This window comes from Armigeres subalbatus, chromosome 2 (assembly GCF_024139115.2).
Source record: "Armigeres subalbatus isolate Guangzhou_Male chromosome 2, GZ_Asu_2, whole genome shotgun sequence".
NCBI lineage: Eukaryota > Metazoa > Arthropoda > Insecta > Diptera > Culicidae > Armigeres > Armigeres subalbatus.
The window spans coordinates 325,719,813-325,791,489 of record NC_085140.1 but is presented as its reverse complement, the minus strand read 5'-3'; the positions used below and the strand labels follow the sequence as shown (position 1 = coordinate 325,791,489).

Genomic DNA, 71,677 nt, shown 5'->3' with positions numbered 1-71,677 from the left:
TTTGGGTTGGATTTGGATTGGATTTGAATTAGATTTGGAATTGATTTAGATTGGGTTTGAATTGTATTTCGATTTGGTTAGGATTGGATTTGGATATAAATAAGATTTGGGTTGTATTTGAATTGGATTTGAACTAAATTTGAATTGAATTTGGATTAGATTTGGATTTGATATGGATTGGATTTGAGTTGGATTTGGATTGGATTTGGATTTAATTTGGACTGAATATGGATTGTACGTGGATTAGATTTGGATTGGATTTGGATTGGATTTTAATAAGATTTGAAATTGAATTGGTTTTGAATTAGATTTGGATTGGATTTGGATTGGATTTTAATAAGATTTGAAATTGAATTGGTTTTGAATTAGATTTGGATTTGATTTAGAATGGATTTGAATTCAATTTAAATTGGATTTGGATTGGTTTTGAATTGGATTCAGGGTTTAGATTTGGATTGTATTGGACTACATCATACTTGCCCAAATATCGTAAAAGGAGATCATTGACCTCGTAGAATCTATGACAAAGGTCAAAAGGACAAAAGGTCGATAAAACGGGTCGAAAGGGAAAAACCCAACTTAAGTCACCGAGTGGTGATACTGCCTTTCTCGCATTCAGCCAAGACACCAACCTTATATGGCGCTTATATAGTTCAATTCCATTTCTTAATAACTTTTAAACGCAATGGCCGTCCGTTATCAGAATCAATAGTGATCATCAAGGCTTTGTCCTCTGTCGAATGCAACTTGTTGCGAGAAAATCGGTTAAGAATTACTATATGAAAAAGTGGCTAATATTTTTAGGTTTTCGAATGCACACACACACATACACACGGACATACAGACATTTGTTCAGCTCGACGAGCTGAGTCGATTGGTATATAACATCATGGGTCTCGGAGACTTCTATAGAAAGTTCGATTTTGGAGTGAAATTATAGCCTTTCGGTACAACTTTGTTGTACGAGAAAGGCAAAAAGGTTGAAAAGTATGAAAGGTCGAACAGAAAAAACGGTCGAAAGGGACAAAAGGTCGATCAAGAACAAGTTGATAACAAGTTGGGCGTATTCCAAAGAAATTTGTGAAATGCATTTAACTTCAAATAGAAGTAATACACTCATCTCATCAATCAAATCTTCAACTTTGAGCAATTTTCAAAGAAGGAGTAATTACTATGAAACAATATTATGAACATCTGGATAGTTCTGTTAGAGAAAATAAAGATTGTTGATTAAAGAAATAAATAAAACTTGTATCGTGCGAGATTATTTTTTTTCCGTTTCAGTTTCTTTTCTATTTCGACCGTTTGTCCCGTTCGACTTTTTTTTATTTTCGACCTTTTGTCCGTTCGACGTTTTGTCCTTCCGACCTTTTGTCCTTTTCGATCATTTGTTCCTTTGACCTTTATCTTTCGACGTTTTGTCTTTCGAACTTTTGTCCTTTTGACCTTTTATCTTTAGACCTTTTGTCCCTAACCCGACCTCGTAAGAGTTGTGCTCTAATCATCCAATCATTACTTAGATCCTAATCTAAAAGCTATTATAGATTTATGGGACAAAACAGTGACAAAAGTATGAATTAGGATTTGTCTTTCGCGACCCACCACTGAAGAGTCCACGACCGCGACCATGTCGCGACCCACAGTGTGGGAGCCCCTGTCGTAGGGCATGGAAAACGGAAAGTCTTCCTATATAATATTTTTTTTTTCAAAACAGTTTAGATATACTTTAGTCCAGGTCTTGCGAGAATAGCTTTTGATCTTTCGTGCATGTTCATTTCTAAATGGAAACTATAGATTTTTCGTTTCAGCCTGAACTGCGATACTTGGAGTTCTTGAATGGCTTGAAATGAAACATGCATTCATTACAAAATCAATTTGGTTCAAATGATCACTATGAGCATGTTTCATTTCTAAGAGCAGCTAACTGATATTTCAATACGCGTATTAACCTCAAAACCTTTACTCTGGGGTTGCCTGGAATGGAACACATGTTGAAGGCATGCTCAATTTGATTCATTAATCGCTAATAATACTGATATACGAACCGCTGTGAACAATGGTACATGCTAGTGGCGATAATGTATCCAATTTGAGTGTTTTGATTGCCATATGTTTCATATTTAAAAGAATCCACAAATTATATTAAGTGAAAAAACAAATAATTTAATACATTCAAAATTAATTACCTATCCAGTATTTTGCGCTTGATAATGGCGGCCAAGTGAGTGCCTTTTTGACATTCAAGAGGTAGAAAATATTTACGTATTTCAATCACAGTAGGCTTTGATTCATTGAAAAACATTGGCACTCATCCGGTATCAACAAACAAACAAATGTCAAATATTTCTCTACGTTATTCAAGGATTTGGTACTTTTCTTGTAATATAATTTTATTTTCTAGGAATGAAGCCACAAAAAGTCAACGAAACAATGATGATTGTAATCAGTATTTTTCTAAGGGAAATGAAATTTACAACGTTAGCCAGGTTGTGTCAGGCTGGGTTCACTACGCTGGACGCATTCAAATAAACTTCGTTTGCCCTAACCAGATGCCTCCGGCCCCCCAGTCAAGAAATACTAAGGGGACTGTTAAGCATTGCGCTCAATGCTCTACCTACGTGCACATCGACACATATTGTACTCCCACTTTTCTCACTGACTGCATAATAACGTTCCGGAAGCATCTGTGCCACAATACTCCTCTAGTAAGGCGACGGAAGTATCCTTGCAGCGGCGGACTTAAGGCACCTCATCTTAAGGTTGGGGGGCAGCAGGGACTATGTCCAAGGGCTTGACGATCCCTCCCCAGGCCATCTGCGAGTTGTGGCGCCTGCCTAGGATGTGGTGGGGTTTGACAGTGGGCCCTGTTAAAACCTCTATAAAAAGCTGTATGTATCCGCAAGCAGGCTCCGCCAAAGCGACCGTGTGCCGCTCAAAGCGCACAAGCCCAAGTCCTGGTGTTAGGTGGGACGCTAAACAGCCCTGACACGACGGCCCTCCGACGAGACAGGAGGTTTGCGCAGGCCCAATAAGCCGCCTTTAAAAACAACTATTACGAACGACATAGAAGATAATACGACTCGATACAATCGGCAACGACCTAGGCGACGAATAAAGGATCACGATTGGAAGCTTGGAACATGGAACTGCAAGTCGCTAGGCTTCGCAGGTTGCGATAGGATGATCTACGATGAATTACATCCCCGCAACTTCGATGTCGTAGCGCTGCAGGAAATCTGCTGGACAGGACAGAAAGTGTGGAAAAGCGGGCATCGAGCGGCTACCTTCTACCAAAGCTGTGGCACCACCAACGAGCTGGGAACCGGCTTCATAGTGCTGGGAAAGATGCGCCAACGCGTGATTGGGTGGCAGCCAATCAACGCAAGGATGTGCAAGCTAAGGATAAAAGGCCGTTTCTTCAACTATAGCATCATCAACGTGCACTGCCGTGCACACGAAGGTAGATCCGACGACGAGAAAGAAGCGTTCTATGCGCAGCTGGAGCAAACATACGATGGATGCCCACTGCGGGACGTCAAAATCGTCATCGGTGACATGAACGCTCAGGTAGGAAGGGAGGAAATGTATAGACCGGTCATCGGGCCGGATAGCCTGCATACCGTATCGAACGACAACGGCCAACGATGCATAAACTTTGCAGCCTCCCGCGGAATGGTAGTCCGAAGCACTTTCTTCCCCCGTAAGAATATCCACAAGGCCACATGTAAATCACCCAACGAAGTAACGGAAAACCAAATCGACCACGTTCTAATCGACGGTAAATTCTTCTCCGACATCACGAACGTACGCACTTACCGCAGTGCGAATATTGAATCCGACCACTACCTCGTCGCAGTATGTCTGCGCTCAAAACTCTCGACGGTGATCAACACGCGTCGGAGTCGTCCGCCGCGGCTTAACATTCGGCGGTTACAAGACGGTAGACTAGCCCAAGACTACGCGCAGCAGCTGGAAGTGTCTCTTGAAGATGGCTGGAGAGATATTCGATCCGCCATTGGAAGCACCGCAACCGCTGCACTAGGCACGGTGGCTCCGGATCAGAGAAACGACTGGTATGACGGTGAATGTGAGCAGTTAGTTGAGGAGAAGAATGCAGCATGGGCGAGATTGCTGCAACACCGCACGAGGGCGAACGAGGCACGATACAAACGGGCGCGGAACAGACAAAACTCGATTTTCCGGAGGAAAAAGCGCCAGCAGGAAGATCGAGACCGTGAAGAGACGGAGGAACTGTACCGCGCTAATAACGCACGAAAGTTCTATGAGAAGTTGAACCGTTCACGTAAGGGCCACGTGCCGCAGCCCGATATGTGTAAGGACATAAACGGGAACCTTCTTACGAACGAGCGTGAGGTGATCCAAAGGTGGCGGCAGCACTACGAAGAGCACCTGAATGGCGATATGGCAGACAACGGTGGCGGTATGGTAATGAACCTAGGAGCACTCGCGCAGGACATGCGACTTCCGGCTCCGAATCTCCGGGAAATCCAGGAGGAGATCGGCCGGCTGAAAAACAACAAAGCCCCTGGAGTTGACCAACTACCAGGTGAGCTGTTTAAACACGGTGGTGAAGCACTGGCTAAAGCGCTTCACTGGGTGATTACCAAGGTTTGGGAGGATGAGGTTCTGCCGCAGGAGTGGATGGAAGGTGTGGTGTGTCCCATCTACAAAAAGGGTGATAAGCTGGAATGTAGCAACTACCGCGCAATCACATTGCTGAACGCCGCCTACAAGGTACTCTCCCAAATTTTATGCCGCCGACTAACACCAATTGCAAGAGAGTTCGTGGGGCAGTACCAGGCGGGATTTATGGGTGAACGCTCTACCACAGACCAGGTGTTCGCCATACGTCAGGTATTGCATAAATGCCGCGAATACAACGTGCCCACACATCATCTATTTATCGACTTCAAAGCCGCATATGATACAATCGATCGGGACCAGCTATGGCAGCTAATACACGAAAACGGATTTCCGGATAAACTGATACGGTTGATCAAGGCGACGATGGAACGGGTGATGCGCGTAGTTCGGGTTTCAGGGGCATTCTCGAGTCTCTTTGAAACGCGTAGAGGGTTACGGCAAGGTGATGGTCTTTCGTGTCTGCTATTCAACATCGCTTTGGAAGGAGTAATACGAAGGGCAGGGATTGACACGAGTGGTACGATTTTCACGAAGTCCGTCCAGTTATTTGGTTTCGCCGACGACATTGATATCATGGCACGTAACTTTGAGAGGATGGAGGAAGCCTACATCAGACTGAAAAGCGAAGCTAAACGAATTGGACTAGTCATCAACACGTCGAAGACGAAGTACATGATAGGAAGAGGCTCAAGAGAGGTCAATGTGAGCCACCCACCACGAGTTTCTATCGGTGGTGACGAAATCGAGGTGGTTGAAGAATTCGTGTACTTGGGCTCACTGGTGACCGCCGATAACGATACCAGCAGAGAAATTCGGAGACGCATAGTGGCTGGAAATCGTAAGTACTTTGGACTCCGCAAGACGCTCCGATCGAATAGAGTTCACCGCCGTATCAAACTGACTATCTACAAAACGCTTATAAGACCGGTAGTTCTCTACGGACACGGGACTTGAAGTATGCTCGTGGAGGACCAACGCGCACTGGGAGTTTTCGAAAGGAAAGTGCTGCGTACCATTTATGGTGGGGTGCAGATGGTGGACGGTACGTGGAGGAGGCGAATGAACCACGAGTTGCATCAGCTGTTGGGAGAACCATCCATCGTTCACACCGCGAAAATCGGAAGACTACGGTGGGCCGGGCACGTAGCCAGAATGTAGGACAGTAATCCGGTGAAAATGGTTCTCGACAACGATCCGACGGGAACAAGAAGGCGAGGTGCACAGCGGGCAAGGTGGATCGATCAGATGGAGGACGACTTGCGAACCCTCCGCAGACTGCGTGGTTGGCGAAGTGCAGCCATGGACCGAGCTGAATGGAGAAGTCTTTTATGCGCAGCACAGGCCACTCCGGCCTTAGTCTTATGATAAATAAATAAATCTTAAGGTTGAAAATCGCAAATTTAGACCTTTTGTAATTTGTAAAAAAAACATTTTATGGGTCCCTTAACAAATATCAGCACAATAACTTTATACAGTTAATAATAGTACGTGGTCGGTCAATAAGGCAAAGACAAAGGTGCTGTTTGAACGAGATGGCGCCACAACATTTAAAGTAAAATAAATTTCCTTGTATGGACAAATCATCCGTTCTCATTAACTACGCATCGCATCAATATGAAACCTAGGTCAAAAAGCAACAAATAATTTTTAGATTTTTTGTTCTCACGACTTGTTTTACAGTTCTAAACAATAAAAGAGATTTCATTGTACCTCCATACTAAATTCTAGCTGTATACTTTCAATTTTTTCAAGACTGTTCTCCACCTCGTGTGTGTGGAAGGAACATTGAAAGCTTACGATATCGAACAGCAGATGTCACTAGTGTATATGCAAAATTACATTGATACAAACACACAGCAACACCACCTGTCGCCTGATAATGGAAATATTGCAATTATACCATCAGGTGTAGTGGCTGTTGTTAAAATATTTAGGAAGGGCCTCAAGCGGAATTTTTACTAGAATGCAACTGACGATCTCCTATTGTAAATAACAAATCTAAGATTCAGTAAGTTGAACATTCTGTTGTCTGCTAGAGGTTTAAGAATATTCGCAGTGATGTGGGGCCGGAGGCAGCTGGATAGGGCAGACGAAGTTTATTTTAATGCATCCAACGTAGTGAACCAAGCCTGACACTACCATGCTATCGTTTCGCACAGGAGCTCGGTTGCAAATTTCCTTTCCATTAGAAAAATACTGATTAATCATCATTGATTTGTTAATTTTTTGTGGCTTCATTCCTAGAAAATAAAATTATATTATTTCAAAAAAAAAACAATCAGAAAAGTACCAAATCCTTGAATAACGTAGAATAAATATTTGACATTTGTTTGTTTGTTGATACCGGATGAGTGCCAATGTTTTGCAATAAATCAAAGCCTACTGTGATTGAAATATGTAAATATTTTCTACCTCTTGAATGTCAAAAAGGCACTCACGGCCGCCATTATCTAGCGCAAAATACTGGATATGCCGGGTATTAAGCCACCCGGAGTGGAAATTAATAAGGCAAAGACAAAGGTGCTGATTGAACGAGATGGCGCCACAACATTTAAAGTAAAATGAATTTCCTTGTATGGACAAATCATCCGTTCTCATCAACTACGCATCGCATCAATATGAAAGCTATGTCAAAAAGCAACAAATAATTTTTAGATTTTTTGTACCCACGACTTGTTTTACAGTTCTAAACAATAAAAGAGATTTCATTGTACCTCCATACTAAATTCTAGCTTTATACTTTCAATAAGGTACCAGTCAAAACGATTAATGCCAGAGATGGCGTTTTTTCAGTGGTAGTAAAATCGAAATTTCATCACTATGAGACTACTAATCAGTGCAAACTAAGTGCAGGAGATAATGTTTTCACCTCATACTTGATTCCTTTTCACTACTTTCGTCTAAAACACCACCATTTTCCATAAATTTGCAAAATACTTGATTTGCCCATACATTTTATCGATTTCCAACTACCATTCTTCCATGAGCTCGTGGTGAAAATTGTGAAAATCTCAGAACATAGAGTAGCAGGCTTAACAACACAGATAGAAACGCCGGTATCGCCACTCAGTGACGAGTACCGTAAACATGGTGCACGAAAGGTTGTTGTCTACACTTTTTACGGCTGCTGCACCCTGGAAGTAAATGCCATCGAAGTAAACAGTCGGTCCCTCATTGCAGCAGAACATCCCGGCACGGATGGAGTGATGGACCTGTTCGTGTAGTGGAGGTCAGAATAAGGCAAAGACAAAGGTGCTGTTTGAACGAGATGGCGCCACAACATTTAAAAGTAAAATGAATTTCCTTGTATGGACAAATCATCCGTTCTCATTAACTACGCATCGCATCAATATAAAACCTGGGTCAAAAAGCAACAAATAATTTTTAGATTTTTGTTCCACGACTTGTTTTACAGTTCTAAACAATAAAAGAGATTTCATTGTACCTCCATACTAAATTCTAGCTGTATACTTTCAATTTCTTCAAGACTGTTCTCCACCTCGTGTGTGTGGAAGGAACATTGAAAGCTTACGATATCGAACAGCAGATGTCACTAGTGTATATGCAATACTACATTGATACAAACACACAGCAACACCACCTGTCGCCTGATAATGGTAATATTGCAATTATACCGTCAGGTGTAGTGGCTGTTGTTAAAATATTTAGGAAGGGCCTCAAGCGGAATTTTTGCTAGAACGCAACTGACGATCTCCTATTGCAACCGGCGCTGTATTCGACCGACCTATTGTGACGGTATGCCTTCTCCCCATCGAAGATGACCCTCGTTTCACCTCCACTACCTTGGAAGAATCTGGCATCCAGGCCAGTGAAACTGATCCCGCTACCAACCTTAGATCTTAAGTATTTGAAGTTTGTGAGATTGAAGTAAACTGTTGCATTCGAATGAAATCCTTTCATTGGTGGCCGGTATGTTGCGTCCACCGCAATATAGCTCGAAAATTAATTAACACTGCACCACTAGACTGGCCCAAAATGCATGAAATCCTGAATTTCAAACCTTGCACCCTTAAATGACAGTTTGGGGGTCCCAGAAGCTCCCCTGAAAATTTCAGCTCATTCGGTCCAGTGGTTGGCGTGCGCAAATGGCTCAAAGTTTGTATGAGAAAAGTGATCCAAATGTATAGGGAAACGCAACCGTTTCAGTTTTTTGCTTCTAGGTGGAGCTGTAGTCGACGGATTCCTGTTGTGGACAAAATGTAGAACCTTTTTTATATAAGGAAGCGACTGGTGAAGACCGAATGTAAATCGCTTTGAAATTGGCCAAGTTATAAGCATCCAAAGTCGAGGGTTTCGAGCGTGTCCCCCAGGGGTGTTTAAAATGAGAGCAACGTACCACCGACCATTGCGGCGGCGATGCAGGCGTATTCGGTGCCGTGCGAAATTAAATACATGATTATCACGCAATCTCGCGAATTTTTATCCGATTGGTAAATACTTTCCGTACTCTGTACAGTAGTGTAGCTAGAGAGGGAGGGGGTGAATAAGGGGGGCAAGGGGGATCTTTTTTTTTTTAGTAGAAAAACACATCCGGGATATTGTTCGATGTTTAATCTCGCAATTTTCTGGCGTCGTTTTATCTTCGAGCTAACACGCTAAAAAAATTTACTCAAAATTGACATAAATTGAAGAACTCAAAATTTGGTCAAGTTTGGTTTATGCTATAGTTTAGAGTTCAATTTTCGAAGCGTGAATGTAAATACACGAAATAAATTAAGTACTTCTTCCATTTATTTTGTTAGCCTTAAATAAAAATATACAGCCATCCAGTTCCAACATTATTGATATGATCTCTCAAAATTACCTTATATTTGGTAGGATCGTTCCTTATAGAACAATATTGGACCCATTTTATTATTTCCCCTTTATGGTGACCAATTTCAATATAGGGTATTCAGAAAAATCGATCATTTCAGGAATTTTAATTTTTCATAAAATTGTAACTCCCAAATCATTAGGCCTATTTGTTGTATTAACAAATCAAAAAAAAGCTCTTTATTTCTACAGGTATACCTCGATATAACGTAACTAATTTTCACTCTTCAAATCGTTGTATCTCCAAAACCACTGGTCCCGCAAGAAAAATGTGCTTCTTGCTTTTGTGAATGCGTTTTATAATGAAAAATCAACACTTGAGTATAAAACCAGATGCTAAAACTGTAGTAACTGAACTTCTAATTTTTTTTTTATAGAAATATAGAATTCCTCTAATGCAACACTACAATGCTGTTGTTAAGCTCCTAAAATTATTTAACAAAATGCGAGCAATTATCAAAAAATCTTCTCACGCGGGAGATAAACAAAAAGAGCAAGAGTCTAGTTTCATTAATAATTTGGATTGATTGTTTGACATTGCTCGACGAAATGCATTAAATTTGATTAAAAACGATAAGGGTAAACAGTTCCTTATTCTGCAAAGGGAAGTTGGAAGGCCTGGATCTGCCTTTGCGAGAGTTAAAAAAGGCAAAATCGAAGAAGAACCAACAACGGAACCAGAGTCTTCCTTGGAATCTCAATCAGCTACCAGCGTTTTTACTATTGATGGAGGAGGTAAGAATATAATCAAATAAGATGGTAACTTCTACTATATGTCAATATTTTTATGTCTTGCTTCCAGATGAGAAACCCTCCACTAGTAGAGCGTTTTCCGAGCGAAGTAAATCAAAAATAATGACTCCTATACTAGCTGCCACCCTAGACCGTATTGGACTAAGCGACCGAAATGCAATGTATGTTATTTCTGCGGTTTTAACAAGTGCTGGACTAAACTTAGGTAAGTTCTCCTTAACAGTACTTTTATTGTATTGTTCTTTCTCCTTGAGTTTAATTTTATTATATTGATAGTATCTTGTAACTAAAACAAAATCTTTATCAACTTTATCTATTTTTCAGACGATTTTACCGTTAGCAGACAAACAATCTCAAGGGCCCGTGCAGAATATCGCGAAGAGATTGCTCAAAATATCCAAAGCAATTTTGATCTAAATGGACCACTTGTTGTACATTGGGATGAAAAGCTGCTTCAAGATCTCACAGGTAATATATTTGAGTATTTTTATAGCATTGAAATGTGTTATTCTGTGTTATGATTTTTGGATATCTTCTAACTAAGCATGATTTGAAGTAATCGATAGGTTTTTTTGTTATTTGAAATTTCTTTCCTACAATTTTAGATTACATTTGGTAATATTTGTTTTTTTTTTAAAGAAGCTATTTGTAACATATTTTTAACTTTTTTTTAAAGAATCTATCTGATTTTTTTTCTTTTCAGGTACTGACAAAGTAGAAAGATTGCCAGTTTTGGTATCTTCTGGAGCAAATGTTCAGCTGCTTGGAGTCCCAAAATTGTCTTCTGGAACTGGTGAAAGACAGGCAAACGAAGTTTGCAAATTGATGAATGCATGGGAACTAAGCGATCGCATCTGTGCAATGGGATTTGATACAACAGCAGCAAATACAGGAATCGAAAAAAGCGCTTGTACGCTAATCGAGAAGTGGATTGGCAGAGATCTTTTATGGCTGGCGTGTAGGCATCATATTGCCGAAGTTTTGATGACAGCAGCTTGGGAAAAACTATTTCCTTCAAAAGGCCCTTCTTCAAGTATTTTTATAAAATTTAAATCGGCATGGCTTACTATGGATCAATCCTTTGATGAAAATATGGTAGACGAAAACATTATTGAGATCCTTGGTGATGAAACACAATATTTGATTTTTGAAAAACCAACTCAATATTCAACAGCAACGACAAGACTATAAAGAGTTGCTAAATTTATCTTTAGCATTTCTTGGTGTGAAAAGAATTAAATTTTCGCCACCAGGAGCACATAGCAATGCCAGATGGATGGCGAAAGCAATATATTGTCTTAAAATATGGCTGTTTAGAGGCCAATTTGACATGACCGATGATGAAAGGCGAAAAATTCCAGTAATGTGTGCTTTTATTTTACGAGTTTACATTTGGTCTTGGTTTAAAGCTCCTTTACCCTCATCAGCAGCACGAAATGATCTAAACCTGGCAAAAAAAAATGATAACTTTACGAGATGCTTTCCCTGATCAATCAAGAAATGTGTATATGGCTGCGGCTTCAAGATTTGCAAATGGTACTTGAGTGAAGAACTAGTCGCTCTGGCTTTTTTCGGCCAAGAAATATCTACTGATGAGAGAAAAGAAATGGCACACAATTTAAAATCTTGTAAGGGTGATGAAGTAAGAAAAATAAAATTGAAAGTATCTACGATCGATAAGTTGACTTCTTGTACGCTTTCGGATTTTGTTTCTCAAAATACGATGATTTTTTAATTTCTGGGATATCTGCAAATTTTCTCAGAGAAGGTTCTAGTAAAACTATGGGCATTCCAAAGAATTTTCTGAAGAATTTGGCGGAAATTCTGGAGAATTTTCAGTAGAAATTTTGTGAACTTCGTAAAAAAATTCGAAATTTTTTAGTGAAAATTAGAAAGGCTTTTTTACAAAATTGCATTTTTTTTGTGGAAACTCAAATTGTTTTTGTGGAAATTAAAATAATTTCTCGTGGACAAAATTTATCTAGAAATTTCGAAAATTTTCCATCGATAATTCTCAAAGTATTTGCATTATAACTGCCGAAGAAATTTACGAAGAATTTTCCAGGGCATTTTGAATAATTTACTTATATGTCCAAAGAATTCCGAAAATTCAGAAAATTGTAAAATAATTAATATAGGTATAAGTGTTGATTGATAATTTTGTAGTTTTATACAGTTAATAAATTATACTATAAACATTAAAACTGTTGTTTGAAAAATATATAACTTATATAATATCCCAGGTCTCTCTGTCTTTCTGGTCCTTCTGTCCCTCTGTCTGTAACGATTATACCATATCGTTCTAAAATTGATGCAACGGGTATCACGATGTCCGAAAACAACTCGTTATAAATATTTCATGAATTTTGTCTCCCCTTAAAAACTTCAGCTCGTTGGCTTCAGTGGTAAGTCACCCCCTCCCTTTCTAGCTACACTACTGTACAGAGCACGGAAAGTATTTACCAATCGGATAAAAATTCGCGAGATTGCGTGATAATCATGCATTTAATTTCGCACGACACCGAATACGCCTGCATCGCCGCCGCAATGGTCGGTGGTACGTTGCTCTCATTTTAAACACCCCTGGGGGACACGCTCGACACCCTCGACTTTGGATGCTTATAACTTGGCCAATTTCAAAGGGATTTACATCCGGTCTTCACCAGTCGCTTCCTTATTTAAAAAAGATTCTACATTTTGTCCACAAAAGGAATCCGTCGACTACAGCGCCACATAGAAGCAAAAAACTGAAACGGTTGCGTTCCCCCATACATTTGGATCACTTTTCCCATACAAACTTTGAGCCATTTGCGCACGCCAACCACTGGACCGAATGAGCTGAAATTTTTAGGGGAGCTTCTGGGACCCTCATACTGTCATTTAAGGGTGCAAGGTTTGAAATTCCAGACTTTTCACTTTTTCCATATAAGCTTGGGCCACTCTACTGCACCACCCATTAAATTGTTAGTCCATTACGCACTTTGCACCCTACACTCCATTCTCAAGTTTCACACGTTATTCCCAAACGACACACAATAGCCAGTAGTCTATAGATAAACCTAAAAATTATTCATCTCTGCATGGACTTAATCACGAGCGTCTTCTTTTTCCACGATTCTTCTTCTTTTCGCTCGAAAAAATGACATCCGCTGCGGGCCGATGAACATTTGAGTGAATTCGAAGCTTTTAGTTCACCGGATGTTCACGTTGATGTTCATTTTTCGTAAACTTTGCCCTCAGATGAGGTTTTCTTCTTACTGAAAATCGACGCGTGACGTCATCGTGGTTTAGTCCATAACACACCTTGATGACCACACTCTACATAACTTTCACTTACTCAGAGACTGAGTAAAATTGTATTGCTATCTCTTTTTTTCTCACGGAAATTTTACTCAGTTTCCGTCAAAAGCGGGACTACTCATAGCTATGAGTTATCCTGCTTTTGGCGGAAACTGAGTAAAATTTCCGTGAGAAGAAAAGAGAGGGCAATACAATTTTACTCAGTCACTGAGTAAGTGAAAGTTAGCGTGCAGTCAGTTTGTTACCGTCCCTCTGCACCGAATACACGCGATCGATTGAACAGTACGCAGTGAAGTGTTCTATCTCTCTCCGACCGAAGTTCCCCAGTGAAGTGAAATTACCAGTGACCTAATTCCGGATCAGTCCGTTCAGCAGTTCCGAGGATTCCGAGGCGCGAACAGGTGGTATATACCAGTTGACTCGGCTCGACGTATTTGTGTAGGTGCCCATAAAATCTGAGGATAGCTACAATGGCTTTACTTCCACTGTAAATTTGCTCTGAACCAACGCTCAATCCAACACTAATTAAATCATTGCGATGTGTTGATGTATGTGTACGCGCACTTTACAATTCCATATTAATTTTAGCAGTAGCAATCGACATAGAACGCTTATTGGTGACTACTGAATTGTCTTAAAGTTGGATCCAGCGCGAGCGTTCAGAAGTTTTGTAACTAAAAATTGATACCTGTACAATATAAAATCACGCAGTTTCACAATTTCAAAATCAAATGTAGCACATTTCATAAGTAGCCTAAATATTCATTTATTTATTATAGAAGTATAAATATATAACACATTCAATTATTTCATTGGACGCCACTGTTAATTGAGAATTTTCACCCCCGTATTACGCACTACGTCAACTTCCTTGGTCCTCATTTCTTGAAGTTTCCACTGTTGTATCATCAGTATTCTTCGTTTTGAACGCGGGCTGTGTAACTACAGTCGTACTGCTTGGAATGTTCTGTGAATAAAATTGACCCAATTCGGTAAGCCATTTTAAAACACCGGAGATTTCACCGAGCCCCATACCGTTTTCTTTGAGTCTCCAACCGAGGCACTTTCCATATCGTAGCTTTTGCTTCCGCAACACAATTTGAACACCATAATTTGAGCCGTTGTAGAAAAAAGTATCAAATTATGAATAACAACCTATTGGACAACTGTCTTCGGAATAAGTGAATTCCGTTGAGTAAAGACTTAATGTAGGAAAGGTACTTAAAATACCTTCATGAGTGGTTTTATTGAATGCTCGCTTATCAGCTCGACGGTACCAGATATATTGTTTGTACATCGCAATAAGCCGTTCATTCACCAGCAGGTGGGTGTCCTCCGTCTTTTCATGGAACCTCGGAAATATACTTGCCTATACACGCTTTCTCTAATGACTCACTTCCAAATGTGTCAAGGCTAAAAAATGTTTGGTCTGAAATGCTTTTATCACCCCCTCAAACAGATAGCAAAACGATAACAACCACTTCCCCGATCCAGTAATTTATCATAGCATGCAAATTAGGGCGGAGTCATTCTTCGCATTTTTCGCTGAAATCTGCTAGTTTCTTTGGACAGCTCCACGGAAAGAGCCTCTGGATCATCCAACAGGTGAGCACTCAGAAACATCTCCATCAGTATTGCAGATTTTGAGGCAACATTCTGTAGTGAGTTTCGCCCGGGAAAAATAGTCGGAAGTGCCAGATATGGGCTGATAACAATTCGAATCTCGTGCGGAGTGAGATATCCCCGGAAAGTAAGTTGTTGCATCATTAGGAGATAGGCACGCGCAAACTGTTTTCTCATACCGAATGATTCATGCTGCACGAGATTGAGTGCATCCAGTGCAATTAAGCGCCGAGGTATCCCATCGTTACGAGCTAAATTTGGGGAATAAACCATAGCGTGATTCAACGGCAGTTGTGATTCATTTTAAAGTTTACCGCACAGCAAGTTGAGCGCTCTCTCTGGGAGAATGCATATTTTGTGCGACCTTATGAACCGGTGGACAGCCATGGCACATTCTCGAGGGGCAGATTGTTGAATAAGGTAATCGTACATTTGACCGTGGCCAGATTCTATTTTCTTGTAGATCCGTTCGAGGTGCTCCAAATTTCCAGACGAGAGAAACAAACCAAAAAATGAAATATCTAGAAACAAAAAAAAATCATTCACCATAGAATTCAACTGGTGTTTTTTAGAAGATGTCCAATACTGTCTGTCAGGTAGTCAATGCTCTGCAGTAACGCATGGGTTTGATTTTTGTTAATGGATCTGTGTCCGAAGGTTTCCAAAAATGATTTCCTGAAAATAGAAAGTAAAATTATTTAGATTACGTTCTATTTTGCAAATCTAGATATATAATAGGAGACACTTAAAATTTGGATATCCCAAATAAAAACTTGATTCAACCATTTATAATAAATTGCTTTAGTTCTATTTTCTTTGTGATTGCATTTTATTGGGCCATTTGAAGAATTCAAAATTAAGTTGATTCTAAATATTTGCATGTTATTAAATGGAGTTTTTTTAAATCTTGCATTTATTTGGAAGGCTCGCAATGGCATTTATTTGAATTTCTTTAAAAAAAATGTCGATCTACGAATAAAGCTTCACGATTGAGTTCTTTTTGACATGAGTAGCACTTGACATCGTAGTTCATAATCGAAAAAATGAACTCATTCTTACTTTTGATAAGCATGTTTTCCATCGATTGTATTATATTCACCATTCAAAGCCACATATTCATTGTTTGATTAGAGGATTATTCAAAATATATTCTGTTGGAAGATTTCAATCAGTTGCTTTCATAATGTACAACATAACAAAACTGTCCAACTTAAATACGTAATCTGCATTGTTGACATCTTTGTTATCGTCAAATCATCTTCTTCTACTATTCACAGTTGCAACAAAGTTCAAGGTACAAGAGCAATCTCAGCCCCCGTGCCTTATCCAAGTTTAGTAAAAATATCCGACCGCAACGCCAAAACATGGCATTTCTTTGCTTTCTTCGCACCGGTCATTATCACGTACCGCGGAGGCAATGTATAAAATCAGCACTTTTGCGGCCGTGCCGTTTGGACCATAGCACCAGTTGGAAAGCAGAGCGGCGTCAGTGGTTTGGGTGGTTTTGTTGAGGTTGCTCCAGTGGTGTAATGATCATCATGCGCGCACTCGTAGCAACAGTTCTCCTGATTACGGTTGTCCTAGTGTCGATTGTTCTAATTAGTGCCAACTCGAGGCACGTGCGTGATACTGAAACGGTTAGCCAAAATGATGATGGAAAGTCGGCCGAGGTAAATGAATTGGAGTTGGAAGTTACCACAAATGGATCCTTCGAAGAAAATGAGCGAATGGGTCTCAATCCAGAGGAGGAACGAAAGGCTTACGAATTTGAGGAACCATTGGTGGGAGTTGTAAAGGATTCTGAGAGTAGCACACTGATTAACGCAATCAGGAAAGCGGGATCGACAGACGAGGATGATAACGCAGAAACAGTTGATCATGTTGAAGAGGAACAGCCTGAGTCAGAATTAGAGATCGAAGACGGAGAGGAAGAAGAAATTATAGTTTTGCATAAAAGCCATAGTATTGATCCCTCTGAAGTCTATGAAGGCGTTAATACCGAGGATGTTTTTGTAAGTGCCAAGCAGACCGAAAGTTCTGAGCAAGTCATGGAGCATTCCCCTGCTACCCATGTTCTGACATCCGGTGAAGAGTACTATGTTAGAAATCCTGCAGTTGAAGATGACACCAAAAAGAAAGTAAAAGAGGAATCTCAAGAACAATATCATGATCCACAAAGCGTAGCTGGAATGAAGGTGCGACCTAAAGAGAATTTATGGGGAAGTCGAAAAACTTCACCCGTTCCAGAGCGACAAACTCCTCTCGGGTATGAACCCGAAAGTTACGTCGTAGTAAACGAAGAAACGTATAGCACGACAACAAAACGAGTGGATGATTTCTCTGAAGCTGATGGTGGGTTTCAATTTGCAAGCAACTGCTCCAAGATGAATTTTCAACAGTTTTTCTTATTCCAGATATGACATCCGCCAGTTCGAGCATCAGCATCCGGCCGTTGGAGAGAAGGCAGCGAGCTGCTGTGGGTAATCCTGAAACCATTGTTTTGAACCGGGCCCCTATTGTTCCGCACATTGAAGATGAATATCCTGACCGGGTAAGCATTGATTAAATTTAATATGTAATAACAAAATCATACCATGAGTATAATATCATGAATACTAAAAAATAGGGATATAATCAGCAATATTCGTAAATTTACTCATCTCTAATACCGTCCTCTAAATTATCATCGTTTCAGGGATGCCCTCATTTGTTCCCACCACTATTATCGCCTAGATTCAGCAAAAATGTGGAACACCCCGTCCCTCCGAGCTATCCAGGAATGGCTTCCATCTACAATCCTCACAACTGGGACACGCAGAATATGAATCTGCTGCGCTTCCCGCAGTGTGCGTCTTGTCAGCGAAAGCGCCATGCCCTGTGCCGGACCTGTGGGAGATGCAGCGATTGCTGCCTCCATAGCGGGTGTACTTGCGGGTGTCTTCATTCATGAGCTGATTTTACCGAATGTGGGAGTGTCGTTCTGTTGTAATTAAATATAAGCACTGACTGTTGACTTACGTTTTCCTGTAATTTTTTATTTTTTTCTGAAACTGGATCCACACTGGTGACATTGGCCATTGTTTTGAAGGTAGACACCTACGCGATATGCCGCGGAGCGATGTAGAACGATGATTGCTTAGACCGTAACAATGTGCCAGAAATCTATAGATGGTGATGACGTTTTTCTATAGTCTATTATTTTTGGGTTTTGCTTGCCACGATTTAATTCGCCGGAGATTTCATATATACATATATACCTAAATAGTTGACTCAAAAGTAAAAGTATTAGTTGCATTCGACAAGAAATCGTTTCCCATTGTTTCCTATTTAAAATTGGCTTGGTCGAACTATGGGATCAAAAGTTTTGGACAAAATACGATTTTCCTACAAAAAATATCACTCATATTTTTTAGAATATCAATTGCACTAGAAAGTTCGTTTATTTGGTAGGCTCAGGCGTGTATAACACTATACGAAAAAAAGAAAGCTGTTGAGACCTATATGGTGTTCAAAGCAGGAAAGTTTGGGTTGTCTTTTGTAGAAAGGGTTCTGCAATACAACAGAAACCAAACAGATTTGAGTATAGTAGTAAAATAGGAGATACGTGGAATTATACATATACCTGTATTCAACAGGGAATAATTAAAATTTGTTTGATATTAGGTCAATTCCATTATCCCGCCTTTCGTCGAGAATGCGGAAGGAAGCGTCGCAGTCCGTTGGGAAGACTGGCGGAAGCAGTTCGATGCGTATTTGGACTGGAGAGGTATTGTAGCCCACGATGTCAAATTTAAAACACTGGCTTTGTTTGGCGGAGCAGATATCCGAAGGCTGATTGATCAAGTAAAAGTGGATGACGATCATATAACTGGAAACCGTTGATGGTAACGTGCAAACACTGAATAACTATTTCATTCCTCATTTCATTCATTCATTTCATTTCATTCATGAAAAACTCATGGCGAAGATTTTGAAGAACGGTTTACCATTAGATGAGGTTGTCCAAGACGTATCGTACGACAAAATCCTGAAAATTGACACCTTCAATCGAAAACCAAATGACGCATTTGAAAACTCTATTGGAAATATGTTGAAAAGTTATAAGCAAGGGCAGCGGCGTAGCCAGAAAATTGGTCTAGAGGGAAATATTTTGAACATTTAATCCATCGAAAAAAAAAAAATCCTTCAAAAATGTTGTCTTTGGGGTGGGTTTTATGTCCAAACTCCCTCTCCCCCCGTGGCTACGCCAAGATTAAACATGCTATCAGACCAGCCAATGCCAGAGGGCCAAGTACTAGAGAGAAGCGTTATATAAGGGAAATTCAAGATGCGGCCGATAACAAAATTATAATACCACGAAGCTTGCAAACTAGAGTTCTGCGTATTGCTCATGATCCTCATTTTGGCATAACATCGATGAAAAGAAGGTTACGCTCAAAAGTTTGGTGGGCCCACATGGACCAAATGATAGAACATTTTGTTCAGAGCTGCTCCGGTTGCGTTCTTGTATTTGAACCCAATGTTCAACCAATAACCAGAACCGAAATGCCAGCTTATCCATGGATTAAACTGGGCATCGACTTCATGGATGATGGGTGATGGATGATTACCGATTATTTCTCTAGCTTTCAGTATCTAACTAATTAGAAAAATAAAATATACTAACCATTTATTTTTTAGATATATTGAAGTAGATATAATCAAACTACAATGACAGCTGAAATAACAATTACAAAATTACGTGAAGTATTTGCTCCTTAGCCGTGCAGTAAGACGCGCGGCTACAAAGCAAGACCATGCTGAGGGTGGCTGAGTTCGATTCCCGGTGCCGGTCTAAACCATTTTCGGATTGGAAATTGTCTCGACTTCCCTTGGCACAAAAGTATCATCGTGTTAGCCTCATGATATACGAATGCAAAAATGGTAACTTGGCTTAGAAACCTCGCAGTTAATAACTGTGGAAGTGCTTAATGAAAAACACTAAGCTGCGAGGCGGCTCTGTCCCAGTGTGGGGATGTAATGCCTATAAGAAGAAGAAGAAGAAGAAGAAGAAGAAGAAGAAGAAGAAGAAGAAGAAGAAGAAGAAGATTTGCGCGATTTGGTTATCCTGAGAAAATCGTTTGTGATAATGGGAAACCTTTTGCATCTGAAGTATTTTCAAGATTTTGCTCAGTAAATGGAATCGAAATACAACATTCCGTACCCTACGCTGCTTTGCAAAATGGACTTGTTGAATGGCAAAACCGGAACCTCCTGAAAACGATCAAGATGAGCGTAGCTACGGGAAGAAATTGGAAAAACGATCTTCAGGATTTTATACTTTCATACAGAGCAACACCACACTCATCGACAGATTTCAGTCCTTCTGAATTATTATTTGGATGGGATTTACGAGACAGATTACCCCATGTTAGGAGAAAAGTAGATCTATCGCAAGCTCGAAACAAAGACAGAGCCACAAAAGAAAATGGTAAACTGTACATTGAATGGAAGAGAAAAGCGAAGGTTTCTAGCATAGACGTTGGTGACCATGTATTAGTCAAAAACATGATGAAGAAAAATAAACTAACAACTAATTTTGCTCCTCAGATACACATTGTACTTCAGCGCCAAGGTGCACGACTTCAATTGAAAAAATTAGAGTCCGGCGTTATTGCCGTAATCTGAAAAAGTGACGTATACGCCATTTTCCAAACATGGTCTTAACGAGAAGTACTCATCGAGATCCTTAACAAAAAAATGTGAAACATGTGTGTAGCATGAGACAACGGACAGGACAAATAACACCTAGTGGACCAGTGGAGAACTTTTCGATCACGAAAAGTTTTCTCCTTACCAGGGCGGGAATCGAACCCACACTCCATAGCACTTGCGCTTAGGCGAATGACGTTGCTAATCGCACGGCCACGAAGCCCACAAAGATCTAAACGTATAAGAAAGCCTCCAACGCACTTCACAGATTATAATTTATATAATTTAAATATGTAATTATTAAAACTAAAATAGACAAAGGAAGAGAATGTAGCATCTAAGTAACCGTTCGTTATGACATAACTGACCATCATCTGAAAAACATATCATTATCTGTCCAACCCTCTACAAATGTAGTTCACTCTTCAACAGCAACCACATCTTCTTTTGATTTCGGCCGGAGCGAATTGTTATGATAGCAGCTCTCCGTGGGTGCGTGTGCACGCCACGGAGGTCTGACCAGAAGAGGCCGAGTCATGGCTTGCTGCACACTGATCGACACGCTGAGGTATTAATGTATAATCACACGCTGATAGTAATATACTCAAACCCCACATTTCCCTTCTTCTCTCATTAAAAAAGGCAAAAAAAATCCTCTAGCATAGAACGTATTGATTTTTTGAAGTTATTTGCGCGAGACGAAGATGAGCATATTGCTTTTGAGAAACCGATGATTTCCTTTGAAGACCGCTGGAACTCCAAAATAAACTTCAAGATAATCACCCTTACTCTTGTTTACGGATGAACGATACTTTCGAACGAATGCGATTCGTTCGAACCGTATCTCCATTTGATTTTGCTGGCGTAAACGAGAATGCGCTTCAACTTTCGTTCGAAAGCGCGTTCGTACGTAAACAAGAATATGGGTGAATATATTAAGCCTTCCAAACAACTTTGTAGCATACGATGGATATCCATATCTCTCAGATTTCGATAGAACTAGCTTAACTGGTAGCCTCATCTACACTAAAGTCGCTAAGTTATACATTTCAAACTAAATTTATTTTAACCAAAATAAATGCTTCCATGACCTACCTTGGGATTTTCTAGATTGTCAACTTTTTTCTCGGCAGTCTCCCAGACACGCCTTGTGGTATTGCAAACCACAAACCAGTGGTCTCCCATGCTTTGCGATTTTTCAAACCACAATCCATTTTCCAGCGGTCTTCCAGATGCACTTTGTGATTTTTCAAACCACAATCCATTTTCCAGCGGTCTTCCAGACACGCTTTGTGATTTTCCAAACCACAATCCATTTTCCAGCGGTCTTCCAGACGCGCTTTGTGATTTTCCAAACCACAATCCATTTTCCAGCGGTCTTCCAGACGCGCTTTATGATTTTCCAAACCACAATCCATTTTCCAGCGGTCTTCCAGACGCACTTTGTGATTTTCCAAACTACAATCCATTTTCCAGCGGTCTTCCAGACGCACTTTGTGATTTTCCAAGTCACAATCCATTTTGCAGCGTTCTTCTAGACGCGCTTTGTAGCAATACAAACCCATTGCCTTGTGTTTTTTTTAATCATCAGATGTTTTAACACATTAGCACATTACCAATTGAATTCAACTCACCTTTTGAAATCAGCGTAAGGATCCAACAAATATCCTGGCAGGATCGCCAAAATGTGTGACCTCAAATGGCCGGAGCGAATAAGGCATTTTATGAGACAGATCGAAACAGCTGTTTTTCTCGTGTTTATCTACTTTGACAATTAGTGGGAGCCTGTTTGTTTGGTAATTTCGCGAAGAACATTCCGATGGGTCCCATCATCAATTCTGCCTGTTTTACTTTTCGTCTACCAGGGATTTAGAACATAGTTTTTCATATGATTCTCAAAATGTATCGTTAGATAATTCATACCATTGCATTCTAAGCATGAAATGCTGAAGAAAACACGAATGAAAAGTAAAACGTTACAAACATTATTTTGTGTTCGGACCTAACGGAATGTTCACGCAGATTCATACCAAAACAAAACATTAGAAGTAAATAAACGGGTCACCGCGAAACGTCTCATAAAATGCCTTATTGTTATGACAGCAGCTCTCCGTGGGTGCGTGTGCACGCCACGGAGGTCTGACCAGACGAGGCCGTGTCATGGCTTACTGCGCACTGATCGACACGCTGAGGTGTTAATGTATAATCACACGCTGATAGTAATATACTCAAACCCCACACTTTCCAGTATCATTTTTCACATTCACAGATATCGATGGATCCAAAACGACAATCTTTGCAAAGAATAAAACAGAGTTAGACTTACTTGGAAAAACGCATTGAAGATTCAACCAACTGTTTAACCAACAATGTTGATGTTTCATCTAATTAACTTAAATTGTCATTCCACCCCATTATTACCAAGAAAACAACTATTCTACGAAATATAGTAAGGGGTGATAATGTCTCTTTCAATAGGACGTGTTTGCAGAGGAGTTAATGCTTTCTACAAATGAACGCGTTTGCCCGGTATAAGGCGAACAGAGGGGATAATGCCTTCTTTAAATGTACGCGTTTAATCGACACCAGGCACATAGATGATACAATGCCTTCTTTATGCGCTTGCCCGGTATAAGGCGATCACAGGAGATAATTCCTTCTTTAAATAAATCTTTTTTCCCTGTACAAGGTACACAGATGAGATAATGACTTTTTAAAGTACACTTTTGCCAGATACAAGGCACACAGAGGAAATAATGCATGCCTTCTTTATGCGTTTGCAATGTATGAGGCGAACGGAAGAGAGGATGCCTTCTTCAAATCAACGCTTCATTCTGAAGACAAACACTCACTACCTCTTCCTCACTAACTATTACCCACTCATCTACTCTTCCTCACTCACCCACTCTTACTAACTCACTTACTCTCAATCTCTCAATCACTCCTACTGACTCTAATCATTACTGCAAAAGGTCGTGATCATCATAAGACAGAGGGCACAGAGAGTGCTATACTGCCCTTCTACGCATAGTTGTCCCATGTTAGTTTTCGTGGATTTTGACTTTTCACCATAGAGCAGTCTATTTTGACGTATACTTTTAGAAAACTCTAACAGATTTCGAACTTGGTTCGGAAAATCATTGAAAACAACATCAAGTCTATTTGTCCCATTGCTTAATTTCTACGCATAATTGTCTCGCGGTGATTAAATTCATCATTATGTAGGACTCTGTTATTTTATGGCACAACACACATTATATCTGGCGACCAAATGAAAGAATCGTGGGTTCTTTGATCAATTTTACATGAAAAGCAGTCATGAAAGGATGTTGTGTTTTGTTTTAAAATCAAAAATTCAAAATTGTTGTAATAGATATGTACAGAGAACAAAACTGGACGATAAATCAATCATCTTCCTTGAATCCAACTAGTTGAAAGCGGCAATAAACACAATAATAAAGCAGATATTGCAAACTTTCTACCAAACAGAGCCTTAGCCTAATCCATTTTTCTAGCTAGGGCAATAAGTTGTGGTAATTAAGGATTCATCGTATTTAGTCCCCGCTACCAACAGCAGTCTCAGGAATAAAACATAATTAATGTTACCTTGCAGACAGTTGAAATACTCGAATTCCTCCTGTTTGAGGCTAAACTGTATGCAGCGGAAACAATTTTTCAAGCAATTAGTTAAAAAACCTCGGTACCCGGTCCCTTGCTGAACTGACTGCTGGAAAAATCGAGTTAGGGGTTTAAATACGTACTAACTCTTCTTGAACTGGTGAAATATGGTAGTAAGAGGAACACAAGGAAGTTCTTATTACTGAACAAATTCTCTTGCTTGAAATGGTCTTGTAGACAGAGCTAAATCCCGGGTTTTAAGAGTTTCACTGGTGATATTCTAGAAGCAAGACAAGGATGTAGCTAGGGCTCCGATGCATGGCCAAAAACAGTATTACTGTTCTGTTTTCTCAAGAAAGGATTGATTTCCTATTGATAAGGGGCGCGCCTTCAATGGGATTGCTCTCTATGAAGGGTATAAATAGCGGGACCTTGTCATGGTGGTCTTGAGAAAACAAAACAACAACTGTATCGAAACCGATACTGCATTGCTTCTCGATAGCACTGGAGTAATTCGACATGCACTTAAACACTAAGGATACGGGTAACGCTACAATAGATCTAATAATTGGTCGCAGTGGCACACCCGAACAGGAAAAAAAGGCCCCCTGGAAAACCGGCAATGCGCTGGCACGATACCATGGTGTTCTTCTAAAAAAGCGAGTCACGATGTTCGATGCTGCAAGGACACGCAGCCAACCTCGAGGGTGCGTTATGCACTGGCCCCCCTTTGAAACATTACTTTCTGGTTGTACCGGAAACGGTTTAGCGGGTCGGGGATGCAGTCCTGCCACCCTCGTTTGCTGTTGGAGGTGGCCCCTAACCCCGCACTTCCTGGACAACCCAGGATGTCTGTTGAGCAGATTCCCCCTCCATTGCTTAGGAAGAAAAAAAAACTCTTACTCACTCACTCACTCACTTTTGCTCACTCACTCGCTCTTACTCAATCACTCATTCTCACTCATTCGTTTGGTTACTCAGTTACTCACTCACTCTCTATTACTCACTCACTCACTCTCTCTTACTCGCTCAATCAGGCTATTTCGCTCACTCATTCAATCGTAGATTCTAAGAATTGAATCACGCTTCATCCGGAAACCGGTGCTTTCACTTTTGCGACCAAGAAGCAACTTCAATCTTGTTACCTATGTAGCCTTGCTGACGTGGACCGCAGTTAACCGCATTGGGTGCAGTTGACCTCCTCAATCGTCAAATCTGAAACACATGCAAGTTGGCGGCCATTACCGCTCGCGGATATTTAGTTCTATACTGCAGTTCAAAGTGGAGGGCAAACTATTGTTGTTTCATATGAATTCTGAATAAACTTTTATTGAGTAACCGAAATGAAGTATAAACTTGAAATAAGGACTTATTCGGGGTACTGGCTCATTCGGGGTAGTGTCCCATGGGGGGTAATGGTATTCGGGGTAGTGGCCTTCGGGGTAAAGGCATTATGGGTAATGAAATTATGGGTAGTGTCATAGAGTCGGTAAAAGCAACGGATTATGGATAAGGCGTGTTCTTGGAATCGACGAGTGGTTGAGTGGGTGAGTAAAAGTGAGCGAGTAAGAGTAAGTGAGTAAGAGTAAGCGAGTAAGAGTAAGTGTGTAAGAGTTAATGAGTTAGTGAGAGTGAGTGAGTAAATAAGAGTGAGTGAGTAAGTGTAAGTGAGTGAGTGAGGGAGCAAGAGTGAGCGAGTAAATAAAGGTGAGTGAGTGAATGAGTGAGTAAAAGAGAGTGAGTAAAAGGGAGCGATTGAGTAAGTGAGTAAGAATGAGTGCATAAGTAAAATTTAGTGAGTAGCAATAGATGATCACTAGGGGTGGTGGAAATTCGCGGCAAAATTTTCAAAATTTCGTGGACAGCCAATTCAGAAAATCTTAAAATTCGCGGCCATTTCGCGGTAAGTTATATTTCGGTACAAAAAATAAAAAAGAAAATGTAGATTCCCTCCTTAGCCGTGAGGTAAGACGCGCGGCTACAAAGCAAGACCATGCTGAGGGTGGCTGGGTTCGATTCCCGGTGCCGGCCTAGGCAATTTTCGGATTGGAAATTGTCTCGACTTCCCTGGGCATAAAAGTATCATCGTGTTAGCCTCATGATATACGGATGCAAAAATGGTAACTTGGCTTAGAAACCTCGCAGTTAATAACTGTGGAAGTGCTTAATGAACACTAAGCTGTAAGGCGGCTCTGTCCCAGTGTGGGGATGTAATGCCAATAAGAAGAAGAAGAAGAAGAAGAAGATTCCATATTTATTTAAATTGTTGCGTTTATTTATTTCAAATTATTTTCTTTTTATTATTTCTTTGCATTTCTGGTCAAAAGCACTTGGTTGAACCGCGAGACCGCGCAAAGCAGAGCATCGTGTGTAGCTCCTATTCATTCGTGTTGTTAGTTTTGTGTGCTTCGAACCAACAGCCCAAACAGCGTTCGGTTGGCAGTTTGGCGCGCACATTCCAAATAATTGTATATTCTTTGAGGTTAAATTGACTTTTCCCGTCAAACAATTTTGTTGGGACAATCAATTAATCGATTAATTCTCTTATTTAGGATAAACTTTCCTAAAGAATCCATATTTTTTACGTCTCTAACTATTTTTAAAATTTGAAAGAAAAACAAAAATTGTTTTTCAATTTAATTTTGGCTCAACATTCGACCAATTTCAGACTTTGCACTTAAAAATTTTTTTTTTCTAGACGTCGAAAAATGCGTTGTTTGTCGAGTTGGTATTGACTAGGTCAAGAAATCGCCTGAGGCAATAGAATGGAATAAAATTATTGACGGGAAAGGTTATTTTTTGGTTTTTCGCGAAAATGTTTAAATTTCGCGGCTAACATCAAATTTCGCGAATTTCGCGGCTTCCACGAAATCGCGAATTTCCACCACCCCTAATGATCACCTTCATCTCATTTAAATAACTGAGGAGATAAACAAGCATTGCATCCTATAACTTAGTATGCAGTTCTCAAGGAAAATACTTAAGGAAAATTTGATCTAATTACTAGTAATTTCTGGTAACCATCTAATTAAAGTAATTTTGACCTTACGTAATTCAGAAAGTAGGCGAAAAATAAAACATTTTCTGTCTTCTGTCGTAAGTCAATTTGGCAAAATGTCATCAAGCTGGTAAGTAGCTGTAAATAATTGTAAATTTTAGAAAATAATACGTTTTTATAAAATGTTCACCATTTCACAGTATTGTGATTGCTGCAAATGAAGCGGAAAAAGAAGAATCCGAAATTAAGCACCGATAGGATTCTCAAAAGGACATAATTGCTATCTCCTGATATTTCCGGGAATCCCTCTAGAATTTCTGTCGAAATTCCCTGCTAGATTTTTTCTTGTCAGCACCGTACTGCTCAAGGAATCTCAGCAGCACAATCACTCCTTGACCACTACTTGACCTATCTATTTGCATAGTACTTGCGAAGTCCATACCACCCTTATGCCAGAAGATGCGTTCTTGAATAGCAAGCCATGACTTTGCCTCTTCCATTCCAGTTAGATCTCCGTGGCGTGCATGCACACGCATCAACGTAGAGCAGGGCTGCCCAACGTACGGCCCGCGGGCCGGATGCGGCCCTCGGCTTCATTTTTTGTGGCCCGCGGCGTGTAAGAAAAATAACCTCATATTCGGCCCGTCATCTACCTGTCTGGCTCGAAAAGCCCTCTTTATTATTCACTATTTTTCACCTAAGTTTTAAATCAAAGTTCGCTCAGCAAAACCATTTATTTGAAACCTGACGGCTGTTAAGACCTGTGTGAAGGAACTTTTTTCTCCTTTGATAACTTAAGTGACCTTATGGTTGATGGAGCATCAGCAATGACAGAAAAGAACAATGACATAGGTATGGCGATACTCCCTGCTATAAGATATTCATCAAAAGAATCGATATGCAAAAACGGTCAATATTTCTCAAGTATTAATGCTCGTTATTAAGACAATCAACTTTTTCAACGTTAGGGAACTCAACCTTGCGAATTTCAGTGACTAAGTCGTGGTACCATGCTTGAGAGATTTGGTTTGTTTCGAAAAGAAAATGGCACCATTTCTACAAGATGAAGTAAAACGATATCGTCAAACATCTCAATGACTTGAACATGAAGCACTTTGGCACAGTGGGTTTTTGAAATCTGGTTCGTTTCTACAAACAGTTTATGCATTTTTAACATCCGGTAAACGGTGAAAATAATTTAATTTAATGTTTCAAATGGATCTCTAATGCAATGACAAAAACAAAATAAACAAAAAATATTGTTTGAACGCGTTAACATCGTGTTTAATTTTCCTAGAAAATGAAAAAAACATGATTTTTTTAAAAAAAAATGAAAATATTTAGAAAGTTATGTACCGAATATTTTTTGGCCCGCCAGCAAACGTGATTTCTATTAATTGGCCCGTGGCTTGAAAAAGTTGGGCAGGCCTCGTAGTGTCACAGATTTTCGTTAGGGCAATTTAGGGCCACACACAAACCTCTTGCAGACAATACCGCGGTCCTCATGTACATCCGCGAGGTTCCACAAACCGAGCTTCCAATCGCTAGTTCCTTTTTGTTACTGTGATGTTCGACGATTGTTCCGGTCATTATTCTCTCGTTGATTATTCGATGCTTGTTTTTTTAAGCTGGCTTCCGGTGGAGCATGCATTTTGATCCAGCATTGCAATGATAAAACCCAGCATCATATTTTGATATCATTTTGATAATTGAAAATAATGAAAGTCATATTCTATGAAACGCTTGAAATTTCAAAACCATAGATCTTGAATAAAAATGATTCTTCGTTTAGTTCGTCATGGTTCAACTCGCGAATGGTTTATAAACAATCCTAAATACAGGGACAATCCCGGAAGTGATCAGAATAGCCAATGCTCCATTTTATATACTTAATTCGCTTCCTGACAGAAAACAACGAAAAAAAAGCTGTTGGAATAATTTGTTTTGACGCCAAAGCTGAAACGTCTCGTTCTACAGGTTCCCCAGAGGTAGTCCGTAGGTCTCGGAATCGATCAGAGTCGTCAATGGTCCATTTTATATTCATACCTTGCTTCCTGATCAAAAACCATGAAAAACAAGCCGTCGACTGATTGTTTTTGGCGCTAAAACTGAAACCCTTTTACAGGTTCCCCGCGGGCACCCCTTTTGAATTGGTTTTTTATTCTTGGCATGTCAGAAGACTTCTGGAATAAAATGATGGAAGATCTGTCAAAAAGCTTGATTCAAATACATTTATTACCCTTTTAAAACTATCGATCAGAACTCATTGGGGCGAGTTTCTGGCCTGAGTAAAACCACATTCTGATGTACAATTCAAGCGGCCCTGAAATCTTCCTCACATTTCACACTATTATTAAGGAATTAAGGGGCATATAGGCATGTATTTAGGGGACATCAGTGACTATGTTTAAGGGCTTGACGATCCCTCCCCAGGGCAACTATGATTTGTGGTGCCTGCTCAGGATATTGAGGATGTTGTGGGGCTTGACAGTGGGCTCTGTTAAACTCCTCTTAAAAGCTGCATGTATCCGCAAGCAGGATCCGCCAATGTGACCGAGTGCCGCTCAAAGCTCACAAGCCCAAGTCCTGTTATAAGGTGGGACGCTAAACAGACCTGACACGACGGCCCTCCGACGATACAGGAGGTTTGCGCAGGCTCAATAAGCCACCTTTAAAACCAATCATTACGAACAACACAGAAGATAATACGACTCGATATAATGGGCAAGATCTAGGGGACGAAAAAAGGATCATGATTGCAAAATTGGAACATAGAACTGCAAGTCGCTAAAATTCGCAGGTTGCGACAGGATAATCTACGATGAATTACATCTCCGCAACTTCGACGTCGTGGTGCTGCAGGAAATTTGCTGGACATCCATTATTCACTCCGCAAAAATCGGACGACTGTGGTGGGCTGGGCATGCAGCCACAATGTTGGACAATAATCCGGTGAAAATGGTTCTTGACAACGATCCGACGGGAACACGATGGCGAGGTGCACAGCGGGCAAGGTGGATCGATCAGGTGGAAGATTTGCGCACCCTCCGACTGCGTGGTTGGCGAATCTTTACACTATTTTACTTATTACTTAACACTTTTTAAACAGATTCAGTCGGTTTCACTATTGCCAAATTCACTAAAAATGCGTTCTAACAGAACTTAATTCTGGACCAATTCCAAATCCCAATGCATGGTTCTAATAGGCAAGAGCCCTATTTTGTTTGCTTTGCTTTGCAATTTATCCTAATACTCACCACAAATTTACGTTTCTGAACCTACCTTCGGAAAATTCGGAATTTAACCGTTATCCAATGGCCATGGTTGGTTCCATGTTCGTGAAACTAAATTGGATTGACCTAGTAACATCACACCGTAATTTGCCTATCCCAGTTATTTTGGCCATTCCCTGTATGCAACCACGCTGTATGTTTAAAATAAAATGCAAGTTTGCTTTCCAATGTTGAAGAATAAACAGTTAACTGTTGAACTGTTCGACCAAAATATGAGGTTGCTACCTAGGTCCTAATAGCGCAGTCCATTGCGATTAAAAACCAAACAGTCGAAATAGAAAAACACACCTTTTTGATTCAAAACCGTCATTTCGTCAACAAAACCATCAGTTGTCAGCAATAAAAAAGTAATAACATTTTGTTCGTTTTGAAAGCACAAATCGCCTTATTTATTTCATTCACAAGTGACAATAAATTAAACTGTAAGTGCAGGTCACTTACGGATGGGATGGAGTGAATGGAAGGATGAAGGTGGGGAAGTGGATTATTTTTCATTTTCCACCGTGGTAGAAGGTGCATGAAGGCGAGGAGAACTTGTCGTCGTTGTCATCGCCGCACCGGTGGTGCTGGTCGGCTGAGTGATCACACGCTTTTCTTCCTCAGGTTCATCGTCTGATGCTTTCCGTTGGTTTTTGGTCTCGTCAGCGTCAGCCGCTGGACGTTGAGTGTGGTTGTCGACATTCTGAGTGGTTTGATCCCGATCGGCAGGTACTGTGGGGGCATGTTGGGTGGTCGTGGATGTCGTAGGAAATGCCGAAATCACAGGATGATGTGGAGGTTCTTGATGGTCTTCACTCACTGGAGCCGCGAAAGATGGTGTCGGTTCCATTGACTTGTAGGACGGCTGGTACGGCTGATGGTAAGCTGGTGGAGCTGGGAAATGTGGCCCTGGTTTCTGCTGTTGATAGTATGGGTGCTGACCTGGTTTGTAATACAGGGGTTGATGAACTGCCTCCGGTTGTGTTTGTACCGGTTGATGATGATACAGTGGCTTCGGTTGTGGTAGATATTGTGGCGATGTTGTAGTGTGCATAGGTGGGTTGTAGGTCGGTGGCGTGAACACTGGTGGAGTATAGGGTGGGGGAGGTACCTGGTACGATGGTTGTTCGTGGTATGCTGCAGCTGGAACTTGATGAACAGGAACATGTGGTGTTGGCACTTGATGCGTTGGAGCATGATAGGGTGGCACCTGAGGCGCTGGGACATGAGATACTGGAACATGATGCGCTGGAGTTGGATAAGGCTTTCCGCTGTAGGCTCCACATGGTACTTTGGTCACTGTGGGAGTACATGAAATTAGCAGCTGTTGAGCACATCGTAGTTTTGCTTGAACTTGTTTACGATGTGGAACTACTGGAAGTGGTATGGAGTACGGTGCCGGTGGTGATGGGTAGGGATACATTGATTCATACACGGGAGCAGATCTGTGATCTTTCTTACGACCCTTCACTTCCACTACAGAATTCCGCTGTCGTGCTACGATGTCTTTTTTTAGAGTTTTGTGGGGGTTTGTTTCGTAGGTCGAATATTTTCCACGTCCTTTTTTCTCAGAATAGCTGGGTTTCCGCATTTTCACTTCATACTCACGATCGTCTCTTCGCTTATGAGATTTCGAATAGCCGTATGGCAGTTCATGAACACTGGCTCTCATCTTTCGCTCGATTCGCGGTGCACTGTCTTCTTCTGTTTCCTCTATACTTATTTCACCGTAATCATCTTCATACGAGTCCTCAACAACGTACCGGTTGCGTTTGCTTTTTGATCTTCGATATTCAGGATTATATCCTTCACAAAAAACTAAGATAACCGCTAGCAACACCAAAACAGTCTTCATGGTTCCTTGAGCTTGTCACTCGTTCACTAGAAACTGGTCGAATCTCAACCTATGTGATCTCTTTTAAGCAGTTCATTCAAATCCATTCAAGCTCAACAGCAGTTCCACTAAACACCCTCACAAGATCCGATCTAGGTCGAGTGGTTTCTCACAAAACGAGATTTCCGTAAAACACAAAAGACCTTGGCTTTTGTGATACAATCCTAACTCAGATCACGATCCGTTAGTTGGACCGTCCTTTCGAGCGCGCGCGTCGATGCAAACTCCACTGCAGGTCTTCGATTCCTCGAACGGTGCACTCGGTGGTGCGCTGGTTTTGGTTCGAGCTCCAAAGTGCCACAAACATGGTTCAAAATAACAAAAAATATCGTCAGTGCAACACAGCCAGTCATTCGTTGCCAATAATTTGCATATGAAGCAATTTTTTTCTCGAAGAGCTAGCTGCAAGTTTCATAAGGTATGTATCTTATAAACGTTTCTATCCGTGGGAATCTGATACTCTTTTTCCTGGTTAAAACACTTCTGTTTGAGAAAAGTGATACATGAATGCCAGTCGCGTGCTACAGAAATGTTTTCCTGTGCATCTAATGTTTATCAGCAGGTTGGGGTGGATTGACATAACAGCGATTCTGGAAAAGTGCGTAACCACAACAAAGCGGGTCCGTCTAGTCTACAATGTTTGTCTCAATTAAATTATTGTCTACGATGGTGGTCATTGAATTTCACAACTGTTGCAACTTCTGTGAGGTCTACGCTGAAGATGCAATGCGCAGCCACTTTGCATGGTGACCTGATTTTTGGCCTAGAAGCTCTATGTCACTTATATAAGTTCTAAAGAGATGTTATGAAATTCCATCTTGTTTTGCATTGATGTCGCTTTTTCAAAGCGGTTTATTGGGATGAAATGCGTTTAACGGAATTGATGGCACAAAACTCATCATGTTTCACATCACTCATGGCAATTAATGAAGTAACTCCTTATTGAGATTTGTGAACTCCATTTGATTTATTAAAAAAAATATATGTTGGGAGGGATTTGTATAATGTTTTGCTCACAAGCAGAGGACTATTATTTTAATCCTTCATCGTTAATCAAAGTTTGTTATGTTTAGTCATTAATCATCAATTATAATCAAAATGATCATTTGGTTTATTATTCGTTCATGAACCATAAATACGTACATAAACACGTTGTTATCATTAACAATATGTTTATTGTTTACAAAATATTTCCGATTCATAATACTGGTTTTTACAATTCGTGTTTTTGAGAAAAAACGCCCTACTTTTGGTGTGGAAGACCTAATCATGAAATACAATACCAATAAAAGCATCGTTCCTGAGGTCATTCCATAAAATAGTACAATCTGTAGAAATCATGAATATTCATCGTGAGACAAAAATGCCTCGATATTTAGCAACATTTTTTCGAATAAAACTCTCTGTTATTTTGAATTGAAAAAAAAACATCAAAATAGCCTGCTATGGTATAAAAAGTAAAAAACTACAAACACTAACATGGGACAATTGTGGGTACATGGTGTCTTTGTCAGAAGAGGCTTTTTTTTTTTTTTCAAAAAATCAGTATCTCTAAAGCTGGATCGATCAGGTGGAAGATGACTTGCGGACCCTTCGTAGACTGCGTGGTTGGCGACGTGTAGTCATGGACCGAGCCGAATGGAGAAGACTCTTATATACTGCACAGGCCACTTCGGCCTTAGTCTGAATAAATAATAATAATTGTCTAATCAGAGTTAGATTCTCGAATATTTCTATGAAAGTAGAAACTACGGTAGCATAAAACTAAGATTTGCTATAGAGATAACGCAAAATAGCGGGATGAAAAATAAGCAACAAAATTGTCTTTTTTGTTGCTGACAACATTTTTGAATCCTTGTCATCGGAGATAATAACAAAGCTTGGTTCTCATTTGTCACTTGTTTCGCATGCGCATAAAAAAATGATTCCCCGAATGCGTCACAATAAAGTTAGTAAGTGGAGGAATTGAAACGGTATGCGTAAGGCCGAAAAGCCTCGCTGTGCACCTCGCCTTCTTGTGCCCATCGGATCGTTGTCGAGAACCATTTTCTCCGGATTTCTATCCGACATTGTGGCTACGTGCCCGGCTCATTGCAGTTGTCCGATTTTCGTGGTGTGAACGATGGATGGTTCTCCCAACAGCTGATGCAACTCGTGGTTCTTTAGCCTCTTCCACGTACCGTCCGCCATCTGTATCCATCCATAATTGTACGCTGCATTTTCCTCTCGAAAACTCCAAGCGAACGTTGGTCCTCCACGAGCATCATCCAGGGGTGGCATTGCCCACCTCGACTCGAAACGAGCAAACCATGCAAACTGTCATACGAAAGAGCTGTCGAAAAGAGATGCGCAATGAGGCCCCAGGTTTCGTGTCCGTACAGGACTACCGGTTTAATGAGCGTTTTGTATATAGTCAGTTTGGTACGACGGCGAGCTCTATTCGATCGCACCGATCGAATAGAGCTCGCCGTCGTACCAAAAGACGGAGTCCTATCATGAGTTTCGTCTTCGACATGTTGATGACTAGTCCAAACCTGTTAGCTTCGCTCTTCAGTCTGATGGAGGCTTCCTCCATCTTCTCAAAGTTACGTGCCATAATATCTATGTCGTCAGGGAAACCGAATAGCTGGACGGACTACGTGTTGATCCCTGCCCTCGTATCACGCCATCCAAAGCGATATTGAATAGCAGACACGAAAGACCATCACCAAATAGTGGACCAGTGGTTTCTCGCCTCAACAAAGAAAAAGATCATCACCTTGCCATAACATTCTACGTGTTTCAAAGGGACTTGAGAATTCCCCTGACACTAGAACTATGTATACCACCCGATCCATCGTCGCCTTGATCAACCGTATCAGTTTATCTAGGAATCCGTCTTCGTGCATTAGCTGCCAGAGCTGATCTCGATCGATTGTATCATATGCGGCTTTGAAGTCAATGAATACAGAGAGAAGATATTCCGGTATTTCATATTCATTTCAAGATATTCCGGTATTTCATGGCGATACGTGAGACCTTTGTCGGCAAATATCAAAGCGTTTTTGGAGAAGAACAATCAACAACGGACCAGATGTTTACTCTGCGACAGATCCTTGATAAATTCCGGGAATACAACTGTTTGTGGGTTTTAAGGCAGCGTATGACTCATTGAAACGGAAAGAACTGGTGCATATGATGTTGGAACATGGCTTTTCGGCAAAGCTTATTATGCTGACTCGTGCGACGATGGATGGATCCAAATCGAGCCTCAGAATATCTGGTGAGACATCAGATTCGTTCGTGACGTTAGATGGATTGAAGCAAGCCGATGCGTCTTGCATCTGTTTTTCAACACAAGGCTGGCTGGAAGGAGCAATACGAAGATCTGGTGTGCAAAGAAACGGAGCCATCATCAACAAGTCTTACATGCTCCTTGGTTTTGCGGAAGAGAACATCATCATTGGTGTAGATCGCAGAGCAGTGGAAGAGGCTTTGGTACCTTTTAAACGGGAGTCTGAAAGAATAGGACTGATAATTAACTCTGTCAAAACTAAGTACCAAGTGGCTGGCAGAAAAGTGACAGTTCAAACGGTGCATGGGCCACGCTCGGGGCTGCAGGGACTATGTCCAAGGGCTTTACGACCCCTCCCCATGGCCTCTGCAAGTTAGGGGGTTTGCCTAGGACGTGATGGCTCTGTTAAACCTCTACAAAAAGCTACATGTGTCTCAAAGTGCATAGGAGCCCAGGGAGTGTAAATTGGCATGGGGAGCTTCCCTACATCGGTAGGGCAGTGCGTGTGCTGTTTCAGCAGAGAGCGAGTGATCTGCTTGTGTTGAGGCAGGACTGCTATAGTGCGTCACCACTATTGTCACCTCGAAGCACGACAGAAGTTTGAGTGTGGACTGCGCATGCTGAGGCGTGTCGTAGCGTAGTATCGTTGATTGGTCCCTACATACCGCTATTGACACCTCGAGGCATGCCAGTGGAGTGTTAGGGTGAGCACCCAAATAAGACTCACATGGTACGATTGACATTTGGAGAAGCTGCTTCGGCGGCAGGGTGGTAGTGGGTTGAATCCACACACCCACAGTGAGGCACAAGTGGTGCACGGGAAGTGCCCCTACTCCGGTAGGGTAGCGCGTGGTCTGCCTCGGCAGAAGAGTGTGTGATCGGCCTGTGCTGAGGAAGGAGTGTAGTAGCGGGTAACCGCTATGATCACCCCGTGGCATGGCTGATGTTTGTGCATAGACATTAAGTACAGCCTATCCTCCAGAAGTAATGCTGGAAAGCTGTCCCGGGGGAAATTAGGGTTGGAGCCCAAGGAGGGTTTAATGGGTGAGAGTCCCACACTGAAGTACACTGCCATGTGGTAGGTTAGCAACTACTAAGCGTGTGCTGGGTCAGTACATCAGCATTACTCCTTGTATAAAAAAACGATGGGCCACGCTGGGAGATTAGGAGGAAAAAATTGTGTTCACCTTGAAGATGATATTTTAGGAACAAAGTATCTTCAACAAAGTCAAAGCTAATTATATATGGTTTATTTTGAGGTTTGTTGCAATAGGGTGGACTGGACACACTAGATTTTGAGATACATTTTTTAACTTCTATATTTCTGATGTCAGCATTGTACGATGTTCTAGAAAGCTGTTCCTTATTTAATTTTGAGGCACTTTGCTGAAGAAACCATTGTAGTACGTCGTTTGTATCGTATGTTATGATAATTTCAAATAATAAAGTTAGGGTGACACTAAAAAAATAATATTTTGATTGTAACTTTTTGCTTTTATTTTTCATCGAAGTGACGTCTTCTAAAAGGTTTTGGAGCATAAAAAATGCTCGCTTTGGTTACATAACCGAATATGTACATACTGAGGAGTATTTCAGTCCAAATCCTGACCAAAAATCAAAAACATTTTTTTTAGATATTCCCATATTATTTTTCGTTTTTGCACTCTCAAATAGTAATACTAACTTGCATGGGAACTTTGAAACAATCTTGGATAATTGTAAGCAATGCGGTTGCCAAAACTTCATCATAATTTACATGCCAATTTTATCGCAATTGTCCATATTTTTTTTTACTTTTTATCGTGTTTTTCTGTTTTTTTTTATGATTTTCAAGATGAAATTCAATATAGGTAAACATAATGAGGGTATGTAAAACGTTTTCAAGCATGATTCGATCTAAAATTGTTTTCATATGATCCTTAATGATGATATTAATTGGTAGCTTTTTTCTACTTTTTTTACAATAATATGATTTACAAAATAAAACTTTTGATTAGGTTCCAAACACGATCAAGCAACAACATTTTTAGCATCGGAAAGATTGAAGTTTCCTTAATTAGCTCCACGAAAAACATTTCACGCATCCTCACGCAATCGTGACTTGTTTTTATGTGAATATAGTGAAGTTAAGTGAAGTTAATTTAAGTATTTATGATTTTGAGCGAATAAGTTCACATAAATGGTTGCTTCCAGAAGAGTTGGATTTTGATGAACGATCCAAAAAAAGGATACGCATTTTTCGGATGTAAAAAGTTGTTAAACGGTTGATTTGCACTTCGAATTTATTTGATCTGTTCCAGTGTAATATCGATGCATTATCCAGAGACTTTAACATTATCCGATGACAAATTTATATAGTCGAAGTGAACAAACAAAATACATCTTTTCGGAAAATTTTGTAAGTAATAATTGAAGAATGAAGATTATCATAAAAACCATACTTATTTGGGAGAGTCAGATGTAGGCACCGCACCACTCGTCGGAAGCACGCTGTAGTTCTCAAAGGCAGCGTTGTTGTGCCAAGTGGTGCTCTATCAAATAACAATAACTGACCCCGCCAGTGGTCATATATCACTGCTACATCAATACAAATAGAACGAAAACAAAAAAGAATACGCTTTACTGCTTAATGTATGCATTTAAAGACGACAAATGATTGACATATTTTTTTCCACGCTTTTACACTACGTACTCCTATGTGAGTTGGTGCAAAATTGACTGTTTTTGATACCCCATAATGATTGATTGCATTTAGATCAAATAAACTGGTCCGCCTGATTGCGCTTCTCGACTTCACGGAAGAGCGCATTAGAATAGCATAGCAGATTCGTTGTACTAGAACGTTGAGGAAGAAAACCGTGCTGATGAATCGAAATGAATGGTTTAACAGCAGATAACAGTATTTTATGAACTAATGATTCAAGAAGTTTTCCAACACAACTCCACGGTAAATATTAACTTTGCGCAAGCTTCCAGATTTGTGAATTGGAATAATCGCTGCTGCTCTCCATAGTCCAGGGAACCTCATTTCACTTAACGATCTATTGAAAAGTGAATAACCATGAAGAATTAGCTGTCCCAAGTCTCGTTTTGGTATAAAATCGAAATGTCCCTCCCACAGGTTCACCCGAGGCACTCCATGAGGTTCTGGAAGTGGCCATTTTTTTTTTAATTCTGAAAAATCTGTCCAAGGGTTTGAAGTATGTATTTGGAAATCTTTTCTCGCATTTCTTATTGATGATTTTACCATCCGGGTCTCGCATGGTCCTGGATCATTCATGCAGTCAAGCGTGATTTTTTCTATGGTATTGCACTTTTTACAAGGGTGCGAGTCCCAGAAGGTTAAATACGCTAATAAATTCGTGGTCCGATCGTAATTTAGAAGTGCTTCATGTGGTTCTGATAATGCAGATTATTTCACATATTCATAGCTTCTTCTTTTTCTCATTGTCATTACATCCCCCCATTGCTGCCTCGCCTCCACAGTTATTAACTGCGAGGTTTCTAAGCCAAGGTACCATTTTTGCATTCGTATATATTATGAGGCTAACACGATGATACTTTTATGCCCACGGAAATCGAAACAATTTCCAATAGAACCCAGCCACCCTCAGCATCGTCTTGCTTTGTAGGGCAGGAGGGCACCTCAGTTCATAGCTTCACGCTGTGCAAAGAATATGACGAGCACTAGGAAGATCTCCGCTGGGATAAAAAAAACACGAACTGTCCTAAAAAGTCAATGCCGTTATAAATTTAGAAAGTGCATATTGGTCAAACGGTTAAATAAAGATGTGGATAGAGTGGCTGCTGGAACGGTAGTTACCGACTTTGATCGGACAGAGTGTTGTGAAACTTAACCGGAATATGTGTTGAGCATAATTTAAAATTAAAACACATCAATAAAGTTTTAAAAAACTTAACCAGAATTTCTTCTTCTTCTTCTTCTTATTGGCATTACATCCCCCACTGCGACATTGCTGCCTCGCTCAATTTATTTATCAACAACGAGATTTCTAAGCCAAGTTACCATTTTTGCATTCGTATAGTATGAGACTAACACGATGATACTTTTATGCCGTTTTTTATAAAGTCGAAAAAATTTCTGACCCGAAAATTTCCAAGACCGGACAGGGAATCGAACCCAGCCACCTTCAGCATGGTTTTACTTTGTAGCCGCGCATCTTATTGCACGGCTAAGGAAGGCCCCGATATTTCTCTGGGACTAACACTAAATAGAGGGTCTCCAGTAGCCTTGCAAGCAAAGGCGTAGGATTGCCAATCCGGAGAAGGCGGGTTCGATTCTCGGTCCGGTCTAGGATGTTTTCGGGTTGGAAACTTTCTCGACACCCTGGGCATAGTGTATCCATTATTCACAAGATACATACTCATGCAATGGCGGGCACACATCATTCCGTGCCGATAGTTCGAACGAGCCAGACGTGTGTGCTGTGTCTCATCGCGGATTGTGTTCGGTAGTGAAAAGGCTATTGTGTGGTGTGCTCCTACCTACGGATCCAAGGCGATCGCTGTCGGCGAGTGAAGTAGCTGCTTCTGGCGAGGCCAGTGAAGCAGGCTATTGTTACTGCTGCTACCTACAGCAGCAGAGGCAGATAAGTAGAAACGTTTTTATTGTTCTACCATCTGCTTGATTCGGAGAGGGACTAATAGATTAAATAAAATTAGTTTTTTTTTCTGATTAGCTATTAGTCTTAAGTTAGCATAAGCAAAATCATTCTTCCACCTTGCGGGGTGAGAATGGAGGCAGATACTATGGAAGGCAATGTGCCTTCAAAAGATGCAGGGCGCACACGATTGTACCATGCGGCTTCGCCTGGGCCTTGGGTTGTTTACTTTCGGCAGAAAGTGAAGAGCCTAGATTTCCTGGGCATAAAACGAGATTTGACGCGTCGTTTTACGAAGCTTGAATTCAATCAAATCAACAGAAACAAACTACGCATCACCGCACCTACATACCAGGTGGCGAATGAAATTGCGAAAGACAGGGCGTACAATGTTGAATATATGGTTTATGTCCCCTCGCGGGAGGTCGAGATAGAAGGCGTAATCAACGCAGCGAGCTTGACTTGCAAGGATGTGCTTGCAGGGAAAGGTCGCCTAAAGAATGCCCTGCAATCTACCGTGGATATTCTGGACTGCAAGGAATTGCATTCAGCAGCCATGGTAGATGGTAAAAAGGTTTATTCCAAATCAGGCTCGCTTCGGGTGACGTTCGCCGGTTCGATGCTTCCAAAATATGTCGATATAGAAAATATGTTGTTTCCAGTGCGTCTTTTTGTGCCAAGGGTATTTAACTGTACCAATTGCAAACAACTTGGTCACACTGCCGAGTTTTGTGACAACAAACCACGTTGTGGCAAATGTTCAGAAAGGCATCGGGAGGAGCCCTGCCAAAAACAAGTAACAAAATGTGCTTATTGTGGTTTGAATTCACCCCATGGTTTGCAAGAATGCCCGGTGTTCAAAATGCGCACCCAAAAAGTGGAGCGCTCGTTGGTACAGCGCTCCAAGCAGTCGTATGCGGAAATGGTTAAGTCGCAAGACACATCCGCTACAGCCACTGCATCGACTGCTATTTCAGCCACCGTTCGTGTAAGTGATTATTATGATTCCATCTCCATTGATGAATTGGACTCTGACGCAGCCGATATGGATGATTCTGCGGAGGTACACGTGCCCGAAAAGAGGAAGCAACCGTCTTCCCCGGGATCGCGCCGTAAGAGAACAAAAGTCATCCATAAAAGCTTGCCAAAATCTGAAGGTAATGGGGGTTTATTTAAAATCCCGAAGCAATCTGTCCCTACTGCTTCTTTTGATCCTAGTTGCAGTAAGGCATTCCCGCCATTGCCTAAATCCGATGTTTCGAAGAAACATCCGGCTAGGAGAATCAACGAAAGAAAAAAACAAATTCGCACTTCTAGAAAAAGTATTCCGTCCACGCGAGGATTGATCTCCTTTAAGGACCTTGTGGACCGTTTTTTGAATTTGTTCAATATTCCGAATTCATTGAGGCCAATCATTGACCTCTTTATACCAACAGTAGAAAGTTATCTGAAGCAATTGACTGTTTCATGGCCCCTTCTTGCAGGAATTGTATCTTTCGATGGATAATACGGCCAATACCCAAGATACAATCACTGTGCTGCAGTGGAACTGTCACAGTCTGAAAAATAAATTAGACGTGTTCAAGTTTTTGATTCGCAATTCCGATTGCGATATATTTGCGCTCTGTGAAACATGGCTTTCTTCTGAAGATGAAATCAACTTCCACGATTTTAACATTATTCGCCAAGATCGGGATGATCATTATGGTGGCGTTCTTTTGGGGATCAAAAAATGCTACTCCTTCTACAGAATTCCCATTCCGACTGTTCCCGGCTTAGAAATCGTCGCATGCCAAGTAAATGTGAAGAATAAAGATCTTTGCATAGCTTCAGTGTACATTCCTCCAAATGCCTCTATTAATCGTCGACATTTTTGGAGCGCAGTCTCCTCCTATCATCTCCAGTATTGATATTGGGTGATATGAACGCACATGGTATTGGATGGGGCGAAACGTATGACGATTATAGAGCGCCTATTTTCTATGATTTGTGTGACGATTTCAATTTGAATATTTTGAACACTGGTGAAGTAACTCGAATAGGACCAAATGGTCAACAAAGCCGTATTGATCTGTCTTTATGTTCAAATTCACTATCGTTAGATTGCACGTGGAAGGTTATCCAAGATCCCCACGGTAGTGACCATATGCCGATAGTTACTACAATTAAAAGTAGCTATCAACAATCTGAGCCAGTTAATGTTCCTTTCGACCTCACGAAGAACATTGACTGGCAAAAATTTGCATCGGCGGTAAATATTGGTATTGAATCAACTGATGTTCTTCCACCGCTGGATGAATATCGATTCCTTACCGAATTAATTAAAAAAAGCGCACTAGAAGCTCAGGAACGACCCGTTCCAAGTACATCCGTCATAAGAAGACCAGCCACTCCTGGATGGGATGATGAATGTACTAAGTTGTATTCTGAGAAATCTGATGCCTTCAAGGCTTTCCGTAAATACGGAAGGTCTGAGCTTTTCGAAGAGTATTTGAGACTTGAAAGAAAGCTCAAAAATCTTCTCAAGGCTAAAAAACGTAGCTACTGGCGACGTTTTGTCGAGGGACTATCGCGAGAAACCTCAATGACAACACTTTGGAAAACGGCCCGCAACATGCGGAACCGCACTTCCACCAACGAGAGTGAAGAATACTCCAATCGATGGATATTCAACTTCGCAAAAAAGTCTGTCCTGATTCCGTACCAGCATTTCGAGAATCAATCATTGATCCCGGATCTTTGGGTGGACCATTCCCAATGCTGAAACTATCCATGTCTTTTCTTTCGTCGAATAACTCTGCTTCGGGATGCGATAACATCAAATTTAATCTTCTTAAAAACCTCCCAGATATCGCAAAAAGACGATTACTTGACCTGTACAACTGCTCAATGAAGTACAACATAGTGCCACCTGAATGGCGACAGGCCAAAGTAATAGCTATTCAGAAGACTGGAAAAAAGCGTTTGACCACAATTCATACCGACAGATTGCCATGCTATCATGCATGAGGAAACTATTGGAGAAAATGATCTATTCAAGAATCGACCATTGGGTCGAACATAACGCATTACTGTCAAATACTCAGTTTGGATTTCGAAAAGGTAAAGGAACAAACGATTGTCTAGCGTTGCTTTCTTCAGATATACAACTGGCCTTTGCGCACAAGGAGCAATTGGCTTCAGTTTTCTTGGATATTAAGGGCGCTTTTGATTCTGTTTCCATAGAAGTACTGTCGGAAAATCTGCACAGTAATGGGCTGCCCGTATTTTAAATAATTTCTTGTACAATTTGTTGTCAGAAAAACAAATGAACTTCACACTCGGCACTCTGACAACTTCCAGAAATAGTTACATGGGCCTTCCCCAAGGTTCATGTTTAAGTCCCTTGCTTTATAATTTCTATGTCAAAGATATTGACAATTGTTTGGAAGGACAATGCACGCTCAGACAACTTGCAGATGATGCCGTGGTCTCTCTAAGAGGCCCATGTGCAGCTGTCTTGCAAGGACCATTGCAAAGTACCCTGGATAATCTGACTGTTTGGGCCAGACATCTAGGGATCGAGTTTTCACCGCAAAAAACTCAGTTGGTTGTGTTTACTAAGAAGCGGTATCCTGCTCAACTGAAACTCAAGCTGTTGAATGATGACATCAACCAATCTTTATCTTCTAAATACCTTGGGGTCGTGTTTGATTCCAAATGTACCTGGAAACTCCACATTGAGTATTTGATACAAAAATGCCGGAAAAGGATCAATTTTCTACGTTCTATCTCCGGAACATGGTGGGGTGCTCACCCGGAAGACCTCATCAAACTCTATAGAACGACTATTCTCTCTGTTTTAGAGTATGGCTCCTTCTGCTTCCTCTCAGCAGCTGATTGCCACCTGATCAAATTGGAACGAATTCAGTATCGTTGTTTGCGTATTGCCCTTGGCTGCATGCATTCAACGCATAACATGAGCCTGGAGGTGCTTGCTGGAGTCACTCCTTTAAAGCACCGTTACTGGGAGCTCTCACTTAGAATACTCATCAAATGTGGGACAAGTAACACACTTGTCTTACATAACTTCGATAATATGCTTGAACTAACTTGTCGTTCAAGATTCCTGAGAGTTTATCTCAACTACATATCATCAGATCTTTGTCTTCCGTGTTATAATCCATCTCGAGTTCACTTCACCAACGACAGTTCCTCAATTGTATACGATCTGTCCATGAAACATGCTATTCAAGGTATACCAGATCATCTTCGACAAATATATATTCCCTCACTTTTTTCTGAAAAATATGAACATGTCAATTGCAACAACAGATATTTCACTGATGGTTCTCGCATCAACGGATCCACTGGCTTCGGTGTTTTCAATGTGACTTCAACCACCTTCCAAAACTTCAAGAACCGTGTTCGGTGTATGTTGCTGAGCTGGCAGCAATTAATTTCGCTTTGGGGATTTCCAATCAGCCCATAGACCATTATTTCATCTTCTCGGATAGTCTTAATTCTATCGAGGCACTCCGGTCGATAAAACCTGTTAAACCATCTTACTTTCTTACAAATATAAGAGAGCAGATGCGTGTTTTGGTCGAAAGATCATTCAAGATTACCTTTGTTTGGGTCCCTTCTCACTGCTCAATCTACGGCAATGAGAAGGCAAAGGTGGGCACACAGGAAGGTGAGGTTTATGATAGACAATTCTCGAGCAACGAGTTTTTCCCATTAGTCCGTCAGAGTACTCTTCAAAGTTGGCAAAGAAATTGGACACACAACGAACTTGGACGGTGGCTATTTTCCATAGTTCCTAAAGTTTCTGGGCGAGCGTGGTTCAGAGGTGAGGACTTAAGTCGAGGCTTCATTCGCGTGATGTCGAGACTTATGTCCAATCACTATTCACTAAACGCACATTTGTACAGAATAAACCTTGTCGATAGCAACTTATGTAGGTGCGGTGCCGGTTATGATGACATCGATCACGTAGTTTGGTTCTGCTCGGAAAATGACGCCTCCAGAGAGCTCCAGGAAAATACGAGGAGTTTTGGGAGATCGTGATGTTGTCTATATGCAGGCCATTTATAGTTTTCTTTGTTCTTCTGACATCAAAATCTAATATTTTGTTATTTTTTTTCTCTTTCTTCAAAGTTTTTTTTTTAAGTCTCTGCTTTTCTGTTCAGTAGAGCTTCGTAGCTCTGGCCATCCGGAAGATGCTCTCAGTCGAACCATTCCTCGAGCACGACGACACGCCACATCGTCCCTGACGCCAAATGCCCGGATGAGAAGCTGAAATCTCCTGATCCCAAATCCTAAGCCCCGTCCATCCTTAAACATTGTAAACTAACCTCGAGTCACCACGAGTACGCTGGCTTCTATCCCTCTCTTACTAACTGTACAATAAAATGATATTGATTGTATATATCACAAAGAACCATGGCTCCGTAAAGTGTTATACACGCCTGAGCCTACCAAATAAACGAACTTGGAAAAAAAAAAAAATGGCGGTCATAGAAAAGCATGCAATCAAAAACTGAAGAAACGCAAATACTATGTTGAAAAGCTGGCCAAGTTACAGTAGGAATGTAGAGCCATTGAAGAAGAAATAGAGGCACACGTGCACAAACGATCCGGTTTCACGTAACTATCCGGTACATCGTGCTGGGAACGATGCGATCTCTACCTAGGGTGACCATATGACATTTTTCCTAAGGAGGACATTTCACCGGAATCGTAGCGAAAAAGGAGGACATTTGGTTAAAAAGGAGGACATAAAAAACATCGATCGAATTTTAGTTTTAAGTATGAATCATATTTTTTTGAATTTTCCACATTAAAGTCTATTGGAAGAAGTTTTTGTGAATCGAAATAATTACGACATCTTCTTCTACTTCATTAACATAACAGATAACTTTATTAACTCAAGATGGAACATTTCCGACTCTCTAGTTAGACTATCAGCACCATCTTTATAATGTGGGTATTTTAGCTTCAACTAATAACTAAATTAGCAGTGAACAAATGTTGAATATTAATATGCTGGCGCTTTCAGCGATATTTCACAAGATTTAAAAAAGAAAAGTTCATTGTTTACAATTCTGAACATTTAGCAATAGATAACCTACCGAACGTTAGGTTCTATTAGAACTGAACACAGGATGCATTATAGGCCAGAGGAATTTTTTTTAAATTTTTTTTGAAAGTTCTCAACAGTGGAAACTCAAAACGGTTTACTAAACCGAGTTCAGATTAGTTTTAGAAATTTTAATTCCATCCAAAGCATGGCATGGTGGCTGAGGCTCTATATACAAGAAACATACCATGCGAGGCGGCTAAAAGGCAATTCGATCGGTCTTTGCTCGTAGCTTTGAGAAGCATATGCATTTTTTTCTAACCCATGTCTCTCAATTCCGATTTTTTTTGAGAAGCATATGCATTTTTTCTAACCCATTTTGCTCAATTCCGATTTTTCTGATATCATCGACACCTGATTACTGTAACTCAAGCCTTTTATTTTCGATTTTTACAATAATTCTATTCCAAAACTTGTGCAACGTTTTGTTTGTGAATGGTTCTCTGTTGTATTATTGTTTGTTGAATTAGAATTTCTTCAGAAATTGTTATTAATGCAACTGTTTTCTCTATCAAAAAGGAGGACATTTTAGCACAAAAGGAGGACTTCTGATTTTTAATGAAAAAGGAGGACATGTCCTCCTTTAGGATACCATATGGTCACCCTATCTCTACCCTTTAGTTAGGATCGAAGATTGTGGCGTCAATTTTGGGCCATGAAGCCAAAACACAAACAGTTTCATAGGGGAACGGTTTTGCACTTCATCTCATAGCTCCCATTTCCATCCCATCAAAAACAAAGCAATGAAAAGGTATTTGATTTGTTATTTATTTTTGTGAGTTTGTTCAGCAGTGAACACGCATGTCAGCAAAAAGAAGCGACAAGATTGGTGCTGTATTTCTCTGTTTTGCGATGAGATGAATATATGTTCAGTGAGATGGAAAACGGAACAGTTCCCCTATAATGTTGTGAATAAAAAAATTAAAAATACTCTCCATAATCAATTTGTTTTTACAAGCAATCAATGGGCAGTGGGCAGACACTTTATCTCATAGCTCCCATCTCATCTCATCAAAAACAAAGCAATGATAAGGAATTTTATTTGTTTCTTATTTTTGTGATTTTTTTTCCAGCAGTGGTATCTTAGCAAAAAGAAGCGGCGAGATTGGTGCTGTATTTATTTGTTTTGCGACGAGATGAATATATGTTCAGTGAGATGGAAAGCGGAACAGTTCCCATAGCAAAATATAAAACCCAGATTAATCCACCTACAGTGAGATTTTGACCCTTCCTTAGTTATAAAGAAAAACATTTCCAGACTCCAGTATTTAAAACGAGATAAAACTACTCAGCTTCCCACGGCGATTTACCGTGAAAGTGACAAAATAATTGCCTACCCAAAGGCGGATGTCATGAGTTGAGTGACAACTCAACGAATGATAACGTGCTGCCTATCTATAAGGCGCTCGTCGGATTGAATAACTATTGTGACATGATTAGTAACTATCGTAACGCTGGTTGCTTATATTGTACTCGTAATTTCCAGAGACCTCCATATTAATTTATCCAGAACTAACTAAATCAGTCATTGATCTGAGCGAAACTCAATAGCGTTCAATAATAACATATATTTCGTCTTATGGATGCCACGGTTCCCCGGTAGACCGTTATTATAAAATAAAAATGTCCATCAAAACCAAGTACAAGGCTCGATTCCTGTGGTAATTGTGCACCTCTGGACCAATCTTTAAAAAAATCCCTAGGATGAATCTCGAGAAATCTTGATTTGAAGTTTTAGTTAAGAAATTTCAAAAGAATCCAAATAAGAATCCAAAAATATCACCAAAAACCCTGATTAATCCACCTAGATAGATGTCCTTCAATTCTTCTTGTACCTGCTGGGTCGGAAGTAACCATTAGCTTTGTAGGGTTGCTATCCGGCATTCTTGAAATATGCCCTGCCCATCGTACCCTTCCAGCTTTAGCTACCTTCTGGGTACTGGGTTCGCCGTAGAGCTGGGCGAGCTCTTGTTTCATCCTTCGTTGCCACAGCACCATTCTCTTGCATAACACCAAAGATGGCCCTAAGCACGCGTTGCCGTTATTAGAACCATAAATATTTACAACTGACTTATCTTATCTTAAGTATGTTTTTGTATGGCTAACTTGCTCGAGTTAAGTATAAGTGTTGCTTGCCATGTTTAATAGAATGAGAAGTAAAAATTATTTTAAATTAGGGTTTATGTTTATAATGGAGAGCAGTAAGACCAGAGTTCGTGTAGAATAATAGTAGTTATAATCTGTTATACTCGATCACAGCACTTATTACCCAATCTTTGCTGCTAAATCTCGTCAAAGTTCTAATCAACGGACTAGAAAAAGCATGTTTGATATGTAAGCCAAGACCTATTTCGGTACCTCTACAGAACTCTGAAACATGATAATTCAAGATATGGTACTTTGACGTGAATGGAAGCTGCGGCTTTTTCTAGCTGATAGCAAAGCCATCATTTGCTTCCTCAAAACGATGCTCGAGTTTCAAAGAGCTGTATCTTGCGTACGCTTTTTTGAAATCATTCAGAACCTGCTGATTGAAATAATAATTAGAAAATTGTTAATGTTTAAGCAGAGTAACTTACCGTGACGTAATCCGAAAGATCGGGATTCTAGGAACTCTATGCAATTTGTTGATGCCTCATCTGTACTTGGTTTACCCATAAATTTACTCAACATGCCGCTTCTTGAGCAGCTTTAAAATCGTATTAACAATACCGAACTAGATGTGTAGTGGCGGAGATAAGCTAAAGTTCATTTTGTTTCTTTATTAAAGTATTTTTAAAAGTTCAAAAATATAATACTTTATCTTCGTCGTAGCCGAAAACCCAAAAGAATATGCACAAAGCTTGTAAAATTCTTTCTTTCTCTTGTGCATTTTCCCTGATGTTTTCCTTGGTTCTCGAGATCTCATTCTATATGCCGAGCTCACTGTTGAAAATCGTAGCTTTTCCTTACCGCCATCTTTGGAGTCATACCAGTCCGATGATCCTTTTGCGGGGAAATCTCAGAATTTGATAAAGCTCAGTCAATTCAATCAAAAACTTTAAACAAATCTTTAAGCTGTTGGTTTTTTCATCAATTTCTTTCGTACTCCAATCTTTTCTTCTGATGCTCAAATACATTTGTGAATTCAATAAAAAACACAAACTTTAATCTGAATGGCATTCAACAAATAATCTGCAGTCTGCACGTGAATTCATGAATGGTTCTGAACGAGAGGTAGCATTCTTGAAGATAGACGGGTTCAAGCCATACAAAAAACATACTTAAGTCAGTTTGGTGAGCTTAATCAGTTGTAAAAAAAATTATAATTGTAATAAAGGCAACAAATGCAAACTGTTTGAAAACAACTTGGACAAACTTTTTGGACGGCTTTGAAGGTATTTTGGGGATATTATTGAATTAAAATATAGATTCTTTTGAAATCTCTTAATTTAAAACTTCAAATCAAGATTTCTCGAAATTCCGTCTAGGGATTTTTTTAAAAATTGGTCCAGAGGTGTAGAATTACCTCAGGAATCGAGCCCTGTACTTGGTTTTGATGGACATTTTTATTTTATAATAACGGTCTACCGGCGCACCGTGGATGCCTAATTTGGTAAAACTAAACTTGTTCAATACCTTAAAAATGAGCGAGATTTTTATGGTAGTAAATTTCAAAATTTGCACACATACGCACATATACATGCATACAAGTGATCTATTAGTATCTCAAAACATGCTAACATTTGCTATCTAGCTTCCATTGAAGAAATTTTTGAAATCCTTTTCAATTTTTACGTTTTTGCTTTTCTGAGAAGATTTTTTTTGTACATGCTTCTATATGTTCCTCAATTAAAATCATTTGTTTCTTTGAAACGAATCAGAAAAATAGGCATAATTCCATAATAGGCATAATAGGCATTCATATCATTTGTTACAATTATATTTTCAATGTCAAAGTGAATTTGTTTCAAATACCATACATTTTATTAATAATTCATTAGATTTCTTGATAGATTAAAACGTAACACACCTGCGTAACGCATACAAAGCATATAGGCGTAACTAGAGTCTCGGTTTAGGGGGGGCCATGGCACCAGCTGGTGGGATGTTATTTTCAAAGGCGATTTAAAACACTGTGCGCATGGATTGCAATAGAAATTGTTTGACTAAGTTTATCGCTCATTCGTCCTAGAACTAACATAAAAAAAAATCGCGAATAATACAATTGATTTCCAATGATGCAGTGATTGCTTCAAAACGCTGTGTCTGTGTCAACTTGTCTTCTCCATGTTACTAAATGTGGATAAGTGTGTAATCCAATATTTAAGAATCTTCTTCGAATTATCTATAAATGAAATTCGATGTGAGTATATTTCTGAAAGTTTTCAAGGATTTCCATGATTACTTAATGCATAAAGATCTCGATTTTTTTGAAACTTGAAATTTTTGAAACTCTTTTGATGTGGAATAAATTCCACGAAATTTTGTCATAATCAATATAAGTATTCATGCAATTCCAAAATGTATGCTATGTGCTGAAATAGTTAAGTACCGATGAACACAAATTTGGAATTCTAAAGTGATTTTTATGAGTCATAAATTCCATGAGTCATAAAATAGAGACCTGAGAAGCAACCAAATCGATCTGAATTGTGCTGCAAAAGAAATGTTTTCTGATACGAACTGGTTTCTAAATCTATTTTTTTTCTCCTAAAAAACAAATTCTAACTAAAGCAGGCACAAAAGAGTTTTCCGATGATCCTTTTGAGGATTATAAAAATATTTCTTTAATGCAATCTCTGTTGTGAGTGCGAAAGTTACCTTTTGTTTTGTTAGTTTTGTCCTAATACTTTCAATGGAATGCGTTGTTGATTTTTCTGTCATTGTAACAAAGATTCTTAAGTTTTATAATTTTATATCTTTCTGTGCCAGAATTATATAGCGAGAGCAAAAAGCTCCATAGGAATTTGATCAACTGTTTTGCGGCATACCTTGCGATTAACTAGAAGATTTTCGAAAGAATGGTCGTTCGAAATTTCATTGACCAGATTTGTGTACATGTGCTCATTTTGATGTAGTTGCTTCAGTCTTTCTTGAAGCGGATGGTAGTTTAATAGAACAGAAATATTTATATCTTAATACAATTATGTTTTTATGTTTCTGCGACCAGGATACTAGTCAAACAAATGCAGAACAAATTTATTATTTTAAGCTAGCAACTGAATTAGAAGCGGCATTGATTTTAGCTTAAAAATCGAGAAAATGTTCCCGGGGGTCCAACTGAAATATTTCGATGCTTTGCTGAACAAATGGTCATAGATGTTATAACGCAACAAAAAATATGTTTATAGAATTCATAATCAAAATTAAGAAATACGTAGGAAACATGTAAATGAAATAAAAACTGACTAAGTTGGAATTACTTTTCAAAATTTTCTGGGGGGGGGGGGGCACAAGTAGGTCTGGAGGGGGCCAGGGCCCCCCGCCCCCCCTTATTTACGCCAATGATTGTCGAACATCTATTTAGTTTTCGAACGGTAACTTTGCTATGACGAACTACATAGCATCAACCACAATGCAATGCACTTCTACTAGGTATTACGGAGAAAAAAACAGAGTTTACATTTTGAATAATATGCGGAAATCAGTGACGCGTGCCAACTTCAAGAAACATATATTTATTTATTTAAGTATAAAAACAGCCTAATATTGCATTGTAAACATGCATAAACAAACATGAAAATCAAACAATTGTATCAAATACAAATCAGTAAACCATCACGTAGAACGCACAGCTTTGATTAATGTGTTGTATTTACTTTGGTGATCACTATAAAACATGTAGCTGCTGCAAGTGTTATTCAAGTCAGCTTCTGAAGACGCTCCATATTAGTCAACTAAAATCAAGGAATCAACCATACTCAAAATGAAAACTGTCGGCGTTATTGCGTCTATCGTAATGATCATCTCCGTTGTCGCGGCGCTTCCCAAAGCATACCACGGTCATCATGGCCATGCTCACGCTGCACCAGCCGTTGAGTACACTTTCGATGCCAAGCTTCCACAAGTCAAATGCGGCCACAAGCTGCTGATCGCTTGCAATCCCCATCACTCGGTAGTGCCGTGCAATGCTGCTGCGGCCCATGCTCCGGCTCCGGCGTACCATCATGCTCCGGCTCCAGCTCATCATCATGCTCCTGCTCACTATCGTTAAAAGAACCAGACTCGAAATCATATGAAATTTGGCATGTTTGAGGAAAAAAAAGAAAATCGTTTACTGTTAATAAGTTTTCAATGTTTTCATTAATAAACGTATTTATCAAGCTTAACTAGGGTAGAATACGGCATTGGCAGGGTGCGACAGTTGTTGGCACCCTCAACAATATTTGCGTTTTCCAGCAAACATACACTATTTATGAACATAATTTTGATTCAATCACACAATTTCAAGTCTAAGCTTTCATTTGAATAAGTTGTTTGTGTAATAGTAGCAAGATTTGATGAGTTAATCACCGAAACAAATTTGCACTTACGAAATCCTTGCCGTTATTGCATTGCCAAAGAAAGCAACGCACGAAAAGCAAACTGTTACTTACTTTTTTGGATCGCCTGTTTCTCCTCTTAATTGCGTATGGCACGACAATTTAAGTACGTAAACTACTTTTTACACTTTATCATCACTTGATTATCACCACAAAGAGCAAATTTATGCAATATTTGCTCTATGTTTCACTAAATAAAATCGGTACTGTTCGTTTTCTTTGACAGCAGCACACTTCGGAATAGAGCGAGAGAATGTGTTTGTGAGCATATCAAACACACGTGAAAAAAGATACCACGCACAATTCTATGTGATTTGATTTTAGCAAAACTACGAACAAAATATCCGGCGTTGCATTTATTTTAAAAAGTATTAAAATACAAATGCTTCTATTCAGATTTTACGCAGACCATGAATTATATCAAAAGTGATAGCAAGACCGTAGTATTTTAACCCTTATATGGCTGACAGGACCGTTTTCCTTTGGCATCTTCAATACTTTCCAAGCTCATAAAAAATTCATAACCATTCCCGTTCCTACATAGCGCATTTCAACCATAAATAATTGCCTACTTTTAGGGTATTATCTATTATTCAACTGTGAAACGTATATAGTGTAAGAATGGGGTGGCTCCAGCGGCTAGATAGGACAGAGCTGCCTATTATTCAACATAATATTATGAAGACTCGCGAGGTGGAATATATTGTTAAAATACTATACTACCAGAACCGACGAGCTTCGTTTCACCTAAAATTGATTAATTAAATATTTACAACATTTTTTATAAGACGGTTAAGTATTCGAAATTAGCAAATTTGCGATTAAAGCAGAAATTTGTACTTTATTTGTAATACCATCATAAGAATCTTCATCGTTCCCAAAAACCTCTACATACAAATGTTCAAGCCGTTTCCTAGTCTATAAGGGCAGACAGACAAAAATTCATTCTTATGTGTATAGATTTGGTTTTACGTAGTTTACGTCAAGCGGTCGTGTCTTGCACACAACCACCATGATTTTTTTTTATGAAACAAACATATCATGTAAGGACCGCAAAGAGCAAGTTGTATATTTGAAACTGGTTGATAGAATTTTGCTTACGCGTGTAGACTCTAAGGCATTACAAAAGACAAAAGATGTAAATCTTGGCAGCGGACAAAAAGCATATAAGTTTCCTTCTCCAAAATGGCCAACTTTATTCAAATAGTTTGAAAATGGTAAAAGTTATGAAAATGTCAATATCTGGGTACACGGGTACCCTATCTGCCATTCACGTCTGTTTTTTGTTGGCCGCATAAGGTTTTTTTTTAATTTGTGGGTTAAATTTGTTTTACAATGTGTTTAAATGCTTTTGCCTATCTGTCTACATGACATAAAATTGATGCCAAGGCTAAAAATTAATGTTTTGTTTTAATCCAGTTTTGATAAACAATAAAGTTTGTTCCAAAATTGAGTGACGCGAGATGAGCGTGCGGCCGATAAATATGAATGAATTTTACTACTGGAGGATATAAACAACCAGCATTTGGCACCAATACATTACCAGTTTTCTACTTCCATGTCTAGTTGCTAAAGGGAGCAAATTCATTGCTGATAATAGAAATTGCTATGCCAATAGAAGAAATGTTGACCTGTTACTTTATATTAAATTTACTGAGTTTGTGGTGAAAGCTGTTATATTTAGTGAACACCAATCATCAAAGAAAGAGCATACAAATGTATACCAGTACAGTTTAACCTGTGTTTTAGTGTAATTATTCATTATTTTTATCATTCAATTTGGCGAATGTCTTAGACTGCCAAGAATAGGTATTTTCCCCTATATCAAAAACGGATGACATGTGGCTGAGTTCAAGGGAGAAGCCATCATTCATAACCTGATGGCTTTTAGTTGAAATGAAAATATTTTCACAATACAGCTCAAAAGTAAAAAAGTTGGAGTTCCATATTTTTTAAACTTCTGCGAAACTCTAAGTTGACTGACCAGACCATACTTCTTAATCGCAATAATCTGTCCAATGTAGAAAAGCGTTAACTTCGGAAATAGCTTATTAATAAAACAGTCACATCAGCATAAAAGATTAGTCAACAGTTAGAGTTGAAATAGGGTAACCGTACCCTTAGTGAAGGTAGTGAGGTTTTAACGAAATTTATCATAATTATACACTTTACGATGGATTCAGTTGATGCGTTGTGCTTCAAATATCATGTTAAATACTACTTTTTCTAAGACTACGCTTGAAAAACTATTGAAAACAATGGTTTTCCTTAATAAAATTGACTCCCTTGCACCTACATATAGTGGTGACTCTCATAAGAAATCAATGGATAGCACCACTATGTGAGCCAATATTAATTTTTACCGCCACTAAAGGAACAGTGTACACATTAGTGGTGCAAGCAATATTTGGTAGTTGTTGATGTTAAATGACATCAATCTCATGTTTGTTGTCAAATATATTAGTTTATCTATTGGCTGAGATATTGAAACTGCAAGTTTCCCATAATTATTTTTTTTTATCTACTAATATTTTATAGATCTACTAATGCCTCCACTATTGGTACCGTTACCTAGTGGAGGCATGTCGATTTTTATTATATTTTTGGAAGCGTTGGTAAGGGAGGTCCACACTTTCATCCCTTACCCTCGATTCCAAGCTATTAAGTGACTTTAGGTATTCATGAAGTTGCTTAATACCTAGAGTAGGGTGGCTCAAATTAGTATGGGAAAAACTTTTTTCAATTTTTTTGATGGGCCGCCCTCTTATTCGGTTCTATTTGATGCCCTGATGCTCTGGACAAAATTTCAGCCAAATCGGTCAACGTTTGGGCAGTGCTAAAATCGTTGGAAGTTTATATGCAAAAATGTATGCAGAAACATCCCAAAACAGTGAATTGCAGTTGGACGGCACAACTTACGACGAAGAACTATGATACTCACTCAGATCTTGAAGAATTTAATACAGAATGCTATGCAGAAAACCGCGAGAAGATTAGATTTTGCCCGGCTAAGTTATTAGCATTTCTCTGAAGTTGAGCAAATTTCGTTTCTTTTACCTTTGAAAAGAAATAAATTCACCCCTACAACACTCCAGTAAAATGCTAATATCTTTGCCTAAAAAACTCTAATCTTATCGTGGCTTTCTGCATAACATTCTGTATTTAATTCTGCAAGAATTGAACGAGTATCATAGTTCTTCATAGTAAATGGTACCATCTACATCCAAATAACTGTTTTTTAATATTTCACCATACATTTTCCATATAAACTTCTAATCAGTTTAGCACCGCCCAAACGTTGACCGATTTGGCTGAATTTTTGTCAGAGCATCAGGGCATCAAATAGAACCGAATAAGAGGGCGGCCCATCAAAAAAATTGAAAAAGTGTTTTTTGAGCCACCCTAACCTAGAGTCATCTCTGCGGTACATACTGCGTAGTTGCCCTGGCCGTATGAAAAGATAAATGAAGGAATTCAGAAACCTCAATTTTCCAGGAAGCTTTGGCTACGCAAGTATGAGATTAGATTAGAGGTCATTCGTCTAAGTTCCACCATCTGGGTTGCCATATCTTTCACTGCCAAGTGTTTCGCAATATCCTTCAGTGTGGAGTTTAGGTTCTCGCCAAATGTGAAGGGAACACCGATGATGACCATTTCTTTACGATTTTCCAGGGAGCCGATCATGTTGTACACAGAATCCACCCTCTTGTTCAATGACTCAAAGCTGCAACGTGTTGATAAAACTTCATGGTACATTCATTTTTTACTGACTGAATCTGGCATTTTAATACGGTTTTAAAGCATCGATTTTTTTCGTGTACACCCTTGACTGCACTACGCACTGTATCAATGAGCTTCCGAGTTTCCGAAAACTGCTGCATCATCAATTTCATCATTCCACCATCTGTGGCTGGTTGTCCATTCGTATCCGTCGAATCCATATTATCGCTGTCCTGGTAAACGTTTTGTGAAAACTTCCAACAATATTTCTGAAAAAAAATCTAAAAATCTACGGTAACTGCCGTAGAAACTCTTGAACGGATTCTTGAACTCAGGGATTGCTGGAAGAACTGCGGGCTACATCTCTTTGACAATTCTCAATATGTTACGCAAAACGCAGAGAATTTTATGAAATACAGAATAGCCTGCGTATGGTTTCTGGAGGAATTCATTAAAGAATTGTTAGATGAACATGCAGAATAACTTTTTGAAGAGTCCTGAAAGAACTTACATTGAAAATTTGTTGAGGAATTCCTGGAAGATCTCCTAAAGGGATTCACGGATGAACTCTGAGAATGGTTTCTTTTTATTTTTTTTGGGTAAATCCAAGAAAAGAACAAAAATGGCCTCAAATAAAATCAGCTGTATGAATACCTACTGAAAATCGTATAGGAATTCATTTTGGCTGTATTTCGACAGACATTTTACTTGTACTCCAACACATTTTATTTTTCAGTAAGATCCACTACACTGTTAGCCCAGTGATTTTATTTTGTACTAGTTGACCCGGCAGACGTTGTCCTGCACAGTAGGCGAGAATGTGCGTTCCGAACTGCCCATGCAAAATTCGCATAGGAATCACCATTTTAGTTATGCACGGTTTGCTCAACTTGACTCGTAATTTTCGCATTAGGAAATATCATATAAACCCGTCGGAAACTATAACGAATGTTTCTGCTGAAGAAATGAAAAAAATCCATCCAGCCATTTTCGAGTCATGCGGATACGAACACAGACCATTTCATTTTTATATAGGGGAAGTGTACCGGTTTTGACCACCTTAGTGCCTAATTTGGCCAACCCTGAAAATGCACATTTTCCAAAAAAATATCGATCAGTTTCAACAGCGAAGAAAGATTTGAAGGAAAATATCTCCTCTTAGAGCTAATAAAACCCTCGAAAATTGCTAAACTTTTGGAGTTATGCAAGAAACTGGCCAAATTAGGAACATGGCCAAAACTGGTACAGTTACCCTATAAGATTTTTTGGTAAGTATTCGTTGATGTTGTGATTCAAGCTACAATATATTCTGCCCCTCTAACTTCCTACGTGGGTTCCTTGATACATCTTCAGGATAAAACAGTATCGCTAGTGTATGGCATTGGGCAGGCTTATAAACATGAACAAGCCTGATATACCTCTGTTCCTCAGTCAGATGACAGATCGCAGCAGCCATCGTACGAAATACACACGCAGCATAGCTAGAAGAACGGGAAATATTTCATTGGAACTAATATATGAGATCAGCAAACATATCCCCTTACGGGCAGCAGGGATTATGTCTAAGGGCTTGACGATCCCTCCCCAGGCCATCTGCGAGTTGTGGAGCTTGCCTAGGATGTGGTGGGGTTTGACAGTGAATCCCCACTGCGGGACGTCAAAATCGTCATCGGCGACATGAACGCACAGGCAGGAAGGGAGGAAATGTATAGACCGGTCTTCGGACCAGATAGTCTGCACACCGTATCGAATTACAACGGCCAACGATGCATAAACTTCGCAGCCTCCCGCGGAATTGTAGTCCGAAGCACCTTCTTTCCCCGCATAAATATTCACAAGGCCACATGGAGATCACCTAACCAAGAAACGGAAAACCAAATCGACCACGTTCTAATCGACGGTAAATTCTTCTCCGACATCACGCACGTCCGCACTTACCGCAGTGCGAATATTGAACCCGACCACTACCTCGTTGCAGTATGCCTGCGCTCAAAACTGTCGACGGTGTACAACACGCGTCGAAGTCAGACGCTGCGGCTCAACATTGGGCGGCTACAAGGCGGTAGACTAGCCCAAGAATACGCGCAGCAGCTAGAAGTGGCACTCCCAATGGAAGAGCAGCTAGGCGCAGCGTCTCTTGAAGATGGCTGGAGAGATATTCGATCCGCTATTTGTAGCACCGCAACCGCTGCACTTGACACGGTGCCCCCGGATCAGAAAAACGACTGGTATGACGACGAATGTGAGCAGCACTACGAAGAGCACCTTAATGGCGATGTGGCAGACAACGGTGGCTGTATGGAAATGAACCTAAGAGCACGCGCGCAGAACATGCGACTTCCGGCTGCGAATCTCCAGGAAATCCAGGAGGAGATCGACCGGCTGGAAGACAACAAAGCCCCTGGAGTTGACCAACTGCAATCTACAAAACGCTCAGTAGACCGGTAGTCCTCTACGGACACTAGACCTGGACGATGCTCGTGGAGGACCAACGCGCACTGGGAGTTTTCGAAAGGAAAGTGCTGCGTACCATCTATGGTGGGGTGCAGATGACGGACGGTACGATACAACGATACGACGGGCACAAGAAGGCGAGGTGCGCAGGTGGGCAAGGTGGATCGATCAGGTGGAAGATGACTTGCGAACCCTCCGTAGACTGCGTGGTTGGCGACGTGTAGCCATGGACCGAGCTGAATGGAGAAGACCCTCATATACCGCACAGGCCATTTGGGCCTTAGTCTGAATAAATAATAATAATTGAATGCATGTGGATTGTTGGATTTTATTTGGCACGTACAATGATTGAGAAAAACGGAATTAAATTCACAAAAGTACGTAAAAACTTGGTTTCTCTGTTCGTCAAAGCTGAATTTCGGCTTTTCATTTTGGGATTAATGTTTGCATTTCATTGAATGGGCCTTGCAGAATGAATATGGTTTATTGAATTTTATTCTGCACAACTTTTGTGCATTCTTTAAGGCCCATCCTATGATATTCAAACTTTATTCACACAGTGAGATGTTGACATTCAACTTTGCAGAGCAGAGAAACCAAATTTCTTTTAAAATATGTACTTTTGTGAATTTAGTTCCGTTTTCCACAACAAATGTACTTGCTAAATAAAATTCTACAACCCACATGTCTTTTTTAAGGCTCATTCTATGAAATGCTAACTTTATTCTCAAAATGAGGAGGCGAAATTCAGCATTGCAGAGCGGAGAAACCAAATTCCTATGAAAATACGTATTTTTGTGAATTAATTCCGCTTTTCACAACTAATGAAGGTGCCAAATGAAATTCAACACTCCACATGCATTCTACAAGATCTTTTATACAAAGTTCATGTTTTATTCTCAAAGTGAGGAGCCGAAATTTAGCTTTGCTGTGGAGAAAAACCAAATTTCTCTGAAAATACGTACTTTTGTGAATCAAATTCCGTTTTCCACAACAAATGTACGTTCCAAATAATACCCAACAACCCATATGCCTTTTACAAGGCCCATTCTATGAAATGCAAACTTTATTTCAAAAGTGAGAAGACGAAATTCAGTTTTGCAGAGGCAGAAGACAAATTACTATGAAAATACGTACTTTTGTGAATTAAAATTCGTTTATCTTCAAAACTGGACGTGTTACCGAAAATCTGAATATGTATCTGAATGCAGCGTGAAAAAATCTATTGAGTACATTGAAAAATGGTTGAAGAGAGCTAAAAAAAGATCGCTTCGCAACAACAATTGACTTTTAGCTTAGAATCTATTCTGTGATGGCGATGAGATGACTGGTTTTAAATAGATTATGGGCTGCTTCAAGGAACGATCCTTTACATAAGTAGCAATTCTCATAGTAATTTTCATATTACCTTCAAATGGCACGTGCAAAATCAAATTACATCCAAATCAGCTAAACATTTTAGAGGACTTTTTTTTTGTTCGGGATGAACCACTGCGTCCTTTTCATTGAACTTTTGTAGTACATCCGTGTCATTTGTTTCGTGCATTTCTTTCTGCTCCATTTCTATTGAGAAGAAATGAAGTAGTCGTTTTTTATTCAGATATTTCTCAAACTTATTGTAAGGCCTCTCTAGTAAGTACCGCTATTTATACCCTTCGCGGAATGGCTTATACCAACTCTCAAAGGAGCGCCCCTCAATCAGTTTCGGCTCAACAGTAAGTGGGATAAAGGTTCCCCCAAACACACGCGACGCGACAGTCGTGATGCGATTCTATCGCTTGGCGACAGCGATTCTGTCGCCGTAGGTATGGAAGCGTAAATAGGCTATTGCCTGCAGCGACTCAACGATAGAATCGCGGCGACTGGTTGTCGCCGTCGCGGCGATGGAATCGCTTAGGTCTGGGGGAGCCTTAATACTGATTTTGACCATGCATCGGTACTGAAGTTTAAATAAATTTGTGCTTCTTCTTATGAGTTCCGAATTGGTTTTTGTACAGTGATCTGATTTCATTGCGTTTGGCATTTCGGAATCTCACCATTACACAGAACTCTAATCAGTTAGAGGGTTCAGCAGATCCACCAAATTCGTATCCGCTTCTTTCCGAATCAATCAGTGCTATGGAATTTGGAGATTCATGTCGTCGGCTTCGAAACCAGCCTAAGATTGAGTCACGTTTTTATAATTTACTCCATTGACTCCATCCAAAAGGAGCAAAAGGTGGGTCATATCTAAAAGTAAATTATAGTCGTTCCATACTCTTCCGACCATCACCCATAAGAATTAACAAGAATAGTAACTAGTAAGTAAGTAAGTAAGTAAGTAAGTAACTAGAGCTCAGTTTGGTAGATCTTACTCCGTAAAGCACCACGAAAAGGTGTCTACCCAGCATTACAGGCTATTAAAATAGCAAAAACAATAGTTTAAGGACAGGGGAGCGAAAAAGTCAAAATTTGAATCACTGTAATAGCTCATGTTCCGAACAGTTGCTTCTAAATGGCCATTTTGGCTTTATTCATTTTATTTTTTCCATAGCATCTTGAATTTGTTTGTAATCTCAGTACGGATAACCGGTGAAATTTCCAGTTTAAGGGCGCTAAAACGTCTGTGTTCGGAATATGAGTCATGTTCAGGATTTGAGTCAAAACGGTAGAAGTGGATTGTTTTTAAAGCGAGCGGATGGCAATTTTGGTAACGATATAAATCGAAACGACCCTCCTTCGGGTAAGCTTCCATTTGGAAGGAAAAAGTACATCCAAGTTCGATGATGATGTTAGCATTTTTGTATCATTCTTAGATATGTTCGAATGATTCGTACGCGTAATAAAGCAATGAAAACATATCGTGCAAATATGTTGGGTTATGCAAGCTGTTTCATTCTTTTCCCTTGCCTTAGTTATTGTTACTATGAAATGTTGACAAAAAATAACACTCCTTAGAAAGTTTCGACGTAACACAATCAAAACATGATTACGATCCACCTTTCGGCGAAGTACGAACCATCACGTAGAAGCGAACATAATATCTAGGTCGGGTGACGATTTTTCGAGTAACGATCATCAGCGGTAAATTGCGCTTACCCACTGGACAGATACTATAAAATATGCACCCGTCGGCAGAAGGCAATCGAGTCGGTGGCTTCATCAGTTCTGTGTCAGTCACTGGTGTTCGGGTTTCCATATTTTTGATATTCGATAGCAAAACAGTGAACGCCAGTCCATATTGGTAGAATGAAGTTTTTTGGACTTGCTGCTTTGGCGGGAGCGCTCGGTACGGCGGCAGCAGTGGCACTCCCCGGTGGATATGGCCATGTGAAAGCCGGAACAGCTGTCGAGTACACTTATCCGGCCAAGCTTCCTGAGGTCAAGTGCGGTAACCAGTTGCTGATCGGATGCAACCCACTCCATAGCATTGTTCCATGCCACGGCCATGTGGCTCCTGCGGCTCATCATTACGAAGCACCGGCCCATCATGAAGCTCCGGTGGAGCACCACGAGGAACCCGCGGATCAGTACGTAGGTCTGTCGGATCCGATTGTGGGTGGCCGTAAAAAGCATAAGCACCACCATGGACACCATGGACACCATGGCCATCATGGACATCATGGACATCACGGGCACCATGGACATCATAGACATAAGAAGTTCCTTCACCATCACCATCATCATCATCATCATAGGCATTAAAGAGTGAACCGGTATATGACTTATCTTGTTGAGAAGGTTCACATGAATGATGAGATAATAAATATAAACATTCTTTTAAATAATATTTTCGTTTTTCCAATATGTTTTGCAAATCTAAATTGACTGTTTTATATATTTGCAAATATCAACTAATTTTAGCCAACATTCGGAATCAAAATGCTTTCCTTTTTTATTTGTTATCTATAGCAATATAATTCTCTAAAAAAGGTACTTTCACAAAAGAGGTGGCTAAGATTTTTGTCAACAAATAACAATTAGGCCGATACAAATATTAAATTTATTTTATGTCACCCCCTCCTTCAGCTTTCCAAAAATATTGAGGGGGCGAAAAAAATAATTTTTTTTGCTCGATTTAATTTCTCTTTCAATTTTGAACATTATACCTACACGGTTTTTATCTTGGTACGAAATATATCATTTAGAGACCATAAATTTGTCACCAAGAGTATTGTAATGGAAAATATGTACAAGCATATAGGGGGAATGACGGCTTTTGCAGGTTTTGTTCTATTATTGGCAGGGGGTTTATTATGACTGATTATGCTCAAATTTGGCCTAAACATCCTTTGCACATCAAAGAATATTGTAGCCAAATTTCATAAAATTCGGTCGACAAAAACCCCCCTGCCAATAATAGAACGAAACCTGCCAAAGCCGTCTTTTTCTCTATCTCTATCGGCATAAATATTCTATATCCTATCAGGTTCCGAATATTAAGAAGACTGTTGAATACTAATTCCGTCTAAGCCCCCTTACAATGGCCGGTTTCCATCCACGTTTTCAGCATCTATTGTTATCGTTATTTGATGGCTTTTATGTTGCTCGGCACACAATATCCAGCTGTAAGGCCGAAGGAATTATAAATTTTAGACATCATCTGCGTTATATCTGCCTGTACACAACATGTTTCACGATAGAGTAGTACATTCGAATTTTGGTGCGTGGATCAATCCGGTTGGGTCTCCGAATATTTCGAAAACTCGCGAAGGTAGCCCCAGCCTCTCTGACTCGTACTTCCATGTCGATCTTAATTTCGCCGTCTGATGATATCAGACTGTCAGAATATTGAAATCCTCCAAACGTCCGGCTACTGCAAAGTTTGAGGGGCTGTTCCCGTTGACACTCAGCCACCTGGTCATGTTGGCGTTGAGACCCGCCGCAAAGAAGCATACGGTTAGCTCGTTGTACTAATATAGCTTTTCGTGATCATTAACCAAATCAGAGTCGTCTAGATGTTCCACAACAATAAACTGTAAAAGCAGCTCAAGATATGGTACACAATAAATCGCACCCACCGATTACGCTGAGAAGTAATAGAAATGCAACCTTGCCTCACAGCTGCGACTATCCGAATGGGGTCAGACAAAGCTCCGACTCTATCTGAAAATCCCTTGCATCCCTGGGTGCCACACAGATTTTCGTGACTCAGACAACAGAAGTCCCTTCCGTAGTCAATGAATTGCAAATAAAGGGACACTTCTAACTTGTTGACCTACTCCAGAATGATGCGGAGTGGGTCAAAATATTGCGTAATACAACATTCGCACAGAGAGCATAGACAACAGACAGCATAAGGTCAGCCCTGAACACCTCCACCGACAGCCGATCGACTTTGGGGGCCCCTTTAGATTTCATGATTCGGATGGCTGCTTTTTGAAGAACACTGGCTGAGACTTTAAGAAGCTATTCGAAGTGCTCGAATCTCCGGTTGTTTTAGCCACCCTATTTTTCCTGTAATGTCTGCAGCAGCGCCCGACTCCCACTTACAGAGACACATACCGTTGACGGGGCTTGTACTTTACTCCTTTGATTCTTTCCTTGCCTCAATCTTTGCTTCTCTACGCTCCTCAATTTTCCGTCGGGTTACATCTCTGTAATCCGTTCTTTTCGCACTCAAGTTGTTGTCGCCGGTTGCGATAAAAGCACTCTTCGTCACCCACTTTTTTATACGTTACCACCTTCCAGAATATCCACTACCCTAGCTCCAAGTTCTTCAACGAACGACAACTGGATCTTCTAGTTGGTCTATTTTGATTCGTCGCCCGTACCTCCCCTTCCGCCGCTGAATCCAAGCAATGCATTTTCAGCTGATCCATTACCAGAGAAGCCAAATACTAGACCTGCCAACTAAAAGCGGTTCTAGAGGTGCAGGTGCATTCCCCGGTCGCCGATGGGAGGAAAGCCGAAACAACCGGCGATTAAAGCCTCCTCTACGATATTTCACGACGCATGATTGGAGCAAGGACTAATCCGTGGATGCCAGAGAAACGACATGTCAGTCACTCACTGATCCAACTGATCAGCTGAAACGTTGGCTCGACCACTTAGAACAACTTCTTCAAGTTTTGACGACTTATCCTAATTCGGGAAAGGTTGACAATTCTCCTACGACAGCAGGTAGGATTCCGCCGCTCACGATCAAGTCAGAGCCATTCTGTCACGCTTTGCATCATCCTGGAGCAGGTCAATGAATTTCAAGAGTCCCTCTATTTGGTACTGATTGACCACAGAGTCAATAAAAATGGAATCAATAGAGTGAGGCAAGGATAGATGTATTATATCTCTGTTGCTGTTGCCCATCGTAATCGACGAAATCAAGGATTGCTCTAACAGCCCACCACCACCATAGAGCAATCAAACGACCTCAACCCAGATGATGATACTGCTTTATCAACGCAACAGCGCTCTACCATGTAGAGTAAACAGAATGATCTGGCCGTATGCTAACCAAATCGTTAGATGTGGACAATTTCAACTGTGCGGTAGCCGGGCAAACAGTGGAGAAGGTCGAAAAACAAAATCAGCCTACAACGGGCGGCGAATCAAGATCAACATGGAACATGGAGATTAGCGTGGTTCAAAAAATCGATTTTGCTCGACGGTGCTCATCTAATTCTTTACCATGTTCTGATTACTAATTATTGGGGCGATTAATCAACATGCGATTCTCGTTGGGTGAAAGCTTTTGAGTATTCCTTTCAGCTGTGTAGGTTTTCTTTTAACCTGCGCTTAATAGGGAAGCGTCATTAACAGTATAATGAAAAAATAAATTTCCCCATACTAATTTGCATGCAAACTTGAAACGGCTTGTGGTAAATCAGTTTTAATCCAAATGAGCTCAAACTTTCAGAGGACACTCAGAACATGGTAAAGAATCAGATGAGCATTGTGGAGCAAAATCGATTTTTTGAACCACCCTAATGGAGATCCAATCGGTTCAGCCAATGCACCAAACCCCGAGTACGCAACTCTAACGTGAAACCTGTGATGTCATACGCCAGTGAGACTTGGTGCGTAGTAGCAGAGATCACATAGATTTGTGAGTATTCATCAACCGATGTCAAAGTCCATCTAAATCTGATATCAACAGCATCTCCACAATGTGAATGAACGTAAGCCGGTCACACACCACGTAAGAGCGGCCAGAAGAAATCTGCAATCAAGCGCTTTGGACAGGAATCCGACAGGACATCGTAGCAGAGGCAAACCTAGGATCTCCTGATGGCGACAAAACCTTAACAGAGAAAATGAAGTCGATAGAAATCAGACTTGGGCCGAAGTCAAGGATGGAGATCGGCCCTATGTACCCCTAAAGGTGCTCAGAACACAATAGTGAGTGTGTGAAAATTGGATCCCACTCAATAAATGCCACACGAACATAGGTGCTGAGAAAGAAACCAATCCCAGTATCGCCAATGTAGTGTGTAATTTTGATTAGCAACTTTTATAAAGTAAATAGGATTTATTTAGATTATTTTAGAACTCGTTTGGAAGAATGTTTTATTTTTCATTAAACTGTAACTCTCAATAAGCAAGGTTGTTCTCAGTGTATCTCACCGTTTCTTGGTATAAGGTAAACGATAATCTGCAACAAGACACCTTAGAAGACATCTCAGATCGTGTGGGGGTTGGAAGCCGTGCTTGAGCCGAAATGACCACCATACGACTATACAGAAATCCCCACAGCTCATCTGCGCATGTTTCTTGGATGTTTATCGTCCAGTGCATCAAATATATTATATTAACAATATGGTTCACTTCGAGCTTTTCCATACAACGAAATGGCGAACCATTTGCCGGTGATAACAACATCAGGAATCTAAACATGTTTTCTTCTTGTTTATTCTAGCAAATCTCATGGCGACGATGGCGACAGTCATGCTACTGAAAAGATGACATTCGAAGGTATAGGGATGCCCATACTTTTTTGAATAAATCGATCATCAAATGATCGATTTTCCTCGTTTAATAAAGTCTTACGATAATATAGAGAAAAACAAATTATGCTTCGTATAGTAATAGTAGAAGCTGCTCCAACGTGGAAATGCTTGCTGCGCTGGTTTCTACCCACAGCTGCTAATATATGGTTGTATATTTATATGCGCGGGAAGCTAGCAATTTGTATGGCGAAAGCATAACAAGCGGGTTATCAAACTGTTGGAACTTGTGGTTTAAAAAATGTGGTTTTACAGGATGGTGTTTGCTACACCCAAAATAATCTTCCCATCATATCTACGTGAAAAACAACGTGTTTTTTTCACAGCACTATTCACGTAGGTACCAATTAAGTGATTCAAAGGTCGAGTCACTCAACTTCACTCAATCGGCTAGCACTAGTGTGTCACATGAAGATTACGTGACTGTTTTATTGCTTTCATGACTGATCTAGATTAGATTGTTTTTCTTTTACTTTATCGAAAATTAAAAATATAACACAAAATTCTTCACCGGTTCTTATTACAGAATTGAAAATCTAAACATAAATATGTACATCTTTGTCTTTAAACTCAAATGAGTGACATAAAATTCATTATAACACTGATTTGGATGCTATAATGAAAAACCAACATCAGATCAGTAGTTACATGACTACAGTTTTGCTGAATCAGCTTGGGTAATGATGGCCATGACATCAGAATTTTCTAAAGGCAAGTTCATCTATCGCTTCATGGCTTGTCGAGCTACGCATTGTGGTACAATAACATGGAATATGACGGTTCTTTGCAGCAACATGATTTATTGGTAAGAATGACCATTTGAAGTAAATCAGTTCGTACCATTTTGTTACAGATTTATCATATTAGAGCCCATTTTCCGTCATTGCAAAAAAATAGCGTTTGCAACTCGTTGCAAAACTAATTTTTTTCAGCACTCGTAGTATTTATCCAACTCGACAAGCCTGGTTGGATAAACGTATAACTCGATATCAACTCGTACAACTCGTTATAAACGTACAAAAAGTTATCAAAATAGTAGTTTGTGCAACAAGTTGCAAAAAGAGGAGGTGTTCAGCGGGAGTCGTACGTTTATCGAACGAAGCTTGCCGTGTTGGATAAATACTACGAGTGCTGAAAAATCGAGTTTTGCAAACGAGTTGCACACGCTTTTTTGCAATGACGAAAATGGACTTTAAATATGGCAAATCTGTACCAATATTATACTTGTACATGTCCAATTCCTTCTAGAATTTACTCAACATTATCATTCTTGCCGTGCCACATTGCATAGTTCGATAAACCGTGAAGCGATATTGATATTGACATTTGCATTAGACAAGTGATGAAGACATGACAGAGCATGTCATTTGTAGTCAAGCGTAAAATAAGTACATGGAAGAATGGCAAAATGTGCAGTAAACTTTATGCGTCAAACATTTGGTTTTCAGCTGTTTTAGATGCGTGACCGAAAAATAATTACATATTTTATGTTTTGCAGTCTAAAATTATTTACAATATTTACACATTTCAATCAAAGCTAACTCAAATCAATATTTAGAATAATTACCATTAGAATTTTTAGATCACGCCATTTATTATATGATAATTGGTATTTCGTATTAAAGAGGCCGTTTGCAACACGATATTCTATTCATTTTGGGCTGTCAAAAGAAATCTTTTCAAACAATATTATAGATTTAAGATTTAAGATTATTAAGATTATTAGATTTAAGTATACTAATTATTGTAAGACAAGATTTTTTGATAGGAAACCGAGCTAGAAACGCATGTGCAATGCAGAGAGAAATCCAGTAAGACTCGACTGTCAAGCACTTTGCTATCTCGTTCTCCCAGGGATTATATTCTCTCTATGTTATTTTTTTGTAGCAAGCGGTCATGCTCTCTCTGTGCATAGATGGTAGAATTCATATTTGAAGACAGAGTCTTGGAAGTGTAAAGGAATTACTCTGATTGACATGGTTCTGTAGAAAACATTTCAAGTCATATGACATAATGAAGAGGAGATTCTTTCCACCAATTCAATATGAATTGATAATATTTGAATTAAATTACTATATAAAGTCAATGTGGCGGACCACAACAAAATATTGTTCGAACATATTACATTAACGTAGTAAATAAATAAAACGAATAACAGTTAAGTTGAGTTTTTAAAACTATTATCAGTAATTACAATATTAATTAAAGAACATACTGTTGTGGAATTTTCAGGCGAACTAGAATAAATCCACATAATCAAATGGTATAAATATTAGCAAAAGCATAGTCCAAACCAGTGTTTTTACGTTATTTGGCTACTAATGAAAGTGAGGTATCTCACAAGTGTATTAGAATCTATTATCTTCATTGACAAATTCTACTTTAAGTATTTTCGATCTACGTTGGGTTCTTTTTGAGCTTATTGGAAAAAGCGGGTAAACAGAAAATGTGACCTTCCAATTTCCATCTTGTATTTTTAATCCATCCTCGTTAGTTCTACAAACCCGTTTTACGCAAAATTCTCAATAAGGTTTTCTACCCAACTGTCAAATCTTAGCTGGAATAATTCTTCATTCTATATAAATTTAAATGCATTCCAAATGTTATATTTGAGCTATTCTTCAACGTATCTTGTTAAATTTACTTTCAACCAGGTTCAATAAAAAAAAAGCGGATTAAATAGTGACAAAGGATATCTCAACTAATTTGAGATACGTATAATGAGCCATGCAGACAACTTGCTGTTTGTCTCAGGCAATTCATTGACTTCTTTAATGTCAAATTTCCCAAGGAATCATGACGCCTCTGTGTTGCAGTCAAATGAGCAAACAGCAACATGGTGTGCGAAACAGAGAGCGAGTAGGTACAATGCGAGAAGAATGTAAACTTCCACAGCAACCTCGTATAGCTCTCCAACTGCTTCAGCGTGCGTCAATTTCGATATGGTGAAACGGCTTGTGGTAAATCAGTTTTAATCCAAATGAGCTCAAACTTTCAGAGGACACTCAGAACATGGTAAAGAATCAGATGAGCATTGTGGAGCAAAATCGATTTTTTGAACCACCCTAATGGAGATCCAATCGGTTCAGCCAATGCACCAAACCCCGAGTACGCAACTCTAACGTGAAACCTGTGATGTCATACGCCAGTGAGACTTGGTGCGTAGTAGCAGAGATCACATAGATTTGTGAGTATTCATCAACCGATGTCAAAGTCCATCTAAATCTGATATCAACAGCATCTCCACAATGTGAATGAACGTAAGCCGGTCACACACCACGTAAGAGCGGCCAGAAGAAATCTGCAATCAAGCGCTTTGGACAGGAATCCGACAGGACATCGTAGCAGAGGCAAACCTAGGATCTCCTGATGGCGACAAAACCTTAACAGAGAAAATGAAGTCGATAGAAATCAGACTTGGGCCGAAGTCAAGGATGGAGATCGGCCCTATGTACCCCTAAAGGTGCTCAGAACACAATAGTGAGTGTGTGAAAATTGGATCCCACTCAATAAATGCCACACGAACATAGGTGCTGAGAAAGAAACCAATCCCAGTATCGCCAATGTAGTGTGTAATTTTGATTAGCAACTTTTAAAAAGTAAATAAGATTTATTTAGATAATTTTAGAACTTGTTTGGAAGAATGTTTTATTTTTCATGAAACTGCAACTCTCAATAAGCAAGGTTGTTCTCAGTGTATCCCACCTTTTCTTGGAATAAGGTAAATGATAATCTGCAACAAGACACCTTAGAAGACATCTCAGATCGTGTGGGGGTTGGGAGCTGTGCTTGAGTCGAAATGACCACCGTACGACTATACAGAAATCCCCGCAGTTCATCTGCGCATGTTTCTTGCATGTTCATCGTCCATTGCATCAAATATATTATATTAACAATATGGTTCACTTCGAGCTTTTCCATACAACGAAATGGCGAACCATTTGCCGGTGATAACAACATCAGGAATCTAAACATGTTTTCTTCTTGTTTATTCTAGCAAATCTCATGGCGACGATGGCGACAGTCATGCTACTGAAAAGATGACATTCGAAGGTATAGGGATGCCCATACTTTTTTGAATAAATCGATCATCAAATGATCGATTTTCCTCGTTTTAATAAAGTCTTACGATAATATAGAGAAAAACAAATTATGCTTCGTATAGTAATAGTAGAAGCTGCTCCAACGTGGAAATGCTTGCTGCGCTGGTTTTCTACCCACAGCTGCTAATATCTGGGTGTATATGTATATGCGCGGGAAGCTAGCAATTTGTATGGCGAAAGCATAACAAGCGGGTTATCAAACTGTCGGAACTTGTGGCTTAAAAAATGTGGTTTTACAGGACGGTGTTAGCTACACCCAAAATAATCTTCCCATCATATCTACGTGA

General features: G+C 39.9%; 6 protein-coding genes across 8 annotated transcripts; 4 read left to right on the top strand and 2 right to left on the bottom strand.

Annotated features, from left to right (window-relative positions):
* The first annotated feature begins 9,965 nt into the window (after positions 1–9,965).
* Positions 9,966–11,765, top strand: LOC134216869 (uncharacterized). 2 transcript variants are annotated; one of them, XM_062695653.1, is made up of 4 exons: positions 9,966–10,236; positions 10,304–10,459; positions 10,579–10,722; positions 10,958–11,765. In XM_062695653.1, exons 2-4 carry the CDS (start codon positions 10,357–10,359, stop codon positions 11,443–11,445), a joined length of 735 nt encoding a protein of 244 aa, XP_062551637.1. In that variant the 5' UTR covers positions 9,966–10,236; positions 10,304–10,356; the 3' UTR covers positions 11,446–11,765. The 2 variants fall into 2 exon arrangements, with proteins under 2 accessions (XP_062551637.1, XP_062551636.1); XM_062695652.1 differs by having other exon boundaries at positions 9,966–10,459.
* Positions 11,766–14,276: 2,511 nt separating this feature from the next.
* Positions 14,277–18,380, bottom strand: LOC134216868 (uncharacterized). Of its 2 annotated transcripts, none has more exons than XR_009980855.1 (5): positions 18,196–18,342; positions 15,764–15,852; positions 15,497–15,698; positions 14,590–15,428; positions 14,277–14,521 (listed from the first exon to the last, which is right to left on the bottom strand). XR_009980855.1 is itself a non-coding variant. In XM_062695651.1 (5 exons), exons 1-4 carry the CDS (start codon positions 18,246–18,248, stop codon positions 15,070–15,072), a joined length of 708 nt encoding a protein of 235 aa, XP_062551635.1. In that variant the 5' UTR covers positions 18,249–18,380; the 3' UTR covers positions 14,277–14,521; positions 14,590–15,069. The 2 variants fall into 2 exon arrangements, 1 of the variants encoding a protein (XP_062551635.1); XM_062695651.1 differs by having other exon boundaries at positions 15,492–15,698; positions 18,196–18,380.
* On the top strand, positions 16,462–18,171 carry LOC134216867 (uncharacterized). Its single transcript, XM_062695650.1, has 3 exons — positions 16,462–17,529; positions 17,592–17,728; positions 17,873–18,171. Exons 1-3 carry the CDS (start codon positions 16,707–16,709, stop codon positions 18,125–18,127), a joined length of 1,215 nt encoding a protein of 404 aa, XP_062551634.1. The 5' UTR covers positions 16,462–16,706; the 3' UTR covers positions 18,128–18,171.
* A 12,779-nt stretch (positions 18,381–31,159) lies between the features above and the next one.
* LOC134216866 (uncharacterized) lies at positions 31,160–32,925 on the bottom strand. Its single transcript, XM_062695649.1, has 2 exons — positions 32,119–32,925; positions 31,160–32,055 (listed from the first exon to the last, which is right to left on the bottom strand). Exons 1-2 carry the CDS (start codon positions 32,609–32,611, stop codon positions 31,262–31,264), a joined length of 1,287 nt encoding a protein of 428 aa, XP_062551633.1. The 5' UTR covers positions 32,612–32,925; the 3' UTR covers positions 31,160–31,261.
* Positions 32,926–52,575: 19,650 nt separating this feature from the next.
* Positions 52,576–52,863, top strand: LOC134209936 (vitelline membrane protein 15a-1). Its single transcript, XM_062685952.1, has one exon. It carries the CDS (start codon positions 52,576–52,578, stop codon positions 52,861–52,863), a length of 288 nt encoding a protein of 95 aa, XP_062541936.1.
* A 9,659-nt stretch (positions 52,864–62,522) lies between these two features.
* On the top strand, positions 62,523–63,097 carry LOC134216865 (histidine-rich glycoprotein-like). Its single transcript, XM_062695648.1, has one exon. It carries the CDS (start codon positions 62,594–62,596, stop codon positions 63,047–63,049), a length of 456 nt encoding a protein of 151 aa, XP_062551632.1. The 5' UTR covers positions 62,523–62,593; the 3' UTR covers positions 63,050–63,097.
* The last annotated feature ends 8,580 nt before the right edge of the window (positions 63,098–71,677 follow it).

Bases quoted from the DNA above. Each gene is read 5' to 3' on its own strand.
- LOC134216865 (XM_062695648.1), top strand. From the start codon at position 62,594: ATGAAGTTTTTTGGACTTGCTGCTTTGGCGGGAGCGCTCGGTACGGCG.
- LOC134216866 (XM_062695649.1), bottom strand. From the start codon at position 32,611: ATGAAGACTGTTTTGGTGTTGCTAGCGGTTATCTTAGTTTTTTGTGAA. The intron at 32,056-32,118 runs GTAAACAAGTTC...GTACTCCCACAG, and splicing joins ACTTCCAGTAGTTCCACATC to TGACCAAAGTACCATGTGGA.
- LOC134216868 (XM_062695651.1), bottom strand. From the start codon at position 18,248: ATGTCACCAGTGTGGATCCAGTTTCAGAAAAAAATAAAAAATTACAGG. The intron at 15,853-18,195 runs GTAAGTCAACAG...TTCTATTTTCAG, and splicing joins ATAAAAAATTACAGGAAAAC to GAAATCATTTTTGGAAACCT. The intron at 15,429-15,491 runs GTAAACTTTAAA...CCCCAAATTTAG, and splicing joins AGCGCTCAACTTGCTGTGCG to CTCGTAACGATGGGATACCT.
- LOC134216869 (XM_062695652.1), top strand. From the start codon at position 10,258: ATGGTAACTTCTACTATATGTCAATATTTTTATGTCTTGCTTCCAGAT. The intron at 10,460-10,578 runs GTAAGTTCTCCT...TCTATTTTTCAG, and splicing joins AAGTGCTGGACTAAACTTAG to ACGATTTTACCGTTAGCAGA. The intron at 10,723-10,957 runs GTAATATATTTG...TTTTCTTTTCAG, and splicing joins GCTGCTTCAAGATCTCACAG to GTACTGACAAAGTAGAAAGA.
- LOC134216867 (XM_062695650.1), top strand. From the start codon at position 16,707: ATGATCATCATGCGCGCACTCGTAGCAACAGTTCTCCTGATTACGGTT. The intron at 17,530-17,591 runs GTGGGTTTCAAT...TTCTTATTCCAG, and splicing joins TGATTTCTCTGAAGCTGATG to ATATGACATCCGCCAGTTCG. The intron at 17,729-17,872 runs GTAAGCATTGAT...TCATCGTTTCAG, and splicing joins AAGATGAATATCCTGACCGG to GGATGCCCTCATTTGTTCCC.
- LOC134209936 (XM_062685952.1), top strand. From the start codon at position 52,576: ATGAAAACTGTCGGCGTTATTGCGTCTATCGTAATGATCATCTCCGTT.